The sequence below is a fragment of the Metopolophium dirhodum genome, chromosome 8, assembly GCF_019925205.1.
Source record: "Metopolophium dirhodum isolate CAU chromosome 8, ASM1992520v1, whole genome shotgun sequence".
Lineage (NCBI taxonomy): Eukaryota > Metazoa > Arthropoda > Insecta > Hemiptera > Aphididae > Metopolophium > Metopolophium dirhodum.
The window spans coordinates 3,437,513-3,498,460 of NC_083567.1; the positions used below are offsets into that span (position 1 = coordinate 3,437,513).

The 60,948-nt window shown below is 32.5% G+C and overlaps 1 protein-coding gene and 1 long non-coding RNA gene across 2 annotated transcripts; both read right to left on the reverse strand.

The window, feature by feature from the left end:
• Positions 1-6,125: 6,125 nt before the first annotated feature.
• On the reverse strand, positions 6,126-10,697 carry LOC132950817 (hapless 2-like). Its single transcript, XM_061022398.1, has 9 exons — positions 10,458-10,697; positions 9,460-9,603; positions 9,250-9,381; positions 8,822-9,147; positions 8,634-8,753; positions 7,256-7,428; positions 6,986-7,158; positions 6,492-6,676; positions 6,126-6,441 (listed from the first exon to the last, which is right to left on the reverse strand). The coding sequence occupies exons 1-9, from the start codon at positions 10,695-10,697 to the stop codon at positions 6,417-6,419; spliced, it is 1,518 nt and encodes a 505-aa protein (XP_060878381.1). The 3' UTR covers positions 6,126-6,416.
• Positions 10,698-10,812: 115 nt separating this feature from the next.
• LOC132950818 (uncharacterized) lies at positions 10,813-59,673 on the reverse strand. The gene is made up of 3 exons (XR_009665250.1): positions 59,333-59,673; positions 20,884-21,010; positions 10,813-10,971 (listed from the first exon to the last, which is right to left on the reverse strand). It is a non-coding gene; the product is annotated as an uncharacterized LOC132950818 (long non-coding RNA).
• Positions 59,674-60,948: the final 1,275 nt, after the last annotated feature.

Here is a 60,948-nt window from a genome sequence, read left to right on the forward strand (position 1 = left end):
TGAATTCAATGATATATCATTGTATAAGAAAAACGATTCTGAGTGGAGACGATATGTCAGTCTAGGTATAAGACATATTATACACTTATCTATGGTATTAAAAAAAAAATTGACCTATAATAAATTCCAAATTAATCATATCACAATATCCATTAGGTACATATAACGCGTTATACATCAACAACAAACCGTGATACTATCATCATAATATATCGATGAAAATATTACAAATTAGAAGTTTCAAGTGCCCACGAATAATATTATACAATCACAACAAAATAACTAAAATAGTTATTCTAGGTTTTTATGTAATTTCGTCCAAATTTGAACTTAAAATGACTATACAAATAAACTGTGCTTGTGTATTTTTTAGATTTTTTGGTAACCGAATTATCTATTTACATGGAATCTTGTTTTAAATTTTCAATCCTTAGCTATAAAAACTGAACATTTTATAATTTATTAATTACAATGGTTGATAATTTTCGAGATTTTGATAAATTCTGTCCAAATTTGATCTTTAAATGCTTATAAAAAAAAACTGTGCCTATGTATTTTCAATATTTTTCAACTGCTATTGTAAAAATATATCAGGAGTCTTGTATTAAATTTTTACACTTTTTGGCCCAACAGATAAAACTTTATTGATATTTATAGAAAAAAAAACTAAAAAAATTGAAAACTGAAAATGCCCATAAACAGCTCAAAAAGTGTCAAAATATTTTCAAAATTGTATGGTGTATAGGAAATGCTAATATAAACATTCAGTGAAATTTTCATGTATCTACAGTTATTCGTTTTTGAATTACAAGAAAATAAGGAAATCGGTACATGAGAAATCGAGTGAATATCAAATGTTGTAAAAATATAAATTTCAGACGCTCATAAAAATTTAATTTAAGTTTCTTGTAGACATTTTTTTTTTTGTAAAGTTAGACAAACTTATGAGAAATCTTGTATTAGATTTTAAAATCTTAGATTTAAAAAGAAAATTTTTTATGAATTTCTAACTCAAAATAATTTGCTAATTTTCGTGATTTTTCTGTATTTTGTCAAAATTTGAACTTTAAATGCTTATAAATAAAAACTGTGACTAAGGATTCTTATTTTTTTTCATCTGCCTTTGAAACAATAACCTAGGAGCTTTCTATTAAATTTTCAAGCTTTTTTACTCAACAGATAAAATTTTATTGATATTTATAGAAAAAAAAACTAAAAAAAATGGAAATTGACAATGTCCGTAAACAGTTCAAAAAAAGTCAAATTATTTTCAAAATTGTATTGTGTATAGAAAATGCAAATATAAACAACCAGTGAAAATTTCATGCATCTACGGTCATTTGTTTTAGAGTTACACCAATAACCAAAATCGATTTTGTTAAAAATCGATTTTGCGTAAAAATTCCCGTTTTTCCTTAATTTTTCTTTTGTTTTTCACATCGCTTTTGAAAACTACTGGGAAATTAAAATTTTGACCTCCCTAATGCACCAACGATATTCACTTTCCCATCGAACAAGATACTGAAGTCGAAAATCGAAGCATTATTTCGACTACTTATCGTGTACACAGACACAAAAATAAAAAAATAAAAAAAAAAATAAAAAAAAATAAAAAAAAAAAACACACATCATTGTAAAATCAATACATTCATCGTTTCACTCAGAATCTAAAAAAAATTTACATTAACGACTTGGTTTGATTATCATATTTTAAAGACACGGCGTACGTTACAACACTTGTAAGTTGTAACTCATAATAAAGTTATTTTTATATAGATTCAAAAGTTTTGTATAATAATCTGTCTCAATGAATGATTATACTTAATATCACACAATCATATTATTATCATGTATTTATGTTATATACGTGCACAGAAATGTATTATATTTTCCACCATCGATAAAAGTCGAACCACCTTTTTTTTTAGTTATGCCTATAATTGATATATTACTGTACCCATAACCGTCAAAACTCACATACCATCAAAAAGTGATTTCCTAGTACAAAAGGCAGGTACCAAGTTTTGTTTGGATTAGGGTATAAATTACTCGAGTTAATAATTATGTAGAAAATATGGTATCGGTACATGCGCATATACATGGGGGGTTTAATGGTTCAAACCTAAACCGAAACGTTTTCAAACAATATTATTTTTCGACATGCAGCTATTGTGTTATATAAAAATTATATTATTATTTTATCTATGTAAAATACAATTTTGAATTTTTTTAAACATTATTTTGTATTGACTATTCGACTATATTGGCGTTCGCACGTTCTACACAATACATATGTTATATAGTTATATACTTAGATAGGTACTGCCAATATACATATTATTGCGCAGACGGACTGAAAACAAGTCTTATGTAACCTAACCTAACCTCCGTTATCGGATATCGTTATTCGTCAAATCATCGAATAAGAACGACCGCAGTGTGATTTTATCAGACATTCGTAACATTCATAACGTTACATTACATACCTATACCAAATATTGTCGTCTATGTTTTGTTTAGTTTGTTTGCTTTAATTAGTTTAATTAAGAGAAATAGAGTTTATGACAAGCAAAAGAGGGAAACAAGTGGTTGTAGACAAGGCCTCTAGGGCCAAAAGTATATATTGGCTATATATTATTGTCTATTGACTATGTGCAATGTGTATTATTGTTATTAACATTGACTATGATTTGAAAAAAATTTTATAAATTATTATTATTTGAAAAAACGCGTGACAAAAATAAATAAATAAATTTTAATTTATAACAAATGTGTAAGTATTATTAAATCTATTATTATCATTATTACCATTATATTGCAATAGCGTATCATTTAAAAACATTATTGACTTATGATTCAAAATAAACGTGTATTATAACTATTATAATATTAAATTAAAAATTAAAATTGATTTCTTATTAATTTTTATTATGCTGTAAAATTCGTGTCTTTAAAATATATGAATTAAACCAAGTTGTCAATGTAAAATGTTTATACAGGTAAATTTGGCGCAATTATAGGTTGACGCAAAAAATACACCTTTTTTATTCTGGCGCAAATAGACAGTACCCAAAAACGAATTTATTTATTTTGGCGCAAATGGGCGATGCCCTTCTGTCCGTTTGTCAGAACTTTTTACCCTTCGACCTTATTATTTCCTCAGAACGTTTTCACCGTCTACACTTAATATCTCAAAACATATTAAAGTTTTTGAATATAACTCTTTTTATGAAATTTGAAGTACACAATATGGTGATATAATATAATATAATATTACGTTATAAGTAAATATTAATTATTATGGAGTCTATTTTTTTTTCAAAAATGTTTTTTAGTGATGATTTCAAATTGTGTGAAAAAAAATATGGACATAATATAATATGTATTAATATACTTTCGAGATCATGAACTGTTTACTGTTCAAAGAACCATTGCGTATATTATAATAGGTATAATACCGAATATTATATTGTAATACTCTTAGTATTATTAGGTAGCCGTGGCCCTCGGTTATGGTTAGGTTATTGTTAGGTACCTATACACGTGTTATGTGGAATGAACTTGATTGTAATTTTTGCACTATTCAACCATTGACGCGAGAATATATAGGGGAGAATCTATATATATATATATATATATATATATAACATATTATTATACGTACAGATATTATATAATATGGACACGTTACAGTCATCGAAATAGGAATAAATTACATAAAAATTTACATATTTTCAATCAAACAGTCGTATTATATACATTAATTATTGTAAAACACAACTCACTGTTTTAACCTAACGCCGTCACCTCTGCGCGCGTTTCCGCCGAGCCGAAATAGCGACTCGTCCTACATCCGTCATAATAATTATCAAAAATATCCCACAATAGCTATATAGTATTTACAACATATACATTATACATATACGTTTACATTATAATATGTTTACCGTCTATATACCATTGTATATACCCAGGTAGGTATATTTTCGTCGGTCGAAGGCTAATATATTATTTCGACGGTTATGCAGGAAATGATGTTTACAATATCAGTCGGGGAGTCATAAATTACAAATCTTGAATTGTCGAAGGAGGAAATAAATTGAGTCAGGTAGGTTAATGATGTTTACTATTCAGTCACGTATATTTGAGGAGGGTTTACGGCTCTTGTGCTGTATTCGGTTTTTTGTTATCCATATACCTGCTGCGTTGATTATTGTTTAGGTATAACTTTGTTAGGTATATATTTTATAAATCTGCATTATTGATCTCTTCTAATATACCGAGCACAGATAGTACAGGCCGGTAGCTGAATAGTAAATATTAAATTTGCTATTATATTACACCATTTCCGTCGACAATAATAATAAGTACCACCAACGTGTACAATACCTAGGTTAAACATTTTTTTAATGATATAATTTTATTTCATAGGTAGCTTTTTTGTAGTAGGTAGATAGGTAAGTTATACAAAGTCCAATATTATTCGTACCTAATGATGGTTTAAAAAAAAATTAGAATTAGAGTTAGAATAACTAACAAAATATACATTTATAAAAGTACATATAGCAATAAAGAAAAAAAATTGTTTGCAATAAATAATTTATTTACATAACAATATAGTTATTAACAAATTATAGACATTTCTTAAATTTGAACTCAATTACAACTAATTTCAATTTAATTATTTTCTTTTTGACTATGGATGCACAAAAATAAGGCATAACCATTTTATCATAATCGTTGACTTAATTACATATCTACCAAATATATTATCAGGTTTTAAATAATATATTTTAGATTTTTAAATCAATCATTTTTGTTTTTGTTATATTTGTAAATCTGTAAATCTGTGTAATTCGTTTTCACATTTTTCCGGTTTGTATTAATTATTCGTAATCATTTACTTCAGTTGTACCAATAAAAAACCTTATGATGAAAAATGTTGACACAAAAATACATGTTAATTTGATTATGCTCAATATGGAAATAGAATCGGAAGTACGCATTTGAGGTATAATAGCTCCTCGAAAGCCAGCACCATTATAAGCTTCATGTGACATCGTTTTACAGTTAGATGCAAATAATTGATCTTCAATGGTCGTACAAGCGCATTCACAATTCCACACACAAAAACAGCGGTTGGCTTCGCTAATGGGAACATGTCTCCAAGCCATTACATTGTTCAATCTGTCCAATACTCGCACTGTTCGAAATATGATTTGATTGTTTACATTAATTAGTATTTTATTATCACTAGATACGTCCTAAAAAACATTTTACATGTGCAATTGGTGTTGGACTTGATAAGTGGTCCATATAAATTTAAAACGTGATTGTGTCGGCGATAGGGGAAAATGTATACATTGCGACTTTGAATTTCAGTACCGTTTTTGTTCGTGCTTAATGAAAATTCTAATAACTGCACTGTGAATAATTCGGCCTTCATTCCAATATTATAAATTGATGCAACTATCTTAGTTTGATCAGTTTTAGTCGCATCTGAATATATTTCTACAATTTCTATAAGAGACCTATAATAGTAATTAAATATAAAATATGTTATTGTAGTAGTGTTAGGGCAATAATTGTGTCAAATAATTTAGAAAAATGTGCGTACATCCATCTTACATAGTCATATAATATTATATTTTGTTCAACAATATATGATAATAGAACAAAAAACCTTAAATTGATTAAGATATGGGTTATTAAATGTACGATTAGAAACGACGGATAATCGTAATTTGTGGATACATTTTTATTTGTTGCCCAAAGAATAAAGATATTGTTTATATTTTAATAGTTTATTATACAAATATAACATGCTAATCAAATATATATTTATGATTCGAAAAACACCCAAATACCTAATTTTTTTCAATGTAAAAGGTCTGGATATACGAGGGAATCGACTTTTTATGAAAACTCAATGAAAACAATATAGTAAATAATCGAAATATCTGTATTATAGCATTTGTGTTTTCTCAAGGTTTTTGTTGTTCTTGTAAGTTGGCGGTCAAATCGAGAGGCAGATGAACGACTGTCGAGGACGAAGCCGGTTTAAACACGTTGTCCACGGGACGAACGCATTAAATGGAGACATCGAAATGCTGATCGGTCGAATGGTAGACAATCTTGACTCGGACAACGAGATGATTGCAAACGATACTGCAGGATCATCGCGTACTTATAAGAAACAAATACGTGGGGGCCAAAAGTGTCGAAGGAATGTCTGCTAAACATAAATTAAAATTTTAATGCAATACAATTTTATATCATATTATACCAGCTACTACCTACCTAAAAGTATACAATATTGGCTATAAAAAAGACAAAATACTATTAATATAATATCTGTGTCAATGAATTGTATTGTACGACTTAATAAACCTCATTAGATGGCAAATAAATTGTTGTTACAATGTATACCTCATATAATTACTAAAAAAAAAAACAATTAAATAAGTTAAATTGTTTTTCTAAATTATTACCTTGTTGTAAGTACGCTGTTGTAATTTGTTTCTTTATGAATCAATAATTCACTAGTATAATCCATTTCATAATGTAAATTTAACGTTTCAGTCCCGTTAACTTTTTGCATTACTTTTGCATTTTGTGGAAATGCAACGAAATTTTCTAAAAAATAACTCCCTGGAACTCCTGACTCGATTGCATCCTAGTATAGTAAGAAAAATTAGTAAAATATTTACAAATTTTTAATTAAAAAAAGCATTTAAACTGGTGAATTTTTAAATAAAATAATTGCAGTAATTTTCTTAAGTATTTAACCAATACGTTCTCAAAGTAAATTTAAAAGAGACATATCGGTGTGATAATTAGTTATTAGTTAGTTACAGTCACCCGTGAAATAATTTGTAAAAAATTAGTTTGTTTCCAAGTATTCCCACCTATTACAAGAAATATTTTTTAATTCCGAATGTTCTATTATAATACTAATTTCTATAAATAATTTCTTATATTATACCATATCATGTTTCCACAAATGTGATGGTTGGTTGTTCAAGCAGCTAGATCTTTTCACACCACATCTATTGGATTGTTTGAAGAACGCTTCATATGATACTCCAGCTTTATTACATTCGTCACCTTTGGTACTTATATTGTTTGCGTTTAAAATTAAATATTTTTTCGGATCGTCTAGAATATATTATTTTGTTAATAATTATTATTATTTTCCGTTTTCTGATCCATATAGGTGAATACTAAAATACATAAATAATATATTTAAAATCACCTGTTGATTGTGGATAAAGATGTTTGACTATTAATGGTACTTTTTCTGGTATCAAAAGTCTATCACTGTTTGTGTCTAAACTATAGTATTGATCATCACCAAATGTTAAAGCTACATAATTAGCTTGCACGGTTGATTCGTCATTTTCATAATTCTTGTTATTGTTGCTTAATCTATTTAATTTAAATTTTTTGATTACATCAAATATTTAAATGTATTAATAGTGATTCCGATATTCAATACTATATCCCGTGTGCATTTTATCGTAAGTAATCTTAATTATTAATAAAATATTTTCAATTTTGTTCATATTAATTATTATATCAAATAGGTAAAAATGTGTTGAACTATCATGAAAATTTAACGATTCGCCACGATTTAAATTACATTTTAATACACTTTTTATTTCAAAAAAAGCGTTAGTATATTAACCAACACATTTTGTCATTTTATATACTATATTGTCATATTATTATGCTTTTTAGTAATATTGTTTGTAATGACTAATGACATAATAAGATAATATTATAATAATAGGGGGTGTTATAGACATCATCACTTTTTTAGTAAATGAAATACAATTTAATGAATTACTAATATTATAAGCAGTAGGTGATTACTTAATTATGTCACAAATTATAGCTTATACATTTTTATTTCAATAATAGGTGTTTAGTTTTAAAAATGTACAACGTCAACTTAGTTTTAGGTAGTATAATTATTAACGTCCTCCAAAAAGTGCATTATTTTATAAATCGTTATAGGTAATCTTTTGAGGTAATAGTAGAAAATAATTTTTTGTTTTAATTTTAAGCAATTTGTATGTAGATTGTGCTGCAGACTAAAGAGTTTGGAGCGTAATGGGGCGTTAACTCTAAAAACGGCATAGCTGTTTAACCAGGTGGCAGGTATATAAAATATACTTAAACCAATATGCAATACTGTATTTAATAAAATCTATGATTATATTGATCATCCATGTGACCATGTACAATAATCATTAATTACACCAGGGTGTCCCACGAGGATTTCCCATTGCGATATCTCCTGAGATAATAAAATATATCATAAATCTGTTTTTTTATTAGACTCACAGAGACAAGGACTACACATATTTTATTTACATTTTTTGGTAAAAAAGTTAAAAAAGTTTTTTTTATATTTTTATTTTTGAAACAGTTGAAGATACCATTTTATACAGTTTATTTTTTTGAAAATTTTGACTTTTCACCATTTAATTTTCATTAATCTCATGATTTTTAATAATTATTTTAGTTTATAGGTAAAACGGCTAATGAGTATATCCTCACGGGACACTTTTAGCTGTATAGAAAGTAACAGATAATGTTCTATAAGGTTTTTGGAAACGACAACTCACTTGACATTGGAAATGATTTTTCTGTACAACGGTACAATATTATCCATTGTATATTTTTCATAAATGCTTATTGTAAGCGAATGACGGTATGACGTAGATTCCAACTTGTTCACGTTGTACCTGCAGGAGACAGCAGACGATACGTCGTAAGACACATTTACATGATAATAATATTATACTTGTCCAACCATAAATCACTGAACTGCAAACAGTGACTGCTCTCGTGGAACCTATACTCTTCGTCGAGATTTCCTGCAGGCGTATTCGTGGATTCGCAGCTTTGGCCCCCACGTATTTGTTTCTTATAAGTACCCGATGATGATCTTTCGGTATCGTTTGCAATCATCTCGTCGTCCGAGTCAATATTGTCCACCATTCGACTGATCAGCGTTTCGATGTCTTCGTTTAATAACGCGTTCCTCCCGTGGACGACGTGCCTAAACCGGGTTTGTCCTTGACAGTCGTTCATCTGCCTCTGGATATTGACCGCCATCTTACAAGAACAACAGAAACCCTAAGAAAACCCAAACATTGCAATATTATAGCTACTACGTCTGACTATTGACTATATTGTTTTCATTGAGTTTTCATGAAAAGTCAATTTTCTCGTTTATACTTCACTGTATTGGACTGGGATGACTTCGGCCATTGCATTACAAATAGATCGTTTTACATCTGCGTAGCAACCAGGATAATGACTGTTCGACTCCTTGTTGAACACAATTTCCTTCGCTTCAGAGTTGACCGTCTGGGTATAAACAAAAATAACATGACAAATACATACACACAAGTATATGTAAACATTAATTAAATTCCATAAACTAACCTTTATGTATTTAAGTTTGTACGATTCCAGTACTTCGTCTTGTTGAATCACTACTATGTAAGGGTTTATTAGCATTCTCGCTTTGTTTGTTTCAGCCTCGTAAACCTTATCAACAATTATCACTTGGTGTTTCGAATCATTTTCCTGTATACGTATATTACATAATATTATACGTACAGATATTGTTACTTAAGTGCTGTAGTAATATTTATTGGTTTTCTATTGAAAGGACAATCGGATGCGAAACTTTCCGCGGAAGGAATAATAACAATTTATTATTGTACGTAATTATAATTAATAAAAATTATTTTAATATTATAAATACTTAGTTAAGTAATAACACAAATAACTATTAAATTATTATCATAATTTATAAAATAAAATAATGGGCACTTTTGCACAGTTCCTGACGTTTCCGTTAATTTTTCGTTGTAAGTGGATCAGTGTGATATGCACTTTTATCAAAATCAAAAATAACGTGTGTTTTTTAAATAAACAAATAATTAGATTGATCCCAAAAATGACAATATTCAATACTACATACTTTGGGTTTTTATTAAAATTAGTTATGGTTTAGAAATATTGATTATAAATTATAATAAATGTATAGCAGTTAATTTCCCTTATTATATATCCCTTAGAATATATTATTATTAATAATTATGTTATAAATATGGGTAGGTTCAATGTTATAATTTATTTATTATGTATTAATAATTTGTACATTCGTATAATCGTATAAATATATTTAATATTTATATACAAGACAATTATTTAAAGGTTAACAACTCATTTGCTTAATAAGTAATAAGTATTAACGTTTATTAAAAATCATATTTTTACTTTTTTCAATAAAAAATTTTAATTTTGGACGAGTAGTCAATTAAATTATAAGTATTTAAAACTAGGTTAAAATGTAAACTTAACCTTGATAACACTTGGCATTGATACAGTACCTATTTAATAATTTAAAAATTTGTGAAACGATTTTATTTTACCTGAGTGTTTTTTTTTAACCATATTGTTATGTAGATTCCTTTGGTTTTAATGTTACTCCGTTTTTTAATACGATTGGTATGAATCGGTATTTGGTTTAAAGAATTTAGTTCATCTCGATATAGCATGTCAATAGGTGTTATAATTGCTTGAAGTTTAGTTTCCGTATCTTTAAGCTCACATAATATGCTTTGAAATGGTATGCTTACAATTAACGTAGCAAATAAAATGTATTTGTACATTTTAAAAGCTTAAGTTTAGATTTTTTAATTAATTCAAAATGTTGGATTCAGTGCAATCTACACTTCTGCAACGATGATATTATATAAATCGAAACGGTGGAGAATTATCATCAGATCATCTTATTGCTCGGACGATGAAATAATTGAAATTTACGATGGTAAAATTATACGTACTATAAAACATAATGTATAATGACGGATGCCGGTGGAGAGGTGAAGGGTCAAAACTGCAACGCCACCAGTATGCCACGGTGAAATTGTTTTATATCGTTACCTGAAAAATTATCATTTTTTTACTTATATACGTATATTTTACATAAAATCTTCTAATAATATTATATTATTATACTTATTGGTTATTAAAGTGTTTTAGTGAAACCGCGTGTATCAAACTTAATTGTGAGCATATCTAGGGCACATCACATAAAATGATTTTAATTTAAGATGTTTTAATTTTAAAGCGAGTTTCAAGTATCTAAGTAAAATAATACAATTTTAAAATCCTCATGATTCACCTTAAAATGTAATACAAAAAACATCGTCGATTTGTGTCTATGATATGCCCTGCAAGATTATATTCTATGTTCTTTAAATTTAATAACAAGACAATTAATTCTGTTAAAAACACAAAGTAGATTCTAGCAGATTGTACGCGTTTTCGAGAAGGAGACAACTCGCTCGTGTAGTCGTGCAAGCAAATCAACGTACCCACCGGATTCGTATATTATAGCTTAGTTATAGTTTATGTTAGAGAAAATTAACTAATTATTATGGAATTTGTAGAAGATAATAAAAGAATTTTTTTTTCATGTTTTTATTTTAAAAAGAGTTAGGTATATGATATGAATTCGAAAAAAATGAACTAGATATAATAAAGAAAAAAAAATCTTTGCCCGATCAAAGTTTATAATATTATTATTCTCGTCTATAAATGTTCTCGATAAATTGTACCTAAACTTGCCACAATATTTAATAGACCGCACTGGTAAGAATCCGCGGCACGTAGATTCGATATTATAATATGCAAGTCAGAGGCTACACATGCGGGCACGACGACGTCCTCTTATATAATATTATATTAAGTATGGGTAGGTAGGTAGGTCCGTTTCAAACGGATCAAAAACGTTTTTTATTCACAACGACTACTGTGCAGAAGTCGACTTACAAACGATAATGTCTGACGTCGGAAAAAAAAAGTCGTATTACATATTATTATACATTATAGAGGAGGAAGTCGTGCGCGTTTAGGCGCTGAGACGGCGGCGGCGGCGGGCTAACCCACGCGCGGTCGTCGAGATCGTCGCCACTGCCGCCACTGCCGCCACTGCTGCCGCCGCGTGAGCTGGGAATCCGGTAGCCGGTTCGTGTCATTGTTTATGCAAATGCGCGAGACCGCAAGTGGACGACGACGACGACGACGACGACACCTCCACCCGCCCAGCACCGAGGTCGAGTGCCACCGAGTCGCCGCCACAGTAGTTTTCTTTGAATCGTATATTATTTGTATATATGTACGCGGACCGTATAATAATTCACTCGGCCGTTTTATAATATATATTATTATTTTGTGCGACTTCTATGCAGCGCGCGTGTTTGTATTCCTTTTTTTCCCTTCTTTTTCACTCTTTCCACCGTATTATTATTATTATTATTATTATTTGTATACCTTCGCGACCATTGTTCGCGCGCGCGCCCGAGTCTCCTCTTCGTTTTTTTTTCCATATAATATAATATACACGCGCGCGTTTTTATTATTATTATTATTATAATATTTTTTTCGCTTCGCTTTACTTTCCGCGTCTCCTCCTCGACAGCGTTTCCCCCCCTCCTCGTTTTCTATGTACAATATACCGTCTTTACACGCCATAACATTATAAGCTTCTCTAGTCCTTCCTTCCGAGCGCCCACAAGGAATTCCCATACATTATTATATGTGCTGCAGCGATACTCATATATATATATATATATAATATAATATTATATGTGTACATTGTACAATGTATATACCTCTGCTGCAGTAGGCATTATACGACACGACGTGTGCGCATAAACGAATTCGCACGCACTCGGTTCTTATACCTAGGCTTATATGATGATATTTTATTACTGCGTGTCGTCCCCCCGCCTAGAGCAGTCCTGCTGACAATCGCGCGGTCCCGGATTGCCACTGCCGAGCAGTGGCGGCGCGCACATGTAATAATAATATCCATATTTATAATACGTCGTACGGATGATATGCTGCTGCTGCTATATTGCTACTATTATGTCTCTCGTGTGATATTCGCCGTACCCATATAGATGTAATATTATGATACTCATTTGGCGGGTAGCTATATACGGGTACCGACCGCGGTAACGGTAACGCTCGCTGCTGCACGACTACCGTGAAAACACGACGGCTACAATGAAATCATGTGTATGCGAACTATTATTATTGTACGCGCCGGTTATGATGTCGACAACGATAATAGTAATAATAATAAATAATGATAATGATAATATGTGTCATATATTATTGTGCGCCCCTATAACCACACCCCGCCTATTAATAATATACAAATTCAACTTGTATTTTTTTTTTAGTTTTTGCATTAATAACTTGTTTTTTATACTATTAAAACCACCTATAACACCTATAACGTATTTTAGGAATCTATGTAGAAAGTATGTATAGGTACCATTCCCAAATAACTAGTTCATGATTTACGTAAATGAAAATAAAAAATGTGAAGTATTTGGTTAACCATAATAATATATTATATATTTATACTAAATTATTATAATTACGTTGATAATATATCATAATGATTACAATATTGTAGGTGACAAAATTCTGTGCGATTCATAAATCATAATATGTAGATTGCAATGTTTAATGTATTTTAAATTTTTTTTCTTTTTTATTTGTCGTATATTTCAGAGATTATTACACGTTTCTGAATACATTCACATATTAAGTTCGGCGTGTTTGGTAAAATAATTGAAATTAAATATTGTAGGCTGTAGTGACGTACAATATATCATATGTGGTATCTATACTTAGAAATTAAATTTTTTTTTTTAATAAAATAATAATAATAATTTATTGCCAGTTAAAATATAGTACAAGTGAAAAATATACAAAAAGAGAAAATAAAACTAGTATTACCCTTCACTGAGGTGGAACCTCTTATCGAAGGGCAAGAGTACTTAAAACTAAAATTTGGTGAGAGACAAGATAATAAAACATATAATGATTATTAATCAAATTCTACAGTAACTTACTAATACTAAAGATAAATAAAGTAAACAAGGAAAACAAATTTTAAAAAAAGAAAAAAGAAGAGGATATACGGTTTCAAAACAATATAACAGCTATAAGGATAAAAATATAAAATTATAGTTGAACAAAATTATATAATAAAGCCTTTTTTTTATGAATTATTATAAAATTAGTTTTTAGTTTGAGTTTAAAATGAACATAGTTAGTGCAATTTAATATATTTTTAGGGATCATAATATACGTATAGATACCTCAAGCCAACTTGCAAATACGTATTTGCGGTTTTTTTATTTATGAATGGTATTTCAAAAAATGTTTTTCTTGTGTTGTAACGTTGAATTTAAGATTTAATTGCATTTGTTTTAAAGATATAGCAAATAGCTTGTTTTTTGTATAGGTTACTAATATCAAATACTCGTTACAGTTTGAATAATTTAACTAAATTATGAGATACTTATTGTATATTGAGACTGTACAAAGAATAATAGTATATTGTGTGGCAAGGGCGGGAATTGCCTTCTCGCACCAGCCACACATACTATTTTTTGTCACACCTATGTATTCATCGATCACGGCAAAGGTATAATGCAGGGATCTTTGCAACAAATAGTCCATAATTCTACGACAACAATATTTCATGAAAGAAACGATTTGGTTTTATTTATTTTAAGCGTCACGCATGGGGGGTTATAATATGAATATATAAGATGTAACCAAAAGTTTATGTTTTGTAAGGACCGTGGTATAGATTTCAGTGTCTGGATACGTGCGCGATATGTGCGCCCAGCACTTTTGGGGATTTCCACTTTACCGCTCGGCACTTTTAGGGATTCCCACTTTACCACCAGCTGGACAGAAAAAGGACGGTTTCCAACGCTTCGACCGCTATCGAAAACCAAACTTTCGGTGCAGGCGTGACAAAAAGATAATAACATTGAGATATAGGTATCTACATATAAAGTAAATTTTTAATTTCTACAATCAAGTCTCGGAAAATTATCGACACACTATTTATATTTTGTCTTTTTAATTAAGTACCTGTTTACCCATCTCATATGTTTATATCCATATTGTATTATGCGTGTTACGCGTATTATAATATATTTGTATTTTATATTGACTGTCATTCGCCGGCATAACAATACGCATTTTAAACGCACAAATCAATATAGCATATATAATAATATAATAATATTATGGTTATTGAAATAACGTTTTTTTTTCGTCATGAAAAATATTAAACCCGTTCCCGGTGCAGCGAAATAGTGTTTAGTCCGCCGTAAATCTGCATCGATGTCTGTCTAATAATACCATTGTGCATGCCTAATGGTCACGACGATATATTATTATTATTATTTTACGCAGCTACTGCTGGGAACCTAATTGATATATTTATTTTACGGTCGGTTGTTAATATGTATAGGTTCGTTTTTTCGTGGTATAAATAACACCGCAGCGTATACCTACCATGTTAAATCCTTCGACGGAACCGTAATGACTATTGGACGTGTGGAGTAAAAAAACCGTCGTACGCGTACGTATAATAATAATAATAATATCACGTAGGTATAGTATTATTATAGTTACGTCTACTACAATTATAATAATTAATAAGTACGCGTCGTCGTTCAACAAAATAATATATTATAGGTATATATATACACACGATATGGGCAACGTAGGTAGTATAGGTACCTACATATTATAATATATACACGATGTACCTATATGTCCTATACCTGTAATATATTACTGCCGGCCCGGCAGACGAGCACAAATTGTTATATCGTCGTACGATATTTATTTTGTTTTATATGCCTACGTGTGTATTATAGGTATACAGGACTTAAAACCGACGACGACGACGGTAAAACGCCATCAGTATATTATTATAATATACGCAATAAGTAATAACAACGTATTATATACGTCGTCGTCGTCGTCGGTATTACCATTGAGTATATATTGTACAATATAATATACTCAATGGTATTACCCATATTATAGACTACGGTAGAACGGTAGTCGTCAAAATGCGCGCGCCAGCAATTATCGTTATTTGTTTCTGGTAATAGTGCGATGCGCATACGCATACCTCGCCATATACAGTGGTCTTGGGTACCTACCTACTATTACCAACGGTATACGTATTGTAGGTATATATATAGGTACCTGCCTACCCGTAATTATTTCCATATGCCGAGTTAAATGCACGTCATTCTCTAAAATCACGATGAAAACCGGTAATAAAATATTGACACACGGGCATAGGAAATATTTCAAGTGTCTAATGTAATATGACGACATTTTCGCGTCCTCTATATAGGTATATTGTCTATTTTATGTTGAGCACGACCCTCTTATTACGGCGGTGATAAGGTGTCATTAAAATCAACCGGTCGCGCGGGGGTGGGTGGCCGAGGGTGCCCGAGGGGATGTACGGCGTGTATAATAATCGTACGAACATGACGAAACACCATCATCCCGACTACCGATTTCGGATCACTTATTACCGGATCGAAAACGACATAAGTAATAATATCTTAACATTATTAAAATAATATATTGTATGGTGTATCTAAAGTATTAATAATCTGTAGCTGCAGTGGACTCACTGGTAAAATGCGAAGAACGGTGATTAGGCAATACGACAATAAATATTATATACTGATAAATAATAATATTAATTACTTATTTGATAATCGCTAATAAAAAAATAAAGCACCGTAATAAATATTGTAACGTCAAAAGTTGAATAATATGTCAAAAAGCCATAGATCTATTATGACAGTTCATAGTAATTGTGCAGTGTGATACCATCCATAGATATTATATTACCTTTAATAGTTTAATAAAATAATATTATGAACTTAAATTAATATTACCTTCCCATATGAGTATATACTGTAGGTACTACATGACTATTAATCATTATTATAATATAATACCTGCACAGTGCACAATGCACACTAAATACGTGCTTTATTTTTTTTTTAATTAAAAGATAATAGGTGTACATTTTACGTTTAATCATATACTATGTAAAATTAATAAATGTATTTTATATCTTATACCTAACAATATATAAACTACCTTATTATTTTGAACACTTTTAACAGTATTAATACATATTATAAGCATAATCAAAGATAAAAGTTGAGAAAACTAGTTACTGGTTAGATTAGGTAGGTTTAATATGGCCGGTAAGTCACAATAGAAAACTATAGGTATACATAACTCATTTACACATATAATATACGAAATGATGTTGACAATTTATAATATAAATTTTAGGTATTATGGAAAATACTTGAAATAATTTTTTTGTATAGTTATTTCTATCATAATAATACGAGTATAATAATATAATTAAAACACGGCCATTACCGAGTGTCCCAAACGTCATAAATTCATAACGAATACGATTTTTGTTTCAATGCAAATGTTGTACATTATAATATTATGATATAAATTATATTGTTTTATAATTCAGAAAAATACATTTAGGTACAAACGAATATGCGTCTTTGGCGAATGTTTTACCGTTGACTATAAGAAATACGACTGCAGTTGACTTAGGCTTAAAATTAGTTTTAAAGTTTTTTTCCCCGTATTATAGTTGTGACGAGGAATCGTTTTGAAAACATATAGTTACATCGTGCATCTATAATAATATAAAGTATTTAATATTATTATGATAACATGACAGTAAACGGTCCGAACAGCCGAGCGCCGGCTGCGTGCAGCGAACCGATTCACGTATGTACACATATTTTTTTATTGTTTCAAACGTTTAATGTAATATTTTATATTCTTTGAGATTATTATCGTCGGCGCGGCGTGTTTATAAATATAATATATATATTGTATTAAGTAGGTGCATTATACGATATATAATACCTCGTCTATTACTCACGGAAAACAGTCCAATTTGATTTTGCGGCATTAAAAAATTGAGCTGTCAGACAGTTATTTAATTTCGTAATCCCATATATACCTATATATATATATATATGTGTGTGTGACTGAGCCCTGCGTGGGAATCACCTATACGGCACGAAAATCCTATATGACACGCTTGTCTCGGCGCGGCGGCACAATGTTTCTTTTTAATATCATTTTTTTTTTTTTTATTATTATTATTCATTTCATTTAACTTTTACGAAATACTACAACAACAACGGTGTACAAGTAATAATAATAATAATAATAATAATAAAGGCTTGCCACTCTCTGACGTCGAAATCGTCGTAATAACTCCGCGTACGTACCTATCATATCCATATGTGCGCGCACGCGCGTGTGTGTGTGTGCGTGTGTGGTGCGGCCGTCTTGCCCGACGGGGTGCCGAAACGGCAGAGCTACCACCCGCAGCTAACAATTAACCCCGCCCTGTGGAAGAAACGAGGAAAGAAAAAGAAATAGTAGCCACCGCGGCGCGACCGGGCCCCTCCGATAACGCGGACGGGCCTCCGAGGCGACCTTATAATAATATTATATATATGTGTGCAGCTCACTCTCTTTTTACAAATGCATAGGTATTTATTTATTATTAGTTATTTATATTTTTTTTTTTTTCGCCCCGTCTCGGGTATTCGGTGTAGGTATACCTACCTACCTCTATGCGTTCGAGCGGGCCGGTGAAAAAATAGCTGTCAATAAAACTCGCGGAGGACCTGTTGTGTACGAGGAAAACGAGTAACTCTTAGGGGCTCGACCGCAATTCCTCAGTCTAGACACATAAATCTAATTAAACATATTATATTGTGTTTTCTGGTACGGCCAAACAGAAAAAGGGGAAAATAATATCGTGTGTATAGGCGCACCAGTATGTATGCGATAGTAGTATTATATGTAATAAAGCTGCTAGACGACGCGCGTTTATTTGGGAATTAGTATCGTATATAATATATAGATACCCCCGACCTGACCCGGCGGACGGGTATGCTATTTTTCAATTTACAAAAATATCAATCTCTCTGACGTAAACGGTTTCAAAAGGCGAACCAGAAGGATGCAGTATACGCTAATACTGCAGGGTACGAGCATCACCGCAACCGCAGGGTTCATTTCGCACGAGTGCGCAAAATCGTGTTTTTTTTTCAAGTTTTCACAAAGTAAAACTGTTTTTAGCATATACCTATAGGTTTAGTGTATACAACATTTTTGTTAGCTATATAGTCTTCAGGCCTTTGAGTAGCACGCGCGCTGGGTATAGAGATTCACAGTCGACAGAAATAATTTCACTTCAGAAGTTTCTAAGTCACCGTTGATAAGTTGTTTGGATTTTTTTTGAAGTTACACTTACATGGTGTGCTCTGTAGCGACCAATCAATCGGTATATACGTCTGCGTCAATACCATATAAGTAAATATCCATTTCTTGTATACGTCTGACGGTTTTTATTCACTACGAGCGACGTCTTTTCGGAAGTCAATGCATTTCACTTGGGTTGTGTGTCACGTCGTTGTCGTTAGACATAAAAAAACCCAACGGACAGTTCCTGTTTGTCTTGAGGTGTCAATAATACACGCACCGAGAAAGTACATTTATGGGGCAAACGATGCGATTCTGATTTCTTTTTCCGAAAGTTCTATTTTGTCGAAATAAATGGGTCCGTACACCTGTACAGTAAGTTGTATATATTAGAGGTTTTTGAGGTTTAGTTTTTGACTCTTGGTGGATTTGAAAAAAAAAATTGGCTCTTGCGTCAAGACACAATTTTCTTTTCTTGTTAAGTTTCAATAATTCAAACCCATACATCGTATCATAATAAAGTAGGCGTATTAAATAAATAGGTAAGACATAATAATCGCAAATGAGTGGATATGATACAAATTTCGCAGTGAATTAATTTCAATAAATAACTTTTATACAAATTGCATTGAATTGCAAATTTGAACTGAATTAATAATATATATTATTAATATAATATATAATAATATAGTTCTTGTGATCGGTTGACATCGTTCATATCAATTACCTATATGTATTAAGTATTTATGTATACACATTTAACTATTTAAGGTTATAAGCAGATAAGTATGTCTATATAGATACTAATTTTATTCTTAATACTACACTATAATAACGTAACATATTATTATATTATAATTCAGTTAAGTAACAAAGTGGGTATATAATTATTTTAGAATAATCGGCTGTAGCAAAACGTTATTATCATATTTTATTAATTCAATAAAGAGTTATTAACTTGTTTTATTTATTGGATTTTTTCGTACAATTTTCCATTAGTTCAACTTTGACTTTAATGTTCAAAAGTAAGCGCTTTTCAAAAATATGTTCTTGAATGAATAACCGAAATAAATTCAGACGATGGTATAAAACGATTTAGTCGCTAAGTTTTTTTAATAACTTATAAATGGACAGCAATGTACATATAGATATATAAATACCAAATACTTAAAAACTTAGTATTTACTTAAATTAAATAAATAAAAATAATAATAGACTATGAAATTTAATATAATATAGTGCCCTTTTTCGTTTAGACCTAAGTTTATCGTAAATAATTGTTAATCATTTTTTTAAATATTAATTTATGTTATTAAAATATAATATTGATTTGGTGCTATAATGTTACTCAAATTAAATTTGTATGCGATTAACACTTGCGTCACACACATAAAAACCAACTAAAAACCCAATAAATTATATTAAAAGCAATATAGTTATTAAATCACAGGAAATGATCGCCTAATATAATGTGCTTTATATCTTTCTAAAATGTCCCAGAATTTTTCATTTTAAATCATGAAAATTCTCAAAAAAAAAAAAAAAATTAACATCTTATAAATTATTAATAACTTTGAATCATAATATTATTAATAATTTATAAGATATTCATTTTTTTTTCCATCGCAGTTACAGTAACATGTACCTATAGGTACTTATCACACTTACTATTTTATTGATCATGGGCGTCGGAGACACATTACAACTATATAATATTATAATATTATTTTGTCGTCACGCGTTATCGCATCATCGTCGTCTAAGATAGATCCCGATAATGGGACTCTCAAATAGTCTGTAAAAAAAAAAAAAAATCATGAAATCAATAAAAAAAAACGTCTCAAATATTATAGAGTTATATTGTGTGTCTAACAATGTTTTCGTACATGTCATATAATAATATAATAACAATGATTCGTGTGCGTATTGTGTACACTGGCACACTGCGTATAATATAATATAATGGTATAATATAATAATGGTGTTTTTATGTTATTTTTATTTCTTGTTGTTTTGTAATATTATTACGTTATGTAAAACGAGTTTTAAATCAATTTATTGTATTATTATTATGAAACGGTGAAGCGCATCGCACAAAAATCGATAACCGATAAAATGAAAATGTAATACAAATTTGCAGACACCGCGTCGCGGCGATAATAAATATAATAACATTATTATACACACACACACTCGTTGTATAATAATAATAATACTACAACTACTGTTTGTTCGTCGGTCGTGTTTTATGAACAGCGTACACATAACCTACATAATATATCGACGTAATAATATAATATATTATATTATTATATGGGCAGATTTATATGCGGCGAATATGTCGTTTCTCCATTTACGCGTTTATAATATTATATTATATACACACGCGCGTTATATGTTATATATATTATCATTGTGTGCAGTGCGTCGTGTAATAGTCTCTGGAACAGCTTTTCATGTCGCGGTTAACGTCAAATGATGTTGTTTCAATGAACATCGCGTTATTATATTATATTATTATCATATGGTCTTTTTTTCTCTCGGCGGCACCGGATGACGACGGTGTTCGTCGCGGATAAAATATAAACGATGGGGACATATTATATGCGACGGTTTACCGTCTGTAAGACATGCACACGCATAGGGATAGGTATTATATCCGTATAAATATATATAATGGGTATATATAGAGGCGATTTACCTCTATGCGGCGGCGAGTGTATAACCGTATAGTGATAGGTAGGTATAACTGCAGAATTCCGACTCGTACACCGCAGCTCCTCTCGCGTCCCGCCCGAAAGGTTAAATAATACAATTATTTATGGGTAATAATTATTGTGATCGAGCGCGTTCATAATATTATGCTGCATAATAACATAATATATTATAATAATTAGGTGCGACTTGTGTTAAACGCTGCAACAATCGGAGCTAATGTGCGCTAAAACGTCGATGCACTAATTTATTGTAGCGTGCACTTAGAATAACGGGTTGGTTGTAGGTAACTCGGCACATAATTTGCTGAACTTTAATGGTCGCTCTGATGTCATGACAATATTGTTATTATATGTTCTACCGTGCGTAGATTCTAAAGTCGTTTATTATATGCGTCGCGCATCTACCGGCTACAGTGCTGGGAATGCGATGGACTAAAAAAAACTCTTTTATATGCCACATATAAACTCAAAATAATGCACCGATAAAATGTACTTAAAATGTTTTATTTCAAACGGAGTGTTTAACGATAAAATGGTAGTCATTTATATTCACACGTATATTATGGTGTATTGGTGTATGACGACAAGGTGTACATACACCTGACGAGTGACAGATACCGTCGCGCTTCAATATCGATTTTATATAGTTTTCAGACACATTATACTGAACCGGGGTATTATTATAGTGATTCTAAATATTTGTTGCCGCCGCCCACAGCTCAATATCTCGAATTTGACGTCGTAACTATTATTAATTCTTGTAGGTATATTTGGGTGTATAAAAGTCTCATTATAAAATTTAAAAATCTGATTACCTCGTTGAGTGCCCTAAAAATTAAAAATTAAAGATAGAAACTTCACAGTCAAATATCAAAAAATTTCACGAAACTGATATCGATAAAAAACGACCATTTCATTGCGCAGCCATAATATCTTTTCGGAAGACGATGTAAAGTTTATTGATAACACAGCCCTATTATATTATATAAGCAAAGTATTAAATACCGATAAATTTTTTGCATAACGTGTGTTGCGTACTATTTGTTTTATGCGTGAAAAATATAGACCCGCAGACGGGGACGATGATAATGGCCGAGTAGAGTTATCTTTTCACGGTCGTTGTAATATATATATATATATCTTATAATATTACGTAGTGTATACGCAGTAAATATAATACCGTCACGCGTATATACAATATATACTGTGAGAACCGGCCGGCGGGTTAAGGAGTCGGCGGCGGCAGGATGTGCTTACAAACCCTGTCGTGTATGAGATGATACATTGCCGCCGATTTCGTAAACGTGGCGGCGGTGGCTTTAAAGAAGTAGAAGAAGAAGAAAAAGGAGAAGGAAAAGCGTATAGGATGAAATAAAAAATTGTACACTATCGTCATTATTGTTATTATTACTATGTATAAAATATTTTTCTCCACACAAAACGCTTTTTGGCGACGCGACCTATAGTCGGGGGGCGAATGTCCCTCCTCTCGCGCGGCGCTCCCGGACCGGGTGATTAACGACGAACGGTATCCGGGACGACGGGCGCTCGTCAGGAAGTCGACGAAGTCGAGCACCCGGAAATTTAGCGCACGCTAAAGACGGCGAACAAAAGGGCCGTAAAAACATTCCCCTCGATTTGTATAAACAAAAAAATAAATATATATGTGTGTGTTTGTGTATAAAAAATAACAAAAAAATCGCATCGTTGTTTGCTTAGCGCGTTTTCCTCTCCATACTGCGCCCCCCTCGCCCGCGCACGCGCGCGACCGTGCAGTGTGTGTGTGTGCGCGCTCGTATATATATGTTATTTTTTTCCGCTTTACCGGACTCGACTAATGGCCTATGAGGTTATAACGACTTTTTCGGGGGTTGTCCGATATATAAACTTTTTTTATTTTTATTTTTTTAGATACATTATATGTTTTTTATTGCTACGTAATGACCTACGCATGATTTATGATTTCTTTCGTCCGTCGTACAGCGCACGCCATATCATATACACCGTACTGCAATGTACATGTATACATCTCGGGTATAGATCGTTTCCGATCGAAACACTCGGTGCAGGACTAATTTCGATCGCACAACCTCTGCAGCTCTGCACGAGCCGGAAACTTATAATAATATATTATATCCGCCGCCGCCGCCGCTCCCACTCGTCGCGTCCCCTCGAAGATGTCTTGATATAGATGACGGACGAAATGTAAAAAATAAATCCCAGACGAATGTGCAGTGTGTGTCGCGTGCGGTACGGACGTGATAAAAAAAAGAAAAGAAAATCGTACTGCGATACGCCCCGGACGGCTATATATTATAATAGTGGCTGCTGATAAATATTATATTATATTTATGCGAGGCGATTGTTCTTTCAAAGGTACGATCGTTTTATCGAAAAGTTGTACCGTTTTTGGAAATAATTCGTTTCGTCTATAGGGGTTACAAAACAACATGGGTATAGTACCTATTACCTATTAGGTACCTATTTAAAAATAAATAATATAATATATATTTTTACTATATTTTCTTATCGCTGTCGCGTATTTTGAAGTTTTTACTTTTTTGAATGACTGTAGGTATAGGTGTATTACACTACGTCATACATTTATATTTTCATATCATAGAGCAGCATTTTTTTCCAATAATCTTAAGATTTATAAAAATCGAATTTCGAATTTCGAGTACCTACCTATATAATTATTATTTCCCAAAACGTTGATATACATATTTTTTGAGTAAATTAGTGCAGTTTACCTAAGAACCGCCACCATCGTATATTATAATACTTATAAACATATTTTTATTTTTTATAATACACGATAATAATATATATACCAAACGTGTTTATTCATGTAAGTACGAACTATGAAGTGAAGATTGTATGATACTTACAATTCGTTAAATTGACAAGTAAATTAAATCTCAACCGTATAATTTTTTCAAAAGTTCTGAATTTTCACGTTAGTTTGGTTTCGTTATAAGTTATAATCTTGGAGAGTTTCGGTTCTGTTAATACTTAATACACGCCACGATGATATATTTTCATAAACGATGACTAATCGAAATAATCCTGCAAAAAGGGAATAAAATAATTAGCATGAATCGTAAATGATATTAATGCCATATTATTGCCATGGTTATAATTTGTCCCGGGTGTCGTTTATTTAGAGTTATCGTGACTCGAATGTAATCGCATTAAATTATTAAACTATATATTATTCATATAATAATACAAAATAATACCTACGTACGAAATAAGGTTTGTTCGTCAGTGAAGTTTTTGTACAGCCATATTATAACCATTTGAAACGAAAAAAAAACCTTCTCTGTTGGGCAGAAAATCCGTTTGGCAAAAAAAATTACCACCTAGCAAAGTAAAATATATAATACGTCTTAAAAAAATCATAACTAGGTATCACCTTTGTCACCTATAAAATATAGTGATGAATATACATAATATAATTATAATTATTTAATATGATACTATATAAACAGCTGTTTTTGCCATCAAACTAAAACAAATATGTATTACCTAGTTAAAGCAGGTAATTATAGATAGATATATACGGGAGTTCAAAAAATCACTAAATTTAAGTTTAAAAATCAATGAAAAATATTAGGTAGGTACACTATAGGAACCTATGTATACTTATCGCACCGACACCCGCGGGTCACACATAATATTATGTATTTTTATTTTTTTTTTTAAGTACTAATCGAACATGTTGAACCTAGCCGTTATATTATAGGTAATAGGCATTAAATATAAAGGTTGTCGTTTAAGTTTTTAAACGCTGTTAAGTATCATATAATTTATTAATTTATGTAAAAATTAATGAATTGCGTACCTAACGATATAATAATAATAATATATCGTCTACCATTATTACTTCCCAAGTATGCGTGTAATGACGTATGATGCGGTACTAAATGACACCGGTTTGGTAAAATATATAAATACTATTCGTTACAATATATAGTACAAATTCAAATTATTAATGATGTCTTACACGCCCCATTTATGATAGTGCTAAATACTGCAGCGTATAGTTATAATTTATAAACGATCGAACTAAACAATAATTATTAACAATTACATTAAAATACGTAACGCATTTTTTTTTTTTTGCCGAAATGTTTAAAACAAAATGCATTCAACTCTGCGATCATGTGCCTCAATAACAATAATATTATAATAATGATACAGCGTGCAATAATACTATTATAATTTATGTATTTCAATTTTTTTTTTACAGCCGTTTATAATCTGCGCTCAATGAAAAACGACGCGAAAATGTCTAATTGATTAAACAGTGAAACGTGTCGGTTTAATCGTGTTATACCGCACGATAATCCACAATATTATTCACCGTACACGAATTATTGTGTGCATTATAATAATAATAATAATAATATATATATATATATAATGTTCAGTAACAAATTATAATACAACAATACATAATATTATATGATATATATATATATATATTATATACTGGTTATCAATAATACTTTTGTTAAGTGGAAAGAGGAAATTATATTAAACTATCTATTCAAATTCCGAGCAAGCGATTAGTTCAGACTGGTGATTTAATTGACCAATTATATATTATAACCCTTCCGGACAAAACAAATGTGCGGCAGAGTGCAGACTGCAGAGGTATGATATACCTAAATACGTTGACCGGGCGGTCGAATCTGATATACCTAATAATAATAAGGACACCTTCGATTGTACCAATCGTATATTATGTATTATTAAGTTCAAAATATAATGTGTACACGACATGATATTATTATCGAGTGTAATACATTATAATAATATGTTCAACTTGACATTTTTAATTTGTTTTGCAAAACGTGAAATATAATACAGGCGGGTGTACAAGGTGAATAAAGTGAATTTCAGTATACCTATTTAGTGTGTTGTCAAATAACACCTACTTTAGAGTAAGTAAATGTCAAATGTTTATTATATAGGTACGGTACGGATAAACACTTAGCATAGAGTTTAATGAATAATGCATTATTAATAATTATTATGATTACATTTCGAGTCCGATAATTATACATACAAAGTTTATTTTATTAGCCAACCTAAATATACTGCACGAACGGTTAAGGTCAATTTAGTGGTGACATTTTTTTTATATATATATGTATGATATCAATGACACCAACGTTATTAGCTAAATCTAAATATATATATTTTTTACCTGTGTAAAATGATACGCTGCGTTATATTGTGCTCGAGCAGCTTACTGGGTATATATGTATAGGTACACATATTAATGCCAAAACGTTTTTTAAATTATTCGAACCAAGTTTAAGAAAGTGCGACGGAAAGCGTAAAAACGTAATTATTATTTTTTATCCCCATTGTAAAGTTTCTTTTAAAATAAACAACATGAAACACACCTGTGAACCGAAGGTTATTAAAGTCTACTTAAAAACGCGAATACTAAAGTGGGTATATCATTTACTTTTCACGAACTTAACTAAACATTTCTTTTAACGACGAACGCGCCAACGACCATAAATACTTTAGAGATTAAATAATAATTATTTACGAATTACCTATACAAAGTACGAATATGACCTAATATTATAATGTGTTTTGAAATGTATTGCAACAATAATGAATAAATATAAATAAACGTTTTTCTTTTGTATTCACTGCAACAATTGTTTTCTTTTTTACCATCATCCTATAAGTCTACAAAAAATCTCGACTGCATTTCACGAAAATAATATATAGTGCTCACAAAAAAATCATCATCTATACGTGAGTAGCATATTATATATTTGTTCGTATTGATGACATACTGACATATACCTAAAATCATATAATGTTATAATATTATAGGTACACGTATCGTCGTACTTCGAATATATTTATACGAAATTCCGCGACAGTCTGCAACAGTCTTATTATTATATTATTATTATTATTATTCTGTTCAATATATATCGAGTAGGTATATCTGTTAAATTTTACATGACAATGGTCGGAAGACGTCTCCTAATTTCGTATATCATTATATTATACATAGGTATATGTAATAGCAGTCGTATATACCTAGGTACGAACGTCCTTCGACGTTTCTAAACACGTGAGGTACACAATGATACATTGCATATTATACATTTATACATGATATATATCTTGCAGTATATGTATAGTGTTAAACAAACGAAACAAACAAACGAAAGTCAGTCACTTTTTTTTCAATGTAAAACCGTTTCTGAGCCAAACTGTATTCAATATTTTATGATTTATGAAAGTATAAAATATAACGGCGAAAAAATATGTACAAAATGTACAGACAAAAATTTCAAAGTTAAATTATTTTTGTAGTATACCTCTATTTGTTATTATAAATCGCATATCATAGCTGGTGTTGCTAGAATAGGTTTTGTAGCTTAATATCGATATTATTTTTTAAATAATTGTTTAATAATGTTTATTTTAAAATAAACTCTGTTAACTTGAAAACACGTCATGTGTTGTAAACTTGTAACTCATATATTAGACCACTCTCGGCTAATTTTCTGATCGCGTTTTTTTTATATCGATACTGGAAAATCAAAATATCACCTCTCCGAAGCATACGTAGTCTTATACCGGAAACGGGGTGAGCACGAGGCCAATCCGGATCACTCGTTCTACCCGGAAAAACGATCACTGTCGACATAAATAAATTTAAAAAAAACATATAATAGTTTAGAATTACAAAACACATTGGGTCGGTAACTATATTATCGTAAAGATTTGTAGTAAAACGTATTTCGATATTATAATTTATAATATGTATTATAGGTAGGTACAATGATACATGGTGACAGTGATGTTGATATTTTACAAGACGACTGTATTATAATACCTCCGACGACGAAATAATTCTTCAAGTCAAATTCATTTATGTAGCGTAATCGCGAACGATCAGTCTCGGACGGTCAATAATAATAATAATAATAATCGGCCCTCCATGATTTATTCCGAAAAAAAACAAAGGGGATCGCGTATCGTGTAGATAGGTTAGAAAAGAAAAGACAAATGGAAAATAACAATAACACCGTGTCAACAATATATAATGCGTATACGCAGTCGGCTCCCTTCGGTCGACGCGAAATTACCATAATTCGCCCGCGTATCGGCAACGGTCATCTCGAGCGCCGATATCGTGTGTGTGTGTGAAAGAGAGAGAGAGAGAGAGAGAGAGAAAGAGACACGCACAAAGGTCATATTGTTATTATTTTCTAAAGTCGTAAACCGTCTCGAACCGTGAACGCTAGCGCATTACAATATATGTAAAATAACGCGTTCGCGTCTCCATTACACGAATAATAATAATAATAATAATAATATCTCTGTCGCCCGATCGATTATGATGTAACGTCGACCAGAGTTTGGGATCATAACAATATTATGATTTAATGTGGTATCACTATTATACCTGTGCACGATTGTGTGTGTCAGTGAGTGATGTATATGTGGGCACCACATTATGCGCAGTGAATAACAATATATCGAAAACTGTTTTACGTGTAGTATAATATTATGGTGAAAAATTGTTATGGGAACTAACAGGTATATGTTATCGTTTTCAATTATTATTGTTACGGGTATGTGTACCTAACTGATATAATATCACGAGGTATATTGTATTGATTTATACTATAAATAGGTTGGTTTTAGTATAAATCGTATAATTCCATCGATTTACATATTAATATACAGTCGCTAACCGTGGTAGGTATAGTTTAGATTAGGTTATAATTTACATAGGGTGCCTATAGGCGGTATAATTTCGATAATAAAATATTTTCCTTGGAAAAATTCGTGTCTGGATATAATGTCATAATATTATGAGTTTTATTCGTGTGGTGTACGGATAGTATTTGTAGGCTCGTGACAAACGATATTGCAAACGTGTGTAATAATTATTATCAGGGTCTGTTTATCCAGGGCCATGTGCGAAATGTTTGGGCTGGGGCCTATTTAGTTGGTGTTAGTTTTTGGGCCTCAGCGTCAGTCCGATCTTAAGCCTATTTCGATGGATCTGAATCATTAGACATCAACTATATGGACCAGATAATTTATTTTCGCAAAATGCCCGCGGGCCCTTACAATGCGCTGAGCTCTGCAGTGCCACTGGCTGTGCAGCTCGAACCGCCTTCAAGCCACCCCTGATCGTTATGATCCAACATAATGTATTATAGGCAGGTGGGTAATAATAATAATAATAATAATAATTAATAATTCAAATTAGCGTATGAATTATATCGACGAACAGGAAGGAATTTCTAGAGTATAAGGATACTAAATCATATAATCTCGTTTCGGACATGATTGTATTTATTTTCTGTACGGCTCTCGTCCAGGCCTATCTCACTCTGAGAGTACTTCCCAATAATAAACCGCAAATAATTATTGTACGGCACTCCTGAAGGACTCCGGAAGAAGCGGTAGTAGAGGTAGTCACCTAATCGTCAAATGTATTTAATTTTTTTTTTATCTATTTTATGGGGTGGGATTACGAGAATGTCGAAAAGTGTATAATATAATATACCTAATATGATTATATTTTTGTTTCTAACTGCAGCCAGTCAGAATTCGACAAGACTATCACGGCCAGTATGTAGTGTTACGGTAGTTGACAACTACGCTTCGGTGTGTATAATAATAATATCCATTAATCTATCCGCGACCGACAGCACCTGTACTAATACGATACTTACGTGTTATTAAAATCGAGATATTTTCGATAGGATAATATTATAATATCGATTGTTTCGTCATAATATAACTTTATAATATTGTATTACTACGATCGGAGACCTGATGCAGAGAGTGCACTCACCGCAAAGCGTTAATTCGTAAGCGGCCCGGCTGTATTATACCGGTAGGTATGTATAAGTATGGTAGGTATGGTAGTGGGTATGTTATGGAATGGCATGGTATGGTAGGTATATATATATATATAGGTACTCCCGGTTGTCACCTGTCTGTTCATTAACGGTCGTGTCGTGGGCGAACTCGCTACACACACACACACATACTATATATATGTAAGGAAAAACGAAGAGTTAAAAAAAAAGTATATATACACTCTTTAAGTAATACATAATCCGAATTGGTAGCCGAATATGTGTATTATATAGGTAAGCGATCGAACGTGCTCGCGCGCGTGAGTCTTGAACGACGGCGGCGGCGGTTGCAACCGGTTCTATTATAATATTATATCTTTTTATTATTATTATTAATATTATTATATACCGAGTCGGATATTTTTTTACCGAGTTTTCACGTGCACGTGTATATATATATATATATTTAGTGATATCTGTCGGATCGAACGCCGACAAAGAGATGAGGTTAATTCCCGGGCTGACAAGCCGAATATAGACGGGTAGTACCTATTTATGTAGTATAGGTAGTAGTTTGTAGTAGTAGGTAGGTATAGTAGTAGTCAGTAGTAGTAGTAGTAGTAGTAGTAGTAGTTGTAGTATTATTCCTTAAAAAGTAACAGAAAAACCTCTTATCCGAATACCTCGGGCCAACGGTAAACGGCGGATGTTCCGGGTGACTTGCGATAGACGGACCTAACTGCGGCGCAAACCATACAAACACGCTGCTACAGCAATGTCCCCGGGGGTCGGACGGCCATCTCGCACGATCCTACTCGCCATCCGACACGAGTCGCGTCCCAAATAATATAATACCTTATACAGTGTAACGTAAAAACATAGTAATATATTATACCAGCCGATATAAGTGCGACGGTGTGTGCATCTAAATACGTTATATAGGGCTACGCGGAAAGTATTGCGTCTCGACAAAATTACCGGTACGTCCGGAGTATTGGTTCGTGAGACACACGTCCGAATAATATTTCCCCGGATATTCGTTCAGGATATTGTTATTGATTCTGGGCAACAGCATTTTGATATATAAACGTCTTATATATACTATAGCATGTTTGTTATAAAGTTTTTAAAACGATCGTAACTATATTATAATATGGTATATTAAGGCAAATGAAATATTAACACATATTTTGTATTTTTAGGCCTTGTCAAAACATCTATGTGTACCTAATATTAATAAAATGCAATGTTTGTTTGAGCCACAATTATCCAAATATTTTAGACCTGTATCTTATATTTTATTTTAATGAAAACCACCCAAATTAATGTGTTAAACATAATATTATGTGTAGCTTACATTTAACGGAGTTTAATACAGGGTGAAGTCACTGGAATTATGATACAAAAAAAAACAATATATTATATAGGAACCTACATTTTAGATTCTGAGCGGAGCAAGGGATCTAGTGGTTTTACAATGGTGTTTATTTTTTTTTTATCCTGTATACAAAATTTATTCCAAAAGGAGTGCTTCGATTTCGACATATAGTATCTTATCTTTTAGCAAATTGGATCAGGATGGTACTTTAGACTGATCATTTTTCGATTTTTTCAATAGTTATTTAATGCCACGGGAAAAACTACCGACAAATTACGAAAAACCGCTAAAAATGGGATTTTAATTTCAAACGCTTTGTTTATCACCATAGAAACGAATAAAAATAAAAACAATGATTTTAGTTATTTTGTTGTAATTTATAATATTAATTAAACTTACCGGCTATAATAAAATATAATAACAATATAAAATATAAAATATCCAGACTGACAAACCGTCTCCCCCCAGAATCGTTTTTCGTATACTATGATATGATATCATTGAATTAAAATTGAATACAATCCATTATACAGTGACCCACTTATAACCTACTGTACAGCAGAGCGACACCCACTTGTCCACCTTTTTAATATTTAATATAATGTTATATATTGTGTAAATTTTAAAACTAAACAAAAATTAAGATAGAATGATACAGAAGAATAAACGACATGAGACGAAGGTACTTAAATATTTCATACGTCTTGTATAACGAATATTCACAATGCACATTCAAATATTGTGAATTTTAGTGGCACATTCTATTCGAAAATTGTGGCCCCAAAGCTTATGTTATATACGAACATCTCGGTGGGAACAAATTCCAATATTTTCTATATTGTTGTTCGAAAGACCTAGGCAGTAGGCGCGGCTATTTAACCATGTATAATGTACCTATAAGACTATATACATATAGGTGGGTATCTCATGATTTCGTATAATACATCATCATATCAATATATTGATACGTATACGTGAAACAAACATCGAACCGAATAATTTTAAATATTTTTCCATATTATACGGAGACGTCGATAAATAATAATAAGGCGTAGGTATAAAGCAAACATCGATTCGCCATCATCGTAATAATAATATATTATAATATATAATATTTGTGTTTTATCGGACGACGACAGCGACGCGATGTTAATACCCTTTAAACGACACGAAAATCGATGCGACGACAAGACGAGATGTTGTACCTATTATTAAAATGACTTTTCGTCGTCGAGATGTGTTGTTTTCGTTTTTTTCTATTTTTTTTTCTTATCATCATCATCATCCCGTCCCGACCCCCGAACGTCTGAATTATACCTACTCGACGTCGTCGCCGCCGTGTACGTATAATAATATGTATATTATCACGATTATTCTGAAATTTTTCCCCTCGATATCAAAGGAAATCACAAATGCATAACTATACTCATTTGCATTTCAAATACGGTACGATGGTGCAGCTGGTATAGATATGTAGGTACCCGCGCGATCCATCTCTGATGACGATCATCGACTCCAGCACAATAATGTAATGCGTCATATTGGTAATAGGTACCGATCGTATAACTTACAATGGTAATAGTAATGAAAAAATAAATAAATCTTTGTCATATTATCGTACATTCGTTTCCGTCAATAATATATATTTCGAACGAGAGGAAAAAAAGAAAATGACACGTGTCGTCGCCCGCCTTACACGAGAAACACATTTTCTGGTAGAATATAATAATATAGGTACCTATATAATACTTAACAGATATAATATTATGTACCTATTATGTTATACGAGAAATGTCCATAGTCCGAGTAATGTCGACATTCCCAAATCCCAGGCACACTCGATATTATTCAGTCGACAAGGCATACAATATGAGCTCATCTTCGAGTAATGTAAATTATACATTTAAGACAAAAGAAATGCATAGAATTGAAAATTTTCTAACTGGCTATACTAATATTATTAAACAGTATTAATTATTTTATAATTAACTTGTCATAAATATTATAAAGTAAAAAAAAAAATATTATAATTATTTAATAGAATAAAACTTATGTTGGTAATATTACTCCCCAAACTATATAATATTATGATCGTTAATAACAAATGAGATTCGTAAGTTATTTATGTCATCCCCAAGGGTAGTATTCGACCACTGTCCATTACCCACAAAAAAAAAAAATGAATAAATCTTGACCATTTACCTCCACTTTTCAATTTATTCTAACAAGGAATTAAGAATAAAAATTATTTTTATGTCTAACACAAATACCTATAATAGTTATTAAAATAGTTATGATAATGATAATTAAACATTCAAAAAAAAAATTATGTAGGACACCTATATTTATTATAATTATATTACTTTTTGTAATACTTTGAAATTTAATCATTCCATTGTAAACGTTTGTTAACGCTCGGCAGTCCTTAGATTGCTTTGAAATATGAATACTTCTTATTTTACATTAATATCTATTTGAATTTGTTTCAAAATATTAAGTCGCGCATAAATAATTATTATATTATACGATGTTTACCTACCTATGTACAAACAGAACAGAAGTGAAACGTTCGCATATAGATACTTTTACACATAATTTTTTATAGTATTGCATTATTTTTTTAAAAGAGGGATTACATTTAATATTTAAAAAAAAAATACTTGAAATCATGCGAATGTCGTTTTGTCTGCGATTTAGTTTAATTTCTTGATCCTCTCTAATAATGGACGCGCATGCGCCATCGCACCGCGAGTGTTGGGCACTATTGATTTCCATACGAAAACGTTATTTATGATATATAAATATATCATAATAATAATTTATTAATGATAATATAATATAGGCAATATAGCTGTGCCTACATAATATATATTATTATAGTACTATGGCAAGTTGTATTTTGTAATTTGTGTTTAAATAACATTATAAAATTTTTTTTTCGTGATTCCTGGCGAGGAGGAAAATAAAATTAAAAATGTTTGCACAAATATAATGTCGAAAAAAGACCGAGAATCTATTAGCATATTATATAATATTATAATTTATTATATTGAACACACGTAATGTTATATGTCTATAACAAAGGATGAAATGTATAAGCATTGCGACAAGACAATTTTTTTTTTTTTACAACGAGAAAATGGAATAATATTATCAATAAGTCTAACCGCTGCAACATTGTTACCTGTCAGTTTTTTTTCTCGCCGGTAATAATAAACACATTCGCACGGCAATATTGTATTATTATATTGTTGTGTGTCTGCAGATAAGCGCAAATAGCCATTCGTTTGGTCAACATATTATAATAATATAAATATTAAAAAGCGGATATGGTCTGCCGAATTGGCACACATTTCCTAAAACCCGACCAATAAAATAACAGATTATTTCATAATAATATAATATACGCGTGTTATTATATTGTCGTCAATTGTTTATTAACACGTAACTAACACGAATTTTCACGGTCATCATCAAAATTTATGAGACACATTATTTACTTCGTAAATTGTTTTCTATTCCACATTTTATTGTACTGCACACGATTCGCCGGGGCCGACCGTTCGAAACAGCCGAAATTTGAAAAATTTCAAAACGCGTGTTCGTTATTATTTATTATAATATGCGTTACAAATTAAATTCACCTCGTTCTCATTGCATAATCTTCGTATTTCTGTTTATCATAATATTTTATAGTCGTATTATTTATTATTGATAAAGTAATTTTCGTATATAAGCGTGACAATGTATATCGTTTATAATCGAGTTTAATCATAATTTTGATATCTATGTATAGGTAAAATATAATTTTAAATAGGTCTTTGATCCATATTATGGAACAATACATTTACAAAATGGGAGAAAAATTATTTACTTGCGAATATATACTACCTAGTTCTTACGCTGTAACGTGGAGGGTACATTATTATACCTATAGGCTATAATAGCTAGGTATTAGCTGGTACATTTATTGCTTACATTTTTTTTTCACTTATCAAACTAACACGCACTAAGAAATGTATCATTCATTCGTTTGTCCTATATAGTATTGTATAGGTACAGCGAAAAAAACGACCAGCGTGTATGAATAAAATTAATATAACACTAGAAATAATGATGTTAATCTCTGTGAATTTTTTACTCTACTAATTATATTATTGTCAAACGAATATATATAATCTACAAGTGCGATCTAAAGGCGTTTCGTGCTGTGCCCCACGCATTGAAAGGCCCTGCGCGGAATGTCGAAAAAATAAATGATCAGGTCAATAGTTCATTATGTGCAGTTTATCAATTGAATACAAATAATGTGCCCTGCAGATCTCCATTTATCTAGTTAATAATATCTTATAATAATTTTGAGATCCATCATTTAGCATTACCCTGCAGAGGACACCGCGAGGAGACGCGATTTTCATTACCCTCCAACAATTATTTCGTTTGATTTTAATTTCAATAGGTATAATTAAAAAGTATGCGAATTTGCTATAGCAGAATTAAATTGTATGCATTTATATAATCTATAATTTACGTTCTATAAACGTGTAATACGTTAAGCGATAGTCCAGCGATATTCATCAATCCGGGCCTGCAGGAGATAAAGATGGCGGTGTAATACGCGCTATAATACTTTTTTAAAGTTTTTTTTAAAAGACCCTCGTATGCAGGGCCATTGGGTGTACAAAGGCTTCGATAATTATTATTAATTTACATTTACATTTGACATTATTTTAACTATATATACACAGGGCTGGCTCAAGTGAAAATAGTGAACTAGGCAAAATCAAATTTTGCCGCCCCTAGCAATATAATATTATCAGTATTTTGAAAATGCAAAAGTGCTGCTTAAGTGCCGCCCTAGGCGTGAGCTTATGTCGCCTACCCCTTGAGCCGGGCTTGCATGTATATAATATAAGTTACATTTATGTTGTGTTATCTTTTCATAATGGTTTTTCTAATTTTGGACTCGAATTTGGCGGCAGTGATGAATCTATTATAATGTTCGAGGTTGGCTGAAGATGATTGTGTATACATATAGTATTTCAACTATTGATTCGGGAAGATATTCTTAGTTGTTTTGTTACCCCCCCTCGCTACTCCGTAATGACACCTATTGCTGTGCATTTCGGAGAGGGGGGCATGGTATGTTCTGGGGTTTCTTCTTTAGCCATTGAAAAACTGTGAGTTATTTTAGTGTGACCAATTCTAGGTCTTGTTATTATGACTTCAAATTTTCTGGGTATTTCGATTGGGAACGTCCAATTGTCGATAAAGTACTTTTTATCATATAATATTATATGTTATACGTCCTAATGAATAAGTAACGCGGTTAACTCGTATACATAGCACATGTAGAGGTATCATGTACGCGTCAGATTTTCCGAGACTAATCGATTTATGACTTAAATATTATTATAATTTATAACATAATATCATATTCTGTACCTACATAGGTGCGCTGCTGCAGCAGAGTTGCGGTCAACTCGGAAGTAGGCACGGATATATAGTAATTGCCCGGCCGACAAACCGGTGCAGCTGAGTGCGATTACTCACTCACTCACTCACTCTCTCTCTCTCTCTCTCTCTCTCTCTCTCTCTCTCTCTCTCTCTCTCTAAGTCTCTCTCTCTCGCAGTCTCTCTCTCTCTCTCAGTTCTCTGCCTCCCTCTAACGTGCATGTATAGGCATCGCGCGCGGGTGTGTCGCGCGCTTCGTAATAATATACGCATATACTATTTTAATAAATTTTAAACGATTTTCGAATTACACGCGTGTGTACCGCGACGTACACTACCTATACATCCACATTATATATGAATGCGACTATATATATATATATATGTAATATGTATGCCGTGGTCGCATTATAATTTCGTGCGGCGTAAGTGGTGAATATTACAAAAAAAAATAATAATAATAATGTATAATACGCACACGCGCGTCCGACGGATATACATATATATATATTATAATATGCGTACTCGTATGTAATTTTACGTACACGAGTAACTTCTTGCCCACAGGTACCTATATAATACTCGAGCGGCTTCTGGTTTTTACATTTTGGCCATATGTATATATATACGCGGTTCTATATATACCTCCTCCGGTTCTCCGCCTCCGCCCACGTGCACGTACATATATATATATATGTATATATTATATACAAGGCGATTTGACGAATCACCAAAGCATCGGATATCAAACTGGCATGCTTGCACCACTGTTTGTTCCAATTCTGTTTTTTGGAAATTTTAAGACTGTATTTGAGCATTTTGTGTGTTCGATTATCTAAATTATTCGTTATTACCTATTCCGTTTAAGGAGGAGTGTGTACCGCAGTGGGGCGATACAAACTTATTTTTTCCAAATTAAAACCACCATTTTTTCCTTTAAACTGTCGTAGGTATGACATGATATGTAGATATGTATAATATGATTTTCATTTTTTTTTTTGATAATGTTGATTATCCAAATAAAAATTTTATGTTGAACTAGTAGTTTCTGTGTTATTAAAATGTCGTATACATGCAATTGTAAAATATATTTATCAAGGATAACAAAAGTCCTTAAAAATGATTTTACAAAAACATTAAGTACATAAAAGATTAATGTTTTATGTACCTAGTTTTTATTGTACACGAATAATATTTACAGAAAATTATTAAATATTCAATACAATATAGTCCTCATATTAGTATCTTCCGAATCAATTGTCTCGTGGACCAATTTCCTTAGACTACGGAGTGAAATAACTCAAAAACTACTCCTTTGGTCCTTTCGTTTTATAGATATATACGCATTAACATTTTCAAAAACGTCGTCTGATTATCAATTATAATACATAAGTTATGTTTGAAAGTGTAACAAGTGCAGGACGCTCTATGAACACGATAAAAAAATCGATGAATTAGAAAATATTGTCCTTAAGTGCACTTAGAAATTCCAAAAATCAGAGTTCAAATAAATTGAGTGTAGAAAAAAAAGGAGATCATCATGCTCGCGAGGAATCGACCTGCATGTAATAATAATAATAATAATATCCATAATATATTATTATATGCAATCGTCGCCGTCCGATACGAATTCGTTCGCTCCATCGTCGTATAGTATATTACACGCATACATATTATACGTGATGCACGTGCTGTTTGCCGTGCACCCGAGTAATTTATATGTTATTTTTTCTCCTCTCCAATAATTTAATATATACGTATAGCTGGTCCGTATAATATGCATACTGTATGTACAGCATCAGCATCAATGTATCATTAACCTCTCTCTCGTCGTCTATCTCTGTTCTCCACAATCCCTCTCTCTCGCTCACTCTCCAACTATCAGACTCACCGATTCCGCGTCTCTCTGCCGACGAGCCCGCAGTAACACCGGGAGCTCATCTGCCGCCGCAGCCGCGCGTGGGACGCGATTTATAATAATAATAATAATAATATATAATATACGCGCCCATTATCCGGCAGCGGGTTAATACACTATATTATAATAAGTGTATATACGGACCGCGCGACGTCTGTCGTGTACCCATACGGATTTTATTTTCGAATTTCTCGTCCGGTCACGGTTTATTAGCGAGATATGGTATTATATATATATATATACCTAATACGTATATAGATGACAAAATACTGTTATTATAATATGTTGCGTTTGCGCTCGTGTCATTTTACACGCTGGACGCGCCCACCCGCGGGGAGATTTACGAGAGGAGCCAGCGAGAGGAGAAAAGATGATTGCCGCGACCATTATATTGTTTCCGTGAAATCGGACGACTACATGACATACATAACATATAATATGAAGTTACGAGTTTATGACGTAATATATACTATTTTACGTTAAACAATAATAATTGAAGGACTGCGAATCATAGACATATTTTTTAATTGTACAAAATACAAAAATTATTAAATTTGCAGTTGCGATGCTGAAAATAAAATATAACTTATATATTAAATACTACACGCCCGGCGACGTTTATAGACGATTTCTAATCCAGCGTTTGAAATATTATTGACGAAAGAAATGTGGATTCTTTTAGAAACTGATTTCGATATAATATATGTATATGGGCCTACTGAATTATAGTTCACAGTACAATTTATTGTTACCTAAATGTTTAATTTTTCAGATTTTTTAAAAGTTAAGTTAATTTTTAGTAATTTTTTAGTACAAATGTTACTTTTAGTGAATTTAGTGGTGGAAGGATTTACGAGTGAGCTTCAAAACTAAGCTAGATAGTTAACGGGACCATCAAATAACAATTTTGTCAAAAAAAATTTCAAAAATATTTGTTCTAACATTTTTCAAAATTGTTTTTCTTATCTGTGGGTATTACTAATACGCTGTAACGCTATAATAATGTCATATTTTATACTTTGAACATGTACAGTATAAAACATGTTCTTTAAGCCTATTTAAAAATTTCAAAAATTAGATTTTTGATAACTCCATTATCGAAAAATAGGTGGTGAGCGTTCTTGGCGAACTATCCTGTATATGAGAAACCTATACAATCAATTATAACAACTCAAAATATTATATATTATTGGAAAATATGTAGAGCTTTAAATGATTAAAAAAAAAAGTTATAAAATCCATACAAAATATCCTATCGTATTTAATAGGTATATGTATAGCTAATATAGTCAATATGTATTTTCGAAAACGTCGCAACTATACCCATCAGAATTTTAACGATAAATAAAATATAATACTGTAAATTATATTATAATTTTTATAATTTTTATAAATTCGTGGAGTTGGTAACCTTTATAAACAATAAAATTGATGGTCTATAAAAGAAATGACGTTGATCGAAGATAAGGTATTAGGTATTAATATGCGAAACACTCGCATTTGAAATTATATTCGTCCCCGAAAACGAATATTAACATGAAATAATAATAATATCTGATAGAAACATCAGTTTTTATATTCGGTTTATTTTTTTTCCTATAATGTATACACACCTGGGGAAAAAAACCGTAGCACGATATCTGTTGTATTTATCGTATACCTATCTAGACTATGCAGGTACTTACCTATACATAAATACATAATATATGTTTATGTACAAGTCTAAACTTTTACGAATGTCAACTGATTATAAAACCAAAATTATACGTACCTATAGGTAGCATACGTACATTTTTCTACCTCTGATTTAAAATTCAGTTATACATTATTTTACTACCGGTGCTGATGTGGGGCTATCGATTTTTATTACATTTTCTTATACGTCTATAATACTGCAGCTCAAAACGATTGATAAATAAAACAAAACATTATTATAATGGGTTAAAATAAATTGCATAGAAATAATACTATAAAATATTATGCTAACGTAACGTCGGTACTATTATAGACACGCATACCACCTATTAATATTATTACTTATATACATATTACATTTCAGTATATTTGTATCATACATATTACACGTACTTACTTATATTTCGTTATTTATCGATTGTCTCCCCTCCCCCTCCCACCAGCATCGTGAGCATATATTAATCAAGTAATTTCTGTATTGGGTCGAAGTCACGGTTGTAGATAGTGTACAACCGTGGTCGGAGTTAAATTACGACATTACGACGGTTCTTCAGCTGCAGTCATAATCGTTGAAACTATTCAATTTTCTTTATATTTAATTGACGCCAATAAACCTATAGGTACCTCCTGTAGGTAATAGTTACGTCGTTCAATCGTTGGCGCTTACGGACTTAGTATACGTAGATGATAGGTGTATATATTATGTTTATGATGGGGCCCAACTTTTAATTGACCTTCGGACGTTTTGCGCGTAAACAGGGGAAATTTCGTTGAAGGAATTAAAAGTTATCTTCGGTTACGCGCGTATAACACAATATATTACATACCACGGTATATTATACGCGGATAAAACAAAGAGCAATTCCACCTGCTGATCGTTTCACCTGCGCTTGAGGCAGCCCCCGAGACATAGGCAGAGGTATACGCTCGCACACACACACACACACACACACACACACACACACACACACACACACACACCGACTCTGACGGTAAATTATTTTTAATTTCGGTTTTCATTTAACGACACGTGGAACCTTTACTTTTACAAAAGTAGTAGCCAATTACACGGACTGGTCCGCTGCTGCAGGGCACTGGTCGTTATAGGTATATATATGTACACGCGGGTACACACTTATAATATATTATACACGTACGTTTCGACGACCGTTTGTAAAGCCATTTGTCACGGCCACATATAGGGTTGAAGTATATCTTAATTGTATCGTTAAACATCAGAACGAATTCCGGTGGGCGTAGTTTTCGTACCGAGTCCGAATAAACGATTGTCTGGTTCTTATCGTCGTGCGCCGATCGCACAAATATTCCGTAACTATACACATATATGTATTATATACGGACTACATTAATATTATATACTTTGACAATTATTATTATTAGTATTCGGCATGAAGCCGCGTCCTCTACAACTGCAGGGCCGCAAAAATGACGAGACTAAAATCTAGTAAAAATATTATTGTTCTTTAAATTTTTTTTTTGAAAGATACATTTACGACCTGTTACACAAGAATACAACAATACCCAGGTAAATGTGAGCAGCTGTGAAAATAATATAACGATTGATGTGAATAACATGATTGAACGAAGAGACCCAAAACCCTTGTGATAATATAATTTTTTAAGACTTATTATGATAGGTAATATGTAATTGAATTTATACAGGTGGTAATTTTCTCTCACCAGTTCCTTTTAAGTCATTGATCGCGGTTTTTCTGGTATAGGCATAACGCTGTAAAGAGACTTTTTTTTTATAAGTGGATTCGTGTTTGAGTTTGGTTGAGAGTGAAAATTGTTACTTCTGAATTTGGGATGACTTCATTATGGCTAAGTAAAACATTTGGACAGTGACCCTTTTTTGGATATAAATTTACAATATATGAACAATGTGTTGTCGTTTTTTTTTCTTTTTTCATTTATTTTATAATGTTTAAATTTACATCGCAGTGTGACTTTGAAGGTTTTGGGAAACATTAAAAGTTTTTAAGAAATTGAACGTTCAGGTATATTCATTTTTTTAACAAGCAATCGGGTTGTTGATTTTAGCGATAATAAAATTATAACATACATATTATAGTATTATGTTGATAAATTATAATCAACAAAAACAGGAATTTAAACGCATTTAAAACAAAGAAAAAGTATTAAATTGCGCTCTTAAAAATCGTAAGGATATAATGGCACAGTTTTCTAGCCCGGAAACTGTTAGAAAACGGAGTTCTAGACGTTTTATTATCATCAAACCGCCATACAAACGAATAATAAAAACCGTATATAGGTAAAAAAAAAAATACAAAACGCGTAGGTACCTAGATGCACAATCGAGGAATATATTTTAATGACTAACCGTTAACGACTTAATGTATAATAATATGACGTGACGACCGCGATATACCTATAGGTGTTTAATATACCTATTGTAGAGCAAAATAAAATGTCTATACGTATGGTGCATTCGATACGATTTTTTACATAGATTTTATTACCTATGGTTTTTTTTTATATATATTATTTTCCTATTTTATGCGCTGTTCAATTTAAAAAAAAAAAAAAGCTTGGGAAATTGTGAAACGAGATAACTCCAAGTCGTATTAAAGAAGACAATGCGCGCGCGGAGTATACGAGCGAAGCAGTAACGCGCGTACAAAGAGCGTACCTATATAAAAAGGTGAATGGAATCGTTGAAAAGAGCGTATTACAAAAGTAAACACGTATGTGAGATGTGCATATACCTTATGTGTGTGTGTACAGTAATAATAATAATAATAATAATAGTAATAATGGATACACACGCATCATGGCGCGCGGAGGAATGACTCGGAGGTCCGACTAAAATAAATGGGTTACAGAGGTGATAAAGAAAAAAGATTGCCATAAAAATGATTTCACAATGAAACGATTTTCGACATCCATTCATGTCTGGTGACTATTGTTGTTGTGACTATCGGGATGATACTATTGTGGCGCGCACGCCATCACAATGGTATATATTATGTAGTTAAACAAAATAAATAATAATAAAAAAAAACACGTAAAACTTGTAAACAAAGATGTTTTGTACATCACAGACCACTGCTGTATCAGCTATCGTGTTGAAATTTTACATCTCCGCTGGCTTTGTACAATCACACAACACAACGCGCATATTACTATACATACACGTAGGTATTATAATATATACACACACCAAATCCGATTCGTTTTCAAAAAAGGATATAATATACTTATATTATTATTATGATGGAAATCCGTGGACCGAATAATGTGATGCGTTTGACGTCTGGTATTATATACATATGCACATTAGGCATATAGTATTATGTTGTGTTATGTGCGTTCGATTTTTATGCATTTCGTTTTCGTGAGTCTCGAAGTGGCGATGACATCGGAAAATATTATTCCATATATGGAATAGAATATAATTATTATTATTTTGGCCAGTGTCCCTTGTAGCTCTCCTGCTGCAGTGCCACGAGTTAACTGCGGTTCCCCGCGGGGACAAATTTTTTTTGCGGTGCCATAGGTAGTTTATTATAGCATAGACACTTGCTGCAGCTTCAAGGCCGCCATCGCTCTTGATATATATATAGTGTATAGTGTATAGTATATAGCCAAAAAATTTAGTGATTGCAATATTAGTTAGCTATTAACGCATCCAATATATTACAAATTTATTTATTTATGACCATCGTTACATATCTATTCGGGCTACTAGTATAACAGAAACAAGCAGTAATTAAAAAAAGGTGGATAAGTGAATGTCGCTCTGCTGTACGCCTATAAAGTAGGTTGCAAGTGGGTCACTGTAATGGATGGTGTTAAATTTGAATTCAATGATATAATATCATTGTATAAGAAAAACGATTCTGAGCGAAAACGGTCAGTCAGCCTATGATATTACCAAGTATATTTGATGATATTATTGTGAATAAAGTAATTTATATATAACCTTTTTACGTGGAGCCTTGTTCTAAATTTTCAATCCTTAGCCATAAAAGTTAAACATTTTATACATTTTTAACTACAAAATAATTAATAAATTATAAATTTGATAAATGTTGTCAACATTTGAACTTTAAATGCTTATAAAAAAAAATTGTGCCTATGTATTTTTAATATTTTTCAACTGCTATTAGAACGATATATCAGGAGCCTTATATTAAATATTCACGCTTTTTTACCCAACAAATAAAATTTTATTGATATTTATAGAAAAAAAAACAAAAAAAATTGAAAACTGACAATGGCCGTAAACAGCTCAAAAAGAGTCAAAATATTTTCAACATTTTATGGTGTATAGAAAATGCTAATATAAAAATTCAATCAAAATTTCATGACCCTACGGTCATTTGTTTTAGAGTTACACTGAAAACCAAAATCGATTTTCTCGAAAACAGATTTTGCGTAAAAATTCCCGTTTTTCTTAATTTTTCTTTTGTTTTTCACGTCGCTTGTGAAAACTACTGGGAAATTTTTACTTTTGACCCCCCAAAGTACCAACTAGATTCACTTTCCTATCAGAAAAGTTACTGTTGAAGGAAATCCAAGCACTTTTACTGTCCTAAAAGGTGATGACAGACAAAAAAAAAAATAAAAAAAAAACACACATCATTGTAAAATCAATACATTCATCGCTTCGCTCAGAATCTAAAATATATTATACCTGTTGACAAAAATGGGCAATTTAGGAATTACATTTCTCAATAATTAAACCCATACGTACATAGTAGATAAAACACAATTACAAAATGTTGCCGCCCGTGGTAACACAGCTGCAGAACTCCAACGAGAGGGAGGGGCAGGCGGGGTTGTAGCCCTGGGAAACAACCCTCAAAGAGTGTTCTAACACGGACGCGTTTTCGCACCACCGTACTTCCGGCATATATTTACGTACATTTCACCAGCCCCCCCAAGTCATATATTTTTCTCCCAGCAGCGCATCGGATGTAGAAGTTCGCGAGGTGGCTTACCCCCTCTTCTATCGTCCAGCGTCGGCTTGTTGGCCATGCCGCCGGCTGTATACACTTGTACGTAATTTGTTGTCTTTTCCTAGCGGCCGATCTTGACGCAACGTCAAGTGTCGGCAGAAACCACAAGTAGCCACTGATTTATATTATTTATAACATGTATATTATGCCTTGGTCATTATATATTATTCATACTTACGTATTGATTTTTTCGAATATTTTTTTTTCAATGTATAATGAAAAAAAAACATTTTTCACCACAGATAATGCGCATAGCAGCCGAGCTTCCATCTACTTCGGACCTTCATTCCTTGGTACGTCGTGCGTACAGTTCACCGTCGGCGCATGTGAGGCAAAGCCACACGGGAGGGGGAGGATGTTCGAACACGGACGCGTTTTCGCTCCACCGTGGTGTAGTTTCGGAATATGTTTCCTTCCGGCAGCAGCGCATCAGACGCAGAAATTCACGAGGGGCTTAACCCCTCCTCTGCTGTCCAGCGCCGGGCCGTTGGCCGTGTCGCCGGCTGTTCACTTGTGCGTAATTTATCGTTTTTTCCTAGCAGCCGAGCTTGACCTTTTTATATATTTATAATTATTAGAATATTTTGTATTACCGTTTCGGGCGCCCTAATATTATGTTTCTCTAATGATTATATACTGTGTCATAGTACGTCATAGTACGGATATTACAAGTTTCATAATAATATAATGTGATATATGTAGATACTCTGGTTGACCTTCTCCCGTCCCTCACTATTCTAACATCCCGCAAGTCGTTGTCGCTACAACCGCACCAATCGCAGGAGCGGCTTCGGCGCAACAACAGATTTCAAATTCAATAATAATAAAAATAAAGAAGGTACTTATATTATAATAACATAATATTTAAGGATAGTTGGCTGGGACACCTATATCGTGGGCCCTGGGGCTATCCTGTCACCCTTAATCCTGGCATGGATCTATTCGATATTTCGTGACTCTATATCGGATTCATTGAACGGTGATCAAAATCATTCACATAGTGTGTGTATGGGTAGGTAGTTTTTGCAGTTGGTGTAATTTAGTTAATTGATTTATGATTAATCATGTAATAATAATATTGTACTAACCAGTTTTCGATACGATAGTAATTAATTCCTGTGTTTTGTTACCATAAACGAGATATTTTGAAATTATCAAACGTGTGACTGTTTTCAAACCGATCCGGTGTCTAAATACCCCGAAACCATATACCCATACCAGAAAAGTATAACCGGACAAACAAGGTTCGACGAGTATAGGTACCTATATTGGTATTGTGTATGTTCCTGTGTTTCGAGTACATATAGTCAAATATTGTTAAAACAACGTTTTATATATACCTACTTGTCTTCAGCTTCGTTTAGTGGTATATAATTATAATATTTATATCAAACGCTGAATACTAATTAAGATCATATTATTATATTTATTTATCTTCGTTTAACTAAATCGTGGTGTACGTTTTGCCCACATATGTTGGTAAACACGACACGGTTGAAAATCTACTAAAAAAAAAAAAAAACATAAAAAATTGTACCGTATTGGAATGATTGGAAATTCAATTATTTTTCATCGATGTCAATGCTTACTATGCCTCACGAAGAAAAAGAAGAGAACATTTTTACATTTTGAAGGTTTGTCGAAGAAACAAAACTGACACCTTCTATAGGTGTGTATGAGTATTATAATATTATGACCATACCTACGTTTACGTTGTACGCATAATTATAGAAAAATGTTGAAATTCGATTCGGGGTTCAATAAACATCATCGCTCGAAACGTGTATTCACGATAAACCTGTGGGGACACATTTATATCAGCTGCGCATTTAATATAGCAACAGGTAGGTACCACGGTCGCGGGTATACGTATCGGACGTTTTAAACGTGTAAAGATTTAGTGTTCGATACCGATTTCGATGGCGATAATTTAGACAAACGATTTTATTAGTTGTGTTATACTATGGGCGCGCGTCCCATACGGTTTTGATAAGACCTATTTTGGTATGCTGCGGCGAGATCGAGTTTTCGGGCTCATCGTATATTACATCGTTCAAACTACCTACCCGAAGATTTCCTTTGGAATTTCTTGGGAACTATTTGTCGTCGAAACTCCAAACCGGTTCCGTCCGATAACTCTTGTCAAATTACATTTGAGTATATACACACACACACACACACACCCCATATATGTATTTCGATATGTCTGATCTTGCATACGATATAATAACGTATACATATTATAGGTATATATATATATTATATTATAGGTAGTAGTATAACACAGGTGCGCGTATTCTGTTTTTTTTTCCAGAAAATAAAAAATAATTAGTGTTTTATGTAGAACGAAAATATGCGCGCTGCGCGTGCATTGTGGCCGAGGTGGGAACGAAAACAAAACGATTTTCCAACGGCGTGTGCGTATAGATGATCATCCACTTGCCCGGCGAGTGCGACGGATTAAAATCGAGAAACATCAAGCCCAAAGTATATTATATAGGCACCTACAGATCAAACAGGTGGTAATAAAATACTAGGATAATCTTCAAGGGAAATCTGTTGACCATCATCATGCAGCCGGAACAATTCCAAATCCTGCAACAGTAAATAATAACATATTCACAAAACGACATTAAGATCTCTGTCTGAAAAATTCTCTCAATTTTGCAACACTGCTGGAACTCAATACCTCAAACAAACAAATTAAAAAAATATATGAAAAATACAAAATTACATTCGCTCCTTCTCCTTTCTATCGACGTTAAGACGTCATACCGATCACCCGAGTCAGGGTTGGACACACATTCTTAACACGATCACACATAGTTAGTAATGATCCTCAACCATTTGCGTGAACACAGTCAAAACAATATGATAAACGACGGCCGAAATATACCACAATGAGGACGAATCTGAATATACCAAACACCATGTGACAATACAATTTATGAATGAAACTATAAAATCATGATCAAAATATATAATAACAATGAAAAAGTTTCTATACATTTCAAAATCTATATTTTTTATCATAATATATGAATTATTATAGTTTATAGATTTAATATATATATATAAAAAAAAAAAACAATAGTAATAAATGCTAAAAATTTAAACACCTATGTAAACATTTAAGGGCTAGCTAATAACCATTGAAGTTGAAGCATTAGTATTAGAAATAAATAACAATAATATTAATAATCATAAATTGTAGTTTGGTTGTATATTGATATGATTGATATTGTGTATTGATATGGTAAATCGATGGCTGAACCCACTGTGTATTAAATGCAGTGTTGGGTAAAAATAACGTTATGATTAAAATTTAAATGGATTATAGGTATACCTATAATTTAATATTCATGAATTTCATTAAATACGCATTCATTGAATTTGCAACTATACCTATATAATGGGATGGGTTATAAAGTAATAATAATTAACAATTTATTTAACGACTACAAATATTAATAAAAATAAATCTAAACAAAATTAATTATGGATGAAGTTTGTCTTTTAATGACTATTATAATTGTTAGGTATATCCATAGCAAAATTGTATTTATTTTAACATCATAATTTCATCATTTCGATCCATCAATAATGACAAATTCAATCAATTTTACCAATTTTAAATTATAAAAGTAATCTCTATACGTAATATAATAATAATTAATAATAAACTATGTATAGGTTACTTTATTATGTATAACCTACCTAATCATATAAATAATATTATGGAGTTTAAATTGAACAGTGTATTAGTATGATTACACATTTGGGTCAAAACATAAAATAATATTATAGATCTCTTACTAACGTTAATAAAAATATTAATTTATTAATTTTCCGTACTACTACTCACCCATGGCCTTCCACGCACCACGATGTAGCCACATCTGTGTACTACTAGTGGTACACGTACTAGATTTTGAGAACCACTGAGCTAGTTAATAGCCATTGGTGATTTAAATTTAAAATATGTAAAAAATAATACTTATTATATAATTCAGTAGGTACAACTGTAACATAACTTAAGTTACTTTAGTTGAATTAAATTTTATAAAAATTACATGTAAATAACGAACTTGGGTATACCATATGTATATTACAATTAATATAATAGAAATAAATTACAACTTACTGTACCTATACATAAAACTATCTAATAGTATTATGATTGTATTATATTATAAAAGAATTTTGCAGTGCAACGAACCGATTAAACCGATAAATATAGATTGCGAAAATGAAAACTTGATTTGGTGTGTACAAGCATCGCCTAAATTCCTAGTTGTGTATGTTGGTTATAATGACTTATCATATAAGTCCCCATACTCTGTTACAGGATATTGGCTCCAATCAATCTGCTATCGACATTTTAAAATAATTCATTAAAACGTTTAATTAGAATACTCAACCATAAAATATACCCGTCTTATCAGCAAGATAGAAAGAGAGAAGCAATATTAAGAGAAAAAAAAAATATTAAAAACTATAAATTGGTCTGTCCAATAATACCCACGTAATGGATTAATAATAACTATGGAGAAGTTTGACGACAGAGATTTAACTAAAATTTTATAAAAAAAAAAAGATAGCATAATATTATATATATATTTACTCTACAATAAGGGTCCTAGCTATAATATTCACAGGTACAGGGGCGTATTTACGGGGGGTCAATGTGGTCCGGATGCGCGGGAGGCATTGTCCCCATCATAAACGCCTATCTAAACATCTAATATATATATATATTAATATATTTGTTAGCGGAGCACCCCACTTAAATGTGTTTGGAAAATTAGCTGTATTCCCTCCATGAAAAATTCCTAAACACGCCACTGCACAAATATCATAATATTTTAAAACAATGTTGGCACTAAGCAACCCGGGACGGGGCATGCACAGGGTACGCGGAGTCCGCATTAAAAAATATACTTGTCTATACAATGCAGAACAAAAAAATATATAATATATGATATAATATAATATTACGCGCGGTATGAAATAAACGATCCTGGTATATACCAGACCCCCGGCAACTCCTATATTATAATACCTATAACAATATTATACTGTGCAGTGTTGGCACGCACGCGCGGTAGACACGAACGCCCGCCGCAATATTAATAATAATAATAACAACAACAGCGTTATAATAATCGCCGACAGCGGATCAACGAGGGGCGGGGGGATGGGGGGGGGGGGGGGTAATGTGCCGCCGCGGTCTCTTCTCCGAGGATAAAACGTGAATTCCCCCCCCCCCCCCCCCGAGGCTATACATGGTAGGTAACACGCGCTATCATAATTCTTCGCGATCTATCGGTTTTTCGTCACCGTCCGATTCGTTTCTCCCGCATTGGGCACCAGCAGCTATATTGTACACATCGATCGGCCGGCACGTTTTAATAATACGATCGCACACCCGCGAGGTAATACAATAATATATTATGTTCTATACGTATAACGTGTGTAGTAGTATACACGGTGCGTGCACACGGTATGACAATACAACATTATACAGGAGATGAGTCAACGATTATGCTCACCCCCCCCCCCCCCCGCCCGCCCCCCCCTTAATTTTTTTTCCACTGACAAAGAATTTATTCGAATTTCGATTTATTTGTAAATTTCAAGTATACTTTTTCGAGGGTCATAATATATATTATATAATATTTACAATTGGTTAAATTTTTATTTCAATACCATTTGAAATGAGCGTCTTGTGACGATACAACATTTTTTTTTTTTTTAAATGAGAACCAATCATTTTCCCTGTAATTTGATAAGCCGATACTTTTTTTGAACATTTTTCCAATCTAAATTCGAGCAATTTTAGTTCCCGAGTTATCAAGATGTATACACTACAAATAAGGACGATCGTAATCGTAAAAATGGGTAAAAACAAAAATATAAATATATGTCATATATTATTGCAAGATCTAGTATATCTATACCATAGGTGTTAGGACGATTTTTGCAAAAAAATAAAATGTTGATAGATTCATATTAACTACTAAAAATTCTCAAATATTACCATTACAGGTAGCTTCTCCATACACACGCTATACTATATTATCTTTAGCGCATAAAGTTTAATAACTCAAAAACTACTATTTCGATTTTTGATTTAGATATACATACACTTTTTTTTAAAGTCGTCTACAATCAACAATTTATAAGAAAAAAATGTCATTCTCATTTTAAAAATAGAAGTCGCGGCGTATAACCGCCGGACGACACTCCAATAGATTAAACGGTTACAACAATCCAAGAAATTGAAAATACGGTCCGTAGGTACCTGAAAATTCGAGACTTCATGATTTGAATAAATCTGCGATTCGGAAAAAAATCGAGGCGAATCACCCTGTACATACAATGACGGATCGGCACGGCGGTGGCCGTCGCCACTGCGCTGCAGCCGCCACCGCCGCCGCCGCGACTACTCGCGTGAGTGAGTGGACCATTATAATAATAATAATGATAAAAAAATTGATCGCCCTTCGGGGAATGAGCGGTAGACGCGGACGACACACACACACACACACACACACGATGGATCGCGTATATATCCTTAGAGTTGGTCATGTGTGTGTGTGTGTGTGTGTGTGCGCGCGTATTATATAGATCCCGTACCCGGCACTTAACTCGGTAGTGTAATTTTTTTCCGTATATAATAATATTATACGCATATATATATATAGGTACGGCGGCAGGAAAAATCTGTCGATATATCGTATACGTTCGTAACTATATAATATAGTACATAATATTATGTGTATAGATATTTTTTTCCTCGCGTTTCGATTATTATACGATCGATCGCCTCCGGGGACCGGGTTGATCCGATCCGACGAGGACCGCGACGAGGAGCAGAGGGTATATACACCCACCCGCCCACCTACCTACCTGTATATAATAATAATATAATATGTTATAGTTACGGTGGAAAACCAGTCGACGGACTACGTGTTACGTGCGTATAATATTATCAGCCGATCGTCGACAGACTGCGCGTAAAAACGGTCTACTCGTCGCGTATGTATAATATGTAATGTAGGTATTGTATACAGGGCGATACTTTAACCGCGGGTGACCAGGCGCGGTTATCTCGTGTGGAATACCGCAACGAGATAGTAATATGATAACCGATGTCGTCGAACCGTTTTATACAGTTTTCAAACGACCGACATAATGATATTACTATTATACTATTATTATAGTTTTCGAGATTTCAAACGGGTAAAAAACGATTGGATATTCGCCTCTCGTACTTCCTAATTATTATATTCCTACGACGATAACATTCTTATCGATTCGCATCGCTCGCGCGTTTACTGACGACCGAACCACCCCGTATACCTTATGGCTTATACCGTATATGTACCTACATATTATTATATATACCTATATCCATCGACGTACATGTCGATCGTTTCCGTGTCGTGCGTGTGTCGATTATTATTATTATTATTATTATTGTTGTTGAACCAACGTCGGTTTTTTTTTCTCACTCGTTTTATTATTATATTTTATATTATATTATTAACTTCCCGCGAGACGCGAATTAAAATATACGTTTATTGTTTATATGATTGCAGCAGCAGCAGTACACTGCTGCCGCGAAGAAACCGAAACCGCCACTAGCCGTTTACGCATTTAGATATATGTAATGTATATATATATATAAGTACGTACCTACGTGTAAGTATCAAGTATTATATATCAATATATTATTATTATTATACATTACGTGCCCCGAGGCACTCGAAGGGGGGTGTGTGTGGAACGTCCGACACGCGGCACGAAATCGCATTCAAACGGCCGGTGCACCATTTTCGGCATTTGGGCACGTTTTCTCAGTCACATTATCGTTACTATTATAATATGTATCGAGTTCGGCGAGTAATCGTCGAAAATCCCAAAAACCGTTTCGGAGACTTATCGAATCATGTATCAGCTATAGGTAGTATATATAGAGGTAGGTACAATACAGCACAACGCGTATATGACGTCGGTATTATATAGTTACGTACTTACGTATGTACCTGTATATTATATTTATATGGTGAAACGCAACACTGCAGGTACCTTTGTATAATGCTTCCCTAGCTCATTACCATAATAATAATAATATCATATTATTTGGGTCACCGACGAACGCGAATTCCACCATATTGTAAACTGTACCGGTCGATATTGATATTGTTGCATTTTGTACGTACGTTTTATGGGCAGTTCTCGTAAGCTGTTGCGTTTGTTCGTTTTTTGTTTGCTATTGGATTTATTGCCTAGTAACACTTATACTCTTTTTTCATTATTTGTGAACCTATTATATATTGAAAATAATGATAATTAAATACAATGATGGGAGCACGCTTAAACTAACATTCCACTTACCTATATTGGTCTAAAAAAACCCACAACGAATAGGGTCCTAGTAATCCAACGGCTTTAAGAGATATTTATTAATTTTACAATTTTTTTATAGCATAGTTTGATGATTAATTGCATAACATGTTATACAACATAATATTTCGTATAAATTAAAATATAGGTAAATAGGTACATTCATTTTTATAGTTTGAATGTATTAAATTATATTATGTTTTTTTTCAAACACTTGATATAAAAATATTACTATGTAATTTATGTAAGGGAACCGTATTGATTTCATTAATATTTATTATATTTTTAATGAATTAAATATTTTTTTAATTGTTTTGCATACATGAGTCATGAATATAGTAAAATAGGAATAATTTTTTTTTTTTTTTTAATTGATCTGGAGCCCGGCAGTTGAGACCATTAGCTATTTTTAGTTTACTGTAGGTTATTAAGTCGGTAGGGGGAGGAACACGTGTGTGTTTTATTTGGCAGAATTTTTGATTGGGCACCCGTAGGTATCTGCCATGCCCGGGTGGGGGATGGCGACCGTGACTTGTCCGAAGAAAAATGCCGCCCATGGCCGAGGAATCGAACTCGGGTCGACTGCGTCGCAGCCGACGCCTTAGTCCGCTCGGCCACTCCGTCCACCAGAAATAATTTTATCGAAGACAGAAATTGTGTTTTACAAATTTACTGATAGGTAAACATATTTGAGTAAAAATGGAGCATATTATTCTTAAAGCGTTTAATATATACTTTTTAATCTCATAAATGCACGCATCTTTATTATTTAATACTTTTTAAGAGCATTTAGTTCAGAGCCCAATTTACAAGTCTTCGTTTATAAATTTTAACCTGAGTATTACACCGATCGATTAAAATCGACATAAAAATATATTAATATTATAGTCAGACATATCTAACTATACAAGACGTGTTTAAACGTGTCGATTGTGATCAAGCTTTTTATGCGAGCGCGCTAAGACTTTATTATTAATGTAGGTAAGTACAAGCTTCGGGTGAGTGAACTGTGAAGATAATATTATAAATAACGGTATGTATTATATTCACAGAGGCTTATCTCGGATCGAGGGGGGGGGGATATTTATTTTTCAACATGATACGGGCCCCCTTGATGCCCCCCCCCCCTAATTAACCATCTCATCGAATCATTAATTTTCATTTCATATTTTATTTTATGCTAATAATTTGACTATTTTATTTATTAAGGATAGGTGCAACTATAAATAAGTGCATTATAAAAAAAAAAAAACCAATGCACAACTCTCAAGGGCGTTGAGAGGACGATTCATATCCATCGCCCACTCGAATGTGCCACTGCACAAACGATATGACTTCCAATATATTATTATATTATTATCTCATTGATCGTTTAATTGTCTCCAATCACCATATTTATAATATCTGCAGCATATGGAGTGATACGTATTACCTGTTTTTGTAATCAATACACCTAATGGTGTTTACATATTTTATGATATAATGACCTAACCTAACCGCCTGGAGGCGTATTAAAGTGGGGCACGGGTAGGCACAGGCCCAAGAGGGGAGAGGGAATATTTAGATGAAATTAGTTTAACAGATGTGTCGTATTATGAGTAAAAAAAATACAAAATACATTATTGAATAATGAGAGCAGTTTTCAAACCATATTAGCAGTCTGTTTAACGATTCATCATGGTTTAAGGTTTGAATAAAATGTTACATAAGAGCTGATGGAATTTTTAAGATTATCTTTTGTGGACCCTCCGTGTAGGTTACAGAAGACCGTCGATGAAAATAATAATATATTACAATATACAATAATAGTGATATCTAGAGGCGGTATAATACAATATACGAACATATTATAATAATATCACAAATATTATAATGTGTAACGCAAACACGCCGATCATCGCACGCACGGCGAAAACGGATTCGTTTGACATTGTAATGCGTTAGGTAACCTAACCATCTATACCTATAATAATAATATTATACCGATTTCCACGACGTTTGCCGCGGTCTCGTCGCAACAGTGAGGTGGTTATTATATTATTATGTATATAATATTTATAATACCCTCTCGACATTCCACACGATCGAATTCGGATCTCCACACACACACACACACTCTCTCGATAATGAAGGGTATTATCGGCGTTCGACCACATATATATATATTGAAATTTTTTTACTATTATTTGGGCTGCAAACGAATTCACGTCGAAACGGGTGAAACGAGAGAGAGAGAAAAAGTATAACATATAGGTACGGACCACCATCTGATCACCGTTCCACCGCCACGGGCACACGTCCGAATAATATATAATATTAAAATATAAGGTATATACGTGTATATAGGTACGCGCGTGTTTATATGCTACGGCGGCGGCGGCGCCAAGACACGACATTTATACGTAAATTACACATTGTTTGAATAGCATTTGATTAAAAAAAAAAAAAAACAAAACAGCTGCTCCCGTTGCGCGGCTGTGTTTGTAGCAGTGCCACGCTAAAATTTAAAACGTTCCGAATATTATTATTGCTCGGTAGCCATTTTCACGACGTTTGCCGCGGTCTCGTCGCAACAGTGAGTAGGTTGTTATATTATTATGTATATAATAATGCCCTCTCGACATTCCACACGATCGAATTCGGATATCCACACACACACACACACACACTCTCTTTCTCTCTCTCTCTCTCTCTCTCTCGATAATGAAGGGTATTATCGGCGTTGGACCACATATATATATTGAAATTTTTTTTCTATTATTTGTGCTGCAAACGAATTCACGTCGAAACGGGGGGAACGAGAGGGAGAGAAAGAGAGAGTGAAAAAGTATACATAAATAGGTACGGACCACCGTCTGATCGCCGTTCCACCGTCACGGGCTCACGTCCGAATAATATATAATATTAAAATATAAAGGTTCATATGCTACGGCGGCGCCAAGACACGACATTTATATACGTAAATTACACATTGTTTGAATAGCATTTGATAAAAAAAAAAAAAAAAAAACAAAACAAAACAGCTGCTCCCGTTGCGCGGCTGTGCTTGTAGCAGTGTGCCACGCTAAAATTTAAAACGTTCCGAATATTATTATTGCTCGGTAGCTAAGTTATAATGATAATATTAATAATCGACACTGTTGCAACGACCGCCGCCGTGATGGAAGGTAATAATAATAATGATAATAATATATCATGACGAATACGTTTAAGCCGTATCTTTATTATAATAGAAGACGGTTGGCGTGTTTACGTTTTGAAACGCGACAGAGGTATATATATTATATATTATATGGTTACAAGAGCGGCGGGTAAATGCCTAATGAGAGGTAATGGTCGCTGCTGCAGGTTACCTGCTGAAATATTGACGAAATATGAAATATAACTATTATAGATGGGTACCCCCGTGCGCGGGTAATATATAGGTATGAGTATAGATAAAAAATTATATTGAAATAACGAAAAAGGCACGACGGCGAAACACGATCGGTCTCGGAGATAGGTACACGTGCGATCGTACAAGACGCGGTGATGAGTACCGAAATTTTTTTTACTGCGTTTTAAGTATATAACAGATACACCGTAAAATACACGATGACATGTCATTTTACATGACGACATAATAATAGTATGTACGCATTGTACGCGTATAACTATTTTCATTTTATTTTTTATCATTCTTTTATTAAAACATTTAACATTATTATCTGCCCGCGGTGTTATTATACGCTCATTTTCAGGCGTATAATATATTATTACACCATCGTAAATAAACAATTCAGATTTAACGCTTAATCCCGAACTCGGTGCAGCTTTGGCGGTCCAATAAAAGTAAGTATATAGCTGCGAGGGTACTTGCGCAGCTCTCATCCTACCTATGTATATTGTGCGCATCGTCGTGTAATATTTTTTATTCGATTCGCAAAAACCCATAAAACGGAAATAAATTGGTATCGATCAATGATATTATGTTGTTTATAATATAGGTACCTGATACGAGGCGATTCTTTTATCAGTAAACGCTCGTGTCGTCTCAAAAGTGTTAATTTTTTTTTAGTTTTGACCTTATCAAATGAATACTAGTACAACTACACTAGGTAGTAGTATACTATAGCTATTCGGAGAAGAGAAAATTTCTCTTTTTAATAAATTTTAAAATTTTTTTTTTTTCGTCAACCACACACAGTTGCGTATTTTATATTCCGGAACAGATTACACGAATATTTTTCTGAGAATTTCAACGTATACAAATCAAGCTCCCAACGAGCAGTGTAAATTAGTTGAATACCTAAGTATTTATATTTCACACCTATATGCCGGGATGCAGCGAAGTGGATATATATAGGTATAGGTACCCAGAAAATCGTCGGTTTCCTACTTACCGCTCATCTCGACTCACTTATAGGTATAAATTTACTGCCGATCGACTATAACTCACTCGTTTTGAAAGTCGATTTTTATATATACGTTGAGATTCTCGGAAAAAAAAATTTCGCTGGAATATCATATCATTATAATATATAAATAAAGAATTAATGGTGTCGTCTTGTAACTATTACACTTAATGACTTCAAATCACATATGTAAAAAAAAAAAAATAGAAAACGCCGTAAACGCTTTTCGAGCAATTAATGATGGACGTGGTAATATTATAATATGCTTACCTTTAGAACAGAATCGTCCTGTATAATATATTGCACACAGGGCGTCGCCTCTTTTTCGCAGGTATTCGGCTCAACACTATATTTAACTGCATATAATGTTATATTACATTATCCGTTCAACAATCGCGTGAAAAAATGTCGTACAATCACGGTTTATGCGCATATACGTACAACTAAAATAAAATCATAATCGTTATTTAAATGTGATTTTTATATATAAGTAAATTTTTTTTCCATAACTCGCGGCGTTGCTGTTATTACTGTATAATATGTATAATGCATCTGCGAGGAAGTAATAAAATGTGCAACCATACGTTTTGTGTTGGCACCAAACAGCAACGTTCGCGTGTAAGACATTAATAGACCGCTTTTTTTTTTTTTTAATATATATATTATATTTTCCGGCGCGATCGCGAGGTATTTTTCGTTAGGTACCTCCATACACATTATACCTACGCAGAAAAATGCGATCCGAAAACCAGTTTTTTCACAATATGTCCACGGTACGCAGTAATGCGATTTGACAGTCTCCGATAAAATATATACATAATATATACTATTATATTATTATACCGGGTGATTATTTTAACGTAAGACGTTCATTAATTTCAAAAACTAATATATATTTACGTTATTGAAAATATTTATTTTTTATATTATAATATGTGATTCAAATAAATGATTTTGAAATAAATAATGCAAATTATATTTTATCGGAATCATTTTTATGTCTCATTTTTTCAAACTACATTTTTAATTTCATATCATTCCGGAGCGGAAAAAAGTTTTCAGTATATTTGGATGATATAAAAAACGATGAGCAGCCCAATATTATAAATATTATTACAAGTGTCGATAACGAGGGTATGCCACCGCGACAATAATTTTGTATCTTCCGAGACTCATATTACAACACTGTAATAGAAAAGAAAATATCTAAATATACCGCTTACACCGTAGGTACGGAAACTATCGTAAGTATAATCATAAAAAAATCTGCCTCGGGAGTATTCGTGTCGCGTAAATATAATAATATTGTGCCTGATGTTATTATATGGTCGGAAATTCGCACTTACCGAACCGGAACTATCGCCAGTCGTTTTCGATGCGTTTTTGTTTTGCTTTATAACCCCTAGTCAAATAAAATGACCGGGAAAATCTTGATGTTGGATATCGCATACGATCGCTGTAAGTATACCAATGTTGTTGTACTAGAAAAAAACTCCTACGTACACTAATAATAGGTAGTAGGTACTCGGCATATATTATACACTTACTTAGGTATTGCTTACTTGACCGGACTCTAAGTACTACTGTTGCGCGGCGTATCGTGTTATCAATCGCATACAGCTGTTATACGACAAGTGCATCGACGCACACAGCAGCGGAAGAAGCCGATGACGAGCGTATTGATAACGGCCGGAGAGCTACAAGTGTTCCGCTCCGTTTTAAAATAATGGGTCTAACGACGGGAAAGGTTTAGCGGCCGTATACAATAACAGGGAATCATCGGATATGTATTACGTCGCTGCAGGGGTGGATGTGCGAGTGGCTTTCAACTGTTATTTATGTTATATATATTATGTGTTGTATATATATTTCGCCCTCTTTCCGCT

Excerpts from the sequence above, each read along its gene's own strand:
- LOC132950817 (XM_061022398.1), bottom strand. The coding sequence starts at position 10,697 with ATGTACAAATACATTTTATTTGCTACGTTAATTGTAAGCATACCATTT. Across the intron at positions 7,159-7,255 it reads TCTTTATCCACAATCAACAG|ACGATCCGAAAAAATATTTA; the intron begins GTGATTTTAAAT and ends AATATATTCTAG. Across the intron at positions 6,442-6,491 it reads AACAGCGTACTTACAACAAG|TAATTATATGAGGTATACAT; the intron begins GTAATAATTTAG and ends TTTTTTTTTTAG.